This window comes from Astatotilapia calliptera, chromosome 11 (genome assembly GCF_900246225.1).
Source record: "Astatotilapia calliptera chromosome 11, fAstCal1.2, whole genome shotgun sequence".
NCBI lineage: Eukaryota > Metazoa > Chordata > Actinopteri > Cichliformes > Cichlidae > Astatotilapia > Astatotilapia calliptera.
The window spans coordinates 11,638,667-11,709,486 of NC_039312.1; the positions used below are offsets into that span (position 1 = coordinate 11,638,667).

At 39.4% G+C, this 70,820-nt stretch overlaps 5 protein-coding genes and 1 long non-coding RNA gene across 8 annotated transcripts; 1 reads left to right on the forward strand and 5 right to left on the reverse strand.

Annotated features, from left to right (window-relative positions):
- Positions 1 to 19,146: 19,146 nt before the first annotated feature.
- On the reverse strand, positions 19,147 to 31,589 carry trmt11 (tRNA methyltransferase 11). 2 transcript variants are annotated; one of them, XM_026185117.1, is made up of 13 exons: positions 31,538 to 31,589; positions 30,652 to 30,717; positions 30,435 to 30,508; positions 30,225 to 30,306; positions 30,018 to 30,110; positions 29,792 to 29,926; positions 29,560 to 29,716; positions 29,395 to 29,475; positions 29,086 to 29,250; positions 28,563 to 28,635; positions 28,115 to 28,249; positions 22,013 to 22,133; positions 19,147 to 19,432 (listed from the first exon to the last, which is right to left on the reverse strand). In XM_026185117.1, exons 3-13 carry the CDS (start codon positions 30,455 to 30,457, stop codon positions 19,292 to 19,294), a joined length of 1,206 nt encoding a protein of 401 aa, XP_026040902.1. In that variant the 5' UTR covers positions 30,458 to 30,508; positions 30,652 to 30,717; positions 31,538 to 31,589; the 3' UTR covers positions 19,147 to 19,291. The 2 variants fall into 2 exon arrangements, with proteins under 2 accessions (XP_026040902.1, XP_026040901.1); XM_026185116.1 differs by lacking the exon at positions 31,538 to 31,589 and adding an exon at positions 31,087 to 31,214.
- On the forward strand, positions 31,550 to 33,334 carry LOC113032292 (uncharacterized). Its single transcript, XR_003273858.1, has 3 exons — positions 31,550 to 31,784; positions 31,995 to 32,030; positions 32,135 to 33,334. It is a non-coding gene; the product is annotated as an uncharacterized LOC113032292 (long non-coding RNA).
- On the reverse strand, positions 33,282 to 36,207 carry hint3 (histidine triad nucleotide binding protein 3). The gene is made up of 5 exons (XM_026185118.1): positions 36,020 to 36,207; positions 35,423 to 35,540; positions 35,178 to 35,247; positions 34,723 to 34,849; positions 33,282 to 34,390 (listed from the first exon to the last, which is right to left on the reverse strand). The coding sequence occupies exons 1-5, from the start codon at positions 36,158 to 36,160 to the stop codon at positions 34,343 to 34,345; spliced, it is 504 nt and encodes a 167-aa protein (XP_026040903.1). The 5' UTR covers positions 36,161 to 36,207; the 3' UTR covers positions 33,282 to 34,342.
- Positions 36,208 to 41,118: 4,911 nt separating this feature from the next.
- Positions 41,119 to 43,822, reverse strand: LOC113032523 (nuclear receptor coactivator 7-like). Its single transcript, XM_026185482.1, has 6 exons — positions 43,369 to 43,822; positions 42,963 to 43,115; positions 42,192 to 42,344; positions 41,985 to 42,080; positions 41,784 to 41,857; positions 41,119 to 41,696 (listed from the first exon to the last, which is right to left on the reverse strand). The coding sequence occupies exons 1-6, from the start codon at positions 43,501 to 43,503 to the stop codon at positions 41,558 to 41,560; spliced, it is 750 nt and encodes a 249-aa protein (XP_026041267.1). The 5' UTR covers positions 43,504 to 43,822; the 3' UTR covers positions 41,119 to 41,557.
- Positions 43,823 to 49,508: 5,686 nt separating this feature from the next.
- Positions 49,509 to 52,315, reverse strand: LOC113032524 (nuclear receptor coactivator 7-like). Its single transcript, XM_026185483.1, has 6 exons — positions 51,910 to 52,315; positions 51,504 to 51,656; positions 51,029 to 51,181; positions 50,822 to 50,917; positions 50,621 to 50,694; positions 49,509 to 50,533 (listed from the first exon to the last, which is right to left on the reverse strand). The coding sequence occupies exons 1-6, from the start codon at positions 52,042 to 52,044 to the stop codon at positions 50,395 to 50,397; spliced, it is 750 nt and encodes a 249-aa protein (XP_026041268.1). The 5' UTR covers positions 52,045 to 52,315; the 3' UTR covers positions 49,509 to 50,394.
- Positions 52,316 to 56,380: 4,065 nt separating this feature from the next.
- Positions 56,381 to 60,909, reverse strand: ncoa7a (nuclear receptor coactivator 7a). Of its 2 annotated transcripts, XM_026185480.1 has the most exons (7): positions 60,412 to 60,909; positions 59,396 to 59,588; positions 58,237 to 58,377; positions 57,942 to 58,094; positions 57,735 to 57,830; positions 57,534 to 57,607; positions 56,381 to 57,446 (listed from the first exon to the last, which is right to left on the reverse strand). In XM_026185480.1, the coding sequence occupies exons 1-7, from the start codon at positions 60,435 to 60,437 to the stop codon at positions 57,308 to 57,310; spliced, it is 822 nt and encodes a 273-aa protein (XP_026041265.1). In that variant the 5' UTR covers positions 60,438 to 60,909; the 3' UTR covers positions 56,381 to 57,307. The 2 variants fall into 2 exon arrangements, with proteins under 2 accessions (XP_026041265.1, XP_026041266.1); XM_026185481.1 differs by lacking the exon at positions 60,412 to 60,909 and having other exon boundaries at positions 58,672 to 59,462.
- Between the last annotated feature and the right edge of the window lie 9,911 nt (positions 60,910 to 70,820).

Consider the following 70,820-nt stretch of genomic DNA (forward strand, 5'->3'; position numbering starts at 1 on the left):
AAAAATTTAGCTCAAAGAAAGCACTGAGTTGGAAAAAAAAAAGATGATGTGCTGATTTCATTTGAGACAATGAGCCAAGTAGCTGACATTTTCTTTTTATAATTCATTTATAATTTTTCATTTGCTTACAGATGAGGACAGAGGATCATAACAATGCTGACCAAGCTTGAAAAGGCCAAGTGCCTCTGTGCTTTTTAGAGCTCAGTATGTCAGAGAGATTGAGTGATACAGGTCACATGTGTTTATGTGGGGCTGATACCTCATAGTGTGCAAATGAAAACAAATCATGGCTCACCCCACTTGCAAGTCAGTGCCAACATCGTGCTTGTTCCATTTTAGGTTCTGTTAGCATTGTATCATAAAGTTGAACCTGATGAACTTTCTGTAACATCAAACCTGATGTGAACATCCATGCTGGATTCACCTAGAGCATTTTCCGACTCATCAATCTATTTTTCCTTTCATACAACGTCAGATTCTTTTATATATTCACAAATAAAAGTGTCTTGGAGTTTTGACAAATGACTGTAGCGTCTCGCCATTACTCTGACTTTTGCAAATTTTGGCTACATACAGTTCTTCAGATTTTTTCTGGATTCAACACCACATGTATGCAGTAAGTTAGGTCATCGTGTAAAAAGTTAATAAAACCAGAATGCAATGATTTCAAATCACATAATTATACGTATTTTATTTACAATAGAGCAAAGAAACACATCCTTAAACTGAGACATTTTATTTTTATTTTTATTTTAAAGAGCTCATTTTTTATTTGATGGCAGCAACATGTCTCAAAAAAGTGGAATGGGGCATTAAAGCGACAGTAAGCAAAAAAGCAAGTAGTACTAAAAAGAAACATGGAGGAATATTTCATTACTAATTTGCTTAATCAGCAACAGGTTACTAACATGACTGGGTATAAAAACAGTTAGACGTACAGATGGGCAGAGCTTCACCAATGTGCAAAAAACTGCATCTGTGGAGCGATTTCAAAATAATGTTACTCATTGTAAAATTTTAAAAACTGTGAAGATCTGATCAGCTACAGTAAATAATATTATCAAAGGATTCTGAGAATCTGGAGAAATCTCTGTTTGCAACTGACAAGGTTAAAAATCAATATAGGATTGCCTGTGATCATCAAGCCCTGCATTTAAAAAAAAGCCACGATTGGGTCATGAACATCACTGCATGGGCTCAGGGATGCTTACAGAAATCACTGTCTGTGAACACAGTTCTCCAAGCCCTCCACAAATGCTGCTTACATCTCTCTGACGGATAGAAGAAGCCACATGTGAACATGTGGAAAACAGCTCTGTGGTCAGACAAATCCAAATTTGACATCCTTTTTAGAATTCATGGACGCCACATCCTCTGAGCTAAAGAGGGGAAGGACCAATCCAGCTCGTTTTCAGTGCTCAGTTCAAAAGCCTCCATGTCTGATGCCATGAGGATGCATCAGTGGATGAAATGGGCAGCTTGGAACGGCACCATTAGTGCTGAACAATATATACAGGTTTTAGAGCAACATATGAACCCATTTAGATGAAGTCTTTTTTAGGGACTAAACCAGGGGTAGGCAACTCCAGGCCTCAAGGGCCGGTGTCCTGCAGGTTTTAGATGTGTCTTTGATCCAATACAGCTGATTCAAATTGCTAAATTACCTCCTCAACATGTCTTGAAGTTCTCCAGAGGCCTGGTAATGAACTAATCACTTGATTCAGGTGTGTTGACCCAGGGTGATATCTAAAACCTGCAGGACACCGGCACTCAAAGCCTGGAGTTGCCTACCCCTGGACTAGACATGACTATCATGACATTAAAAATATGACAAAAAAGACCCAGGATTGCTTACCTACTAGAATCCAGTATCCTGTCCTACCTAACAAGTCTGGCAGTTGCTCTCCTCAGTTCCCAGACATTTACAGACTGTTGTAAACGAAGAGGGGATGTTGCACAGTGGCAAACATGGACCTGTTCCAGGTTTTTTGAGATGTGCTGCTGCCATTAAATTTAAAACGAGCTTAACCCATAAGAGCCCAGAAACATTTTTACTGTCAGGAAAACTTTGGGAGAGTCAATGTCACTTTAAAGGGGCGGTGACGTGGGTTCTTATGGATTAAAATAGTATTTTTTCAACATTTAAATATTTAAACATTGGACATATTTTCTATGTTTTCTGTGGTCCATTGTTAATAAAAACATGCGTTATTGAGATTAGCAAATCATTGCGCTGTTTTTGTACCCAGTGTCCCAAATTTTTTGGATTTAAGTTTGTGCAAACACAGAACAAAGATTGTAGACTCGCCACGCCACAAACACTTCAAACACTTCACTGCCATTTCGCATATTCCTTGAAAAACACCACCACTGGATTCCTATCATTACTCAAACTCTAAAGTAAAGCAGATATACAGTATTATACTTGCATTAAGTTAAAAGAAAATTTCCAGTGTCTCTAAAATGATGCATGTATAATTAGATTTTGTTTTGTTATATATTCCTGTAGTTACCAAAACTATTATGTTCTGTTTTCTTTTGACATAAGAAGACCCGTGATCAGCTGGCTTGATTGCATCTGGTTACTCCTGCAGGTGTGGCCTACAGGAGCAACACTGGAGTGTAGCCAAGGCAGGTGAAATTGTAGCTAGTTTTTAATTTGTTACTTTCTTGCTTTCGCCCTTTCCAAAAGAAATATAAACACACAAATGAACACAGATTTTTTTTCTCTATCCTCCAGCCTAGAGGCAAATTTGGTTTTCTTCCCATTTTTACTTTTATTCTGTTTGAGCACCTGTGGAGCTGGTTGAGAGCCTGACATGGTCTTTGTGGTTTGCCTGTTTTTTTTTGTTGTTATAAATATCTGCTCACCATGTTGTGAGACTCGTAAACTAACTGAGGTAATGTTTTCCACTTGGTCAGCGAGCAGAGTTGGTCATGATAGAGTCTGGCAGGTTCTGCAACTTTTGATCTTCACTTGATCCAACGTCTGCTTTGGTTTCTCAGACACTATCTGTGGCATCATCAGCTCTCAAATATGTAATTGGAATTACATGAACCATATCCAAAGCGCAGATTCATTCCCATTGGAGGAAATTTCTATGAAGTTATAAATAAGACATTTATTGTTCTAATATATTACCTGTTCTCCCTTTTGAGGCCTCGGGGCTTTATTTGTTCCACTTCCAACTGTGTGCATAAATGCATGCATATCTACTGCACCCATCCACATATTACATTACATCCTGCCAATTGTTCAAAATGATAGATAGATAGATAGATAGATAGATAGATAGATAGATAGATAGATAGATAGATAGATAGATAGATAGATAGATAGATAGATAGATAGATAGATAGATAGATAGATAGATAGATAGATATTTGTAAACTTTTTTTTCTGCAAATATGACAGATACTCTTTCATGGATAAAAAGATTAACTGATAATGGAAACAATCAAGCAATGATAAATGTTGTGAGAATGTTAAATAGTTGAAAATAGTTTGTGCCATACACCATAAATGTTTCATCAATCAGCCTGGCGCTAGCTGTAGTGTTTAGAAACTGAAACCAAACATGTCTCAGGATGTAGCATTTAGTCTTTATTCCACATATATCAGTTGTCACATCATTCAAACTTAATCGATGTTGGTGTTGATCGTTATCATTTGTTTATTCCTCCTCAGTTGGATTCATAGGTGCAGGAGCTCATTATTTAACTGCCTAGTCATTTAAAAGAAACATACGACATGCTTAAATGCAAAACACCATATATGTGATTTATTCGCTTTAATCCTCTGATCCATACAGCATAAAAATATATTTACCATACTACTACTGAATTGCTGGCAAAGAGGAGAGAATGCAAAAGCGGCTTCAGTTTTGTGTCTTTTCATATACTTTTAATGAAAAGTCCTTTGATAAGCTGAAATAGTGAGCTCCGCTACACATTTGTTGGTGGGTTGATTTCTACAATTATACGTGTAATGTTGCTATGATCAGCTGTAACACCACACAACACACTGTGGGAACAACCTTCAACTGTTTAAAATAATCCACAATTTGTACTTAAAGATTTTTAACAGCAACACTGAGTCTGTCTCACGGTATCAGTAAGCTTCTCTTAACTTCCTCATTATCCATAATGACAGCAGCAGGAAATAAAGCACAAATAAAGGAGAAAATAATTGGGAGCAGAGAATATAGTTACGGTGATTATGATTACTATGATTAGCAAGTTGGAACGTAAAATTAAACAAGGGAAACTTAGATGTTATGGATGGACTATAAACAGAGTAGCAGCTGTGAATATCCTGTATCTCACATATACAAACTATGTTTAGTGCAAAAAGTACTAAAAGAAAAGCCCACAATAGATTGGATGCCGTAAAGTTTACACCAATTAGCATGCTAGCCTGAAGATATATGCACACACACACACACAACAAGCAAACAAACAAAAGAAAAAATCGTATTATTATTATTATTATTATTAATAATAATAATAATAATAATAATAATAATAATTCTACTGTTTAACACTCCAAGACAAATACCAGACTAAAACATTTGTTATTGTGCAGCCTGCCTTTCTATCCTGCGCTAAATGTCTGGGCATCATCTTTCCACATATCTTCCTGGCTTAAAGAGGGTTCAGAATATTATTTTCGGTTAGCATTCAATCAAAAATGACCCTGAACCTGAAATACCAAAGTATATTAAACTATTCTGATACAATAAAAAAAATAAAAAGTGAAAGAAATAAAAGACTTGAATCCTGTGTGGCATAGTCAACTGTCAATATCTATTCAGTATTAAAAATTTAAATAAGAAAATAAGGTGGTGTTATCCACTAATTAGTTGGTTAAGCTTAGCACAGCTAATTTGCTGATTTGTCATGTGGGGAGATCTCTGACGGAGCCTCCACATGTTAAACTTGTCTGTGTTAATCGTCCTCTTTCCATTATCTGAATCTTCTCAGAAAGCTAACTAGTGAGTTATTAAAAGCTGCTTCGCACTCAGCACTAACTTTTGTTATCTCATCATTGATCAGCTTATCTCTAGTAGATTAGATCTGCTAAGATGATAAATCACAGTGATTTCCTTGTATACAGTATTTGTTACTGCTACCTCCACACACACCTGTGCACCTGTATAATACTGTGCAGATTATAACTCATGTCAGAGTGGGCATAGCTAAGGCATGGGCAGTCTGACTAGTACAATAGCACGCCGTCGGTGTCAATAACAGGTCTGCATGTGGACTGCCGAACTTCCACTCTGAGCTTGTCGAGCTCTAAGGTTTGTAAGTGGAGCATGAAAACATCCACAAAAATGACAGATTTCACAGCTGGTAGTCGAGGTAGCTTCCTGAGATAATAACCATCTGCAACAAGATGGCAGTAATTTACATGTGGTCCTGGAGCTGTTCTTAAATCTGTGAAGACAAATCGCCTTCATTTTGGTAATATTTTAAGTGGTCAAGCACTGCTCTCCTTGCTTGTCATGACTGCTTTACACATAAAACATGCATAAAAAAGAACTTTTATTCATCCTTATCCAAAAACCTGTCCTTCAAACTGCAAGTTGTTGCATATTGCACATAACGTTCATAAATTTTTGAAGTTCATGGCTATTATTCTCTCCACATGCACAAAAGAATTATGCAAGAAAACATGATCTGGCTAAATTTTGCAAGTGTTCTGGTCAATAAATTACATCAATGATCAATTACCGTCCATTTACTGGCAGTTAAATGCACACAAAGTCACAGAGGTTTCAATGTCTTCCCCTGTTATCAATGAAAAAATACAGCACAATAATCCATTTGGTCACAGCTTTAAATCTTTTTCTTCACTATTATAATAACAGGAACGATGTTGATTTTAGGTGGTTTCTTTCTACATAAAAATAGTGTAGGTATTTCATTTTGCCAACTTGGCTTAGTAAGCACGATGAATGGAAACAGGTGAAAATGAAAAATCACAATAGTATTTTATTTTCTGTCAAGATTTGGTAAAAGTGTTTAATCTCAACATATATTAAAAAAAATGCTGCAGTCTTTCATGGAGGTCTCCTTATAAAAAAGAACCTGCTTTGCTAAGCCTATTGTTCAAATTTTGCAACACTTAAAGAGAACCCACTGCTCACCTGTTTAGGATTATCTAAGCTAATAGAGCTTAGAAATCCATGTAGGACACAAACAGTGCTGCACATCTGTTTGCACTGACCTGAGTGTAAACCACTTTTATGAGAATGACCTGTTCTTCCACTCCTGTCTCCTCTACATCACATCCCTGCTTCCTCTAACTCTTACTAAAAATTTCACACTTTTGCACCATGCAAGATGGATTCAGAAAGTTGAGACTGTTTTCCCTGCTCTTAACATTGCACTCTGTGTGCTATCATGCATATTCTGATCTGATTTACACAAGTTTTTTTGTGATAGCTTCCACGTGACAATTTGCAGTTAAAGAGGATCTCTAGGTCCTAGGATGACCCATCCTTCATGGTGAGAATTGTCTGTGGCGACAATAGTTTCATATATCACCAACAGTGTTGTAGTTACTCAAGAAAAGGAATGCATTACACATTATTTGTTGCTTTTCTTAGTAAGTAATTAGTCACACTACTTAAAGTAAAGTAAAGGCCGTAAAATGGCCTGAAACGTCTCATAATTACTAGTTAATAATATAAACCTGCAACAACAGTTTCACACACCAACACAAACCCCTGTTCCAATGACAACACATACTATCATTCTTGAACACAAAGCCGACAACAAAAATCCCCACAGTGATTGCATGGTACAAACATGAAAAGGTAGAAGTGGATGCTGCAGCCTGACTGCTCATCATTGCTTCTGTTACCTGATGAAGATCAGGCTCTGGCCCATGGACTGAGGTCAGCAATCACAGCTTTAAAACCACTCTGAGTTTTTGCTTGCTTTGAGTTAGCATGCTTGTAGCCAAAGTTGTGTTAGCAGCATAATACAGTTTTGTCTGTCGTGGATGCAGTTTCCACTTTACCATCACACTCGTGTTCTTTTGGCGCTGGGGGTTGGGAAGCGCATCTGTAACTGGAAAGTCGCCAGTTCGATCCCCGAGCTCTCTGTCCTGGTCGTTGTGTTACCGCCAGTAGGCGGTAGGGACTGCCTACTTGTGCCAGAGGGGCCGATGGCGCGGTATGGCAGCCTCTCCTCTGTCAGTCTGCCCTGGCACAGCTGCTACAACTTGCTTCTACCAGTTGCTTCCACCAGTGTGTGAATGTGAGAGTGAATGAATAATGGAATTGTAAAGCGCTTTGGGTGCCTTGAAAAGCGCTATATAAATCCAATCCATTATTATTAATGAAATAATCGTAACTGTAATGCAATTGCTGAATTTAGTACAATAATGTATTATGCTACAACCTTACTAAAAATGTAATATGATTACAGTAACGTGTTATTTTGTAACTAGCACTGTACACTGTATGACTGAGTTAATATTAGTAGCTAAACCACACTTCAGTTATGGTGATAATTAATGAGCATGAGCCTAACAGTAGCATTAGCATTGTGGCACTGCCACTGCAGGCATGGAAAGCATTGGCACTAAGATTAAAGTACTGACATGTTCTCCATATACACCAGCTTAGCTCTTAATCTTGCTTTGTTTGTCAAATGTAAGTTCTAGTTTTGCACAGTCACAGATTTGAAAAAAAAAAATGCAAAATGTAGATCTACATATATATATATAGTGTCTAATATCAGCATTAATTCTTTTGTGATGCTCCATCAACAGCTTTTTCTGCTTCTCGGTGTACTTTCCAGAGACATCTGCCTTCTGCTGGGCTTGCAGTCTTGAAATTTGTTTGGGGACATCTTAACAGTGGAAAAATGTACCTCAGTTCTGGGAACATGGCAGTTGATGGTGATGCCATTTTTGCAAGAGCATTCAACTATTAAGAGCCAACCTAACAGTGTGCATTCGGTTCTGCCTGTGGCTTCATGAAAGTGAAGAGCATCTAAAGCGCCCTCTTTGCATCCAAGCCTTAATTCATTCCTTATAATGTAACGTTTCCCCCCACCGCCACCACCTTGGGGAGTGCTGGCAGCAAATGAGACGTCAGCTTCTTGCCTCCAACATGGCATGTCTGTTTTTTATTACAGGTTGAAATTTTTTTTTCCCTTCCCATTTTTCCCCTCCAAGCTTTCAATGCCCAAATGGTTCCTTTTTGGAAATAAGTATATGATAATAAATGACTGTTGGAAGCACACAGTGTTACAATGCGGACACATGTACCTTTTGATGAGAAACGGAGGGACAGAGGTCTGATCCTTATTGGTGGAAGAGGTAGGAATTAAAGGTTCTCTTGAGACCAGTTTCAATAAGACACTGAAAGGTATATTAGTCAATTTATCTGGTTGAAAGCAGGGAGTGTGGAGAAAATATGGATGTTTCTTTAAATATTATGAAATATCTAATACTTTAAGGCAAACATGGAGTGTAGCTGCCATCTTAAGTCTGTTAAATTTAGCCGACTGATACAAATAACCTTGACCTCCAGATAATGGTATAAAAGATTCAGACTGTTCCCAGTAAAGTGTGGCCCATTCCAGGAACTGCCACTGAAACACTCACCAACACCTTCTAGTCATACTTACCGTGGCTGCAGGTTGGCATGCCTCCAGTCATTTTTTTTAACAGCCACAATATCTGGAAAGTTCTGATGAAGTGTTAAGAGTCTAATAAAGGGATAGATAAAACTCGTGGTGCAAGTATACAGCTTTTCCTATACTCCTTTAGTAAGCTCAATCAGAGACTAACCATTTACCAAGGAATTACCCGAGTGGCAGTCAGATGGCCCATAGACCCGTTTCAGTTTCTGTTTATTCTAAACAACTAAACCAAGCATCTAAAAGCCAAGTTGGTCATTTGCTTACTGCATTACCAGAATGGGTGGCAAAGTGCGACCACCTCCAGTTGTTGTTTGCATTGCGAGATCTTGTGTTTATGGCATGGTATGAGAAAGTGGGGAGCTCGTTGGTGGTCCAATTTAAGAGTTGACAAAGAGATTTAATTTGTTACTACACAGGCTAGTTAATATCTTTATTTAGCAGACACAAATTCACAACCCCCAAATGGAGAATTCCTGTTTTTGGGTACCTATCATAAGTAAGTAAACAAACATCACTAGTTTTGGAGAACTTTGAAAATCTGTGTGATGTCTCTCTCAGAGCCCTGCTGGGTTGCCAAAATCCCCCAGCCATCTGGCTTTATTCAAAGGAACCAGCAGCAATTTTTAGTGTATGGTGCTAAAGTATGCAGAAAAACTACAGAACACTAGCTTATGTTACAGTTTGCAGATATTAACAGGTTTGTTTTTCAAGGATTTACACAAATGTAACAGTGTGCAAGCAGATAAAATTATTTTTGTTATAGAAATGATAGCATTTGAGCACATGACCCTCAGTAACAAATAACAATTACCGATTAAAGAAACACACAATTTAATCTTAAACTTGAAATCGTTTAAAAAGGGGTAGTAAGTTTGAGCTTTCCGTGGTTGCTGAATCATTGCACAGGTCTAGCAGGTGGGAGGTAGCGCACAGTGTAGATTCCAGTGTGTGCAAACTGGAGGAAGTATGTACAAGCAAATACAAAGATGTTCTGGAAAGCCCCCATGATATGAAGTGTAAAGTTACACAGGCGTGCGAACGCTGTTGTGGGTATTCGGGCTGCTACACAAACTAACATGGACCCGCATGCACACGCAGAAGCTTACACAAACACACTTCTTATTTATTTGGATTCATATAACCTCAAAATATTCAACAAAAGCTAAGCAAGAATGAAATAAAACAACAACAACAAACTTTCCATCATACAATATCCAAACACACCAGGTAAACAAATTAAACCAACTTCCCCTCGCCCTCATACTGTATATACACTATATGTAGATTGTAATATGCACCCAACATTCAACATCAAGGGCGTCTTTTTAATGGGCTCTTTCAAGGTTTCCTGTAGTTTGGCCTCGACATCACTCCAGTCAGTGTGTAGGAAAAGAATTATGGGAATATCGAAGGGCAAAAACAACAAAATCTTTTTATATGACTGTATTTTATATGTACTGGATATCCCAGCAACCTGGCAACCAAACAAGTAAGCCCTCAGCCACCAGCAGGGTCTTGTGCGGTCTGCAAATTGTTTATGGTGTTACAGCAAGACAAAGTAGCATAGCAACATTGTTTAAAAATCATAAGAAAGGAAGAAAAATAAACAGCATTTCTTGTGGTTTGCTGGAGAACGCGATGTGCTTATGTTAATCCGCCCATAACATTTAATTCAGTATCAGCTATTCAAACCTCCAGCATTATGCCCGACAGACCAAGTTGTATCAGTCCCTTTAAATTTCTTTTTACAGTCAATTAAGGCTTGAGATGCCTTGAGATTTTTATTTATCATGTTTGGGTTTAGCAACAAAGATATATCTTTCAGAGTATTGAAGTTTTTCTTGCCATATTGCAAAATATAATAAAGTAGTTACAGCTGCGGGCAGCTCTCAACGCTACATGGATGAGAGTCCGTGTTGGGTACTGCCCTGCGCCAAGCTGAAAAGCTGTAACAACAAGAGCAAGCACTAAGTCAAATCTACCAGGTTTGTTTGGTTTGAGTTCCACACTGTCCGTATACTGGCAAGGAGGTTTTGGCCCTACAGCACAGCTAAAGGGAAAATGACGCTGGAGAAGCGTTTCACCCAACTGCTTTCATGTGTACTTTTTGTCAGATCAAAAAGGTGATAGCAACAAAAGAAGACAATCAACATCTGAGGCCACGTCCCCATATTGACTTAACAGCATTTCTATTAGTTAATGACAAACGGAGTAAGCATGAATTGAGGCTGCGGTTTGGGGAAGGCCTCAGTGAGGACCAGCAGCAGCTCCCGGGCCAGGCAGATCCCCATGCTACTAATGAGAGGTGAATGAACTGAAAAAGGACAAGGGTACGAAAATGAGAGCAAACAGCTTGGAGCACAGGACGGTATAAAAGGAAACCAGAAGGGGAGTGTGTGAGGTATGGTCTTGTTCCTGAATTTCACATAAATTATCTCCAGTTAAGTTGTTTGCACTGAAAATAAGGATAAGTATTATATAAGTACAGTAAGGTATTGGTTGTGGCTTCATCTATAAATTTGTAGCATTTATTTGTTTAATACAATAAAAATATGATTAACTTTATGAATAATTTCCAGGAACCCCTGGAAGCATTTCCCAATGCACTTACATTTGGCATTTAGATGAAATAGTCTGATATCTGGTAACATAATTTTGAAGTACATTTCGCATTTCTATGAACAAAACATATAGCTGTGACCTTTGGTGACAGATGAGCAAAGATCCAGTTCCTCATGTTCTTCCTTCATTCCTTGTTAGTGATTTTTATATATATATATTTGCTGCTTTTCTGCTTGTCTGTCATGCTACTTTCCCACATTTTTAAAATGCCACCATTTACAATTGAAACATGATCTATGATATTTCTGGCCATGTTCTCTGAGACAGGTATTGGCTGTTTTCTGCTCTTAAATTCATTAAAACCCAACTCCTCCCTGCCCCCATATTCCCTCCATCCTGGGACTTGCAGGTGAAAGTTTCTCTTATACATCTGCTGGATGTCTCCCATGAAAACTGGTGCTTAGATTCTAGGGGATGCTGTTCTATTCCTTATCTTTACTTCGGCCTGACTTATTAAAGATGCTCCACATCTTTAGACACTTTTTTGTGTGAATTAATAAATATTGCCAAGTGGCTCCAGTCTATTCCTCCAGCAGTTTAAGAGAACAAAAGCAGAGTGACAGAAAGTGCAGCCAGACAAAGACAAAACAAAACAGACACACAAACATACATTGACTGACTCACATAGACACACAGCCAGACCAGCAGGCACGTAATTAAGCTCAGATAGCTCACCTGTGCAGAAAGGACAGGTGTGAGTGTGGAGGAGGCACCTCATGAATGTACCCAGCAGGCATACGGGTGTGATAGCCCCACAGGAGAAAACATCTGAGCGTCATGCCTGTATCCTGGCCTCGACTAACGCACACCCCCATGGATAACAAATTCCGCTCAGCTAAACAGCCATGAGAGCTGTCAGTGACTTCAGCAAAGTGTATACGCAGCAAGGGATGCTCTCGGACACACAACCTGCCGGTATACACAAGCATAGACACACACATACACAGAGTACCCCTACACCTCAATCAGACCCTCCCAAGAGGCACTGAGGTGCATCGTTGAAATTCAAGCCCTGCTTAGACAGCACTTCACTGCTGAGAGGCAGAGCAGCTCATCCTGAAAGACGTAATTTCTAAGGGAGAGGGATGATGTGGGGGATGCAGGACCGTGCAAAGTAGGCTGGAGGTGGAAGAGAGATAAAGAAGGGACCTTAAGGGAACATGGAGGAATGGGCATGTACTGGGTCTTTTTCCTAATCAGCGTGTGGTTGATAAAGTCTGAAAATGTAGCAGTTAAAAGTGCAATTAGAGGTGTTCTAGCAGGAGTCACAGAGTGCATTTTAAAACGCAGATTTCAAAACACCTGCAAATCACATGAAGCAGAAAACGTTAATATTTCCTCTCCGTGGAATTATCGCTGCGTTTGCGCATATTTCCTTTGGCCAGTCCATTTCCTCTCACTTTGCTAATACATGCAGGTCTGCTGAGGCTGAAGACGCAAATTTGCTCATTAGTGGGAATGTCAGTGAGTGGGTGTGTGCTTGTATGTATTTTACGGCAGATTGGTCTCCTGTCCAGGTTGTTTCCATGCAGTGAGCCTTGGTACATGCTGGTTTTGGCTCAGAGAATCTCTAGTTATCAATGGAAATTGTATGAATGGATATAAAAATGCTCTCATGATACATCCTCACTGGTGTCTTATATTAGGCTTGCTTTGCAACATTATGGCTTTATAATCCTTGCAAGAGTAGAAGAGGAAATGTGTCACAGCCACCCTGTTTGCCATCTTGGCTGCATGTGTGTGTGTGGGAATGCGAGTGTGTGTGTGTGTGTGTGTGTGTGTGTGTGTGTGTGTGTGTGTGTGTGTGTGTGTGTGTGTGTGTGTGTGTGTGTGTGTGTGTGTGTGTGTGTGTGTGTGTGAGTGAGTACCCACTTGGCTGTTAAGAGTCATTAAAAAAGGGCGTTAGGGAGCCATTGAGTGGTTACTTGTCATTAATGAAGAACAGCACTGACAAATACAAGAACACACACATAACCACTGCCTGTTTGTCTTTAGCTCCCTTTGCTCCCTGCTGCTCTTTGGTACAAACACGTTTTTCCCCTCCCTTCTCATTTTTGGTGGTAATAAGTGTGATGCCCTCCACAAACACATTTAGCAGTATAAAAAAAACATTTGCTGCCTTTCTGATTTCATATTTTTTGTATAGGAAGTTTGCATTTTTTAACACTACACTAACTGTGGTGTTACACATCTTAAGAAACCTGAGTTTATCTGCCCACACCTAGGCCTGATTACTGCCACACCTATTCTCAATCCAGATATCACCTAAATAGGATCTGCCTGACAACGTGGAGTAAACCAAAAGATCCCGAAAAGCCAGACATCACACAGGGATCCAAGGAAATTCAGGAACAAATGAGAAACAAAGTAACTGAGATCTCTCATTTTGGAAAAGGTTATAAAGCCCTTTCTAAAACTGTGAGATTCCAGCGAACCACAGTGAGAGCCATTATCCACAAATGTCGAAAACATGGAACAGTGGTGAACCTTACCAGGAGTGGCCAGCCGATCTAAATTTTCTTAAGAGTGCAGCAATGACTCATCCAAGAGGTCACAAAAGACCCCAGAAAAACAGCCAAAGAACTGCAGGCGTCACTTGCCTCAATTAAAGTCAGTGTTCGTGAGTCCACCATTAGAAAGAGACGGGGCAAAAAACAGCCTGCATGGCAGAGTTCCAAGATGAAAACCACTGCTGAGCAAAAGGTTCATAAAGGTTCGTCTCAGTTTTTCCAGAAAACATCTTCATGATCCCCAAGACTTTTGGGAAAATACTGTGTGAAATGACAAGACAAAAGCTGAACTTTTTGAAAGGTGTCTCTCCATTACATCTGGCGTAAAAATGACAGCATTTCAGAAAAGGAACATCGTACCATCAGTAAAATATGGTGGTGGTAGTGTGATGGTCTTGGGGCTGTTTTGCTGCCTCAGAACCTGGAAGACTTGCTGTGGTAAATGGAACCATGAATTCTGCCGACTACCAAAACATCCTGAAGGAGAATGTCCGACCACCTGTTCATGACCTCAAGCTGAAGTGCACTTGGTTTCTGCAGCAGAACAATGATTCAAAACACACCAGTAAGTCAAGTCCACCTCTGAATGGCTTAAGAAAAACAAAATGAAGACTTTGGAGTGGCCTAGTCAAAGTCATGACCTTAAAAAGGAGGTTCGTGCTTGAGAACGTGGCTGAATTACAACAATTCCACAAAGATGAGTGAGCCGAAATTCCTCCACAGTGCTATAAAAGAGTCATTACCAGTTATACCAAATGCTTGATTGGAGTTGTTGCTGCTGCGCGTGGCCCAACCAGTTATTAGGTTAAGGTGGCATTCACTTTTTCACACATGTTTGTTATCTTTAGTTCATCTTTGTCTAATAAGTACATTGGTTTGATCTGACACATTTAAGTATGACAAACATACAAAAAATAAGAAATCACAATCTGGGCAAACACTTTTTCAGACCACTGTAAAAGTGCACACAAAGAAAAACAAGTCATTTTGCAAAAACAACAATGCATGTGTGAAGTCCTCTTAAAAACTTAGAGGCTCACATGTAGGAAAACAAGGGGTTACCCAAACCACAAACTGGAATTTCTGTTGGTTTTTCTAAGTTAAGCATGAGTTTTTGGAGTATAGCTTCAGTGAGCTTTAATGTGTGATAGAACCGCAGATGATTGTGATATCACAGTCGGATGTGGTTGCTGACAGTGAACTCTGGAAAGGTGAAAGAAGGATGAGGAAGTTGTGTGACAAGACGTTCAGTCACCCCCTTTATTTCCTGGGTCGACAACCCTCATCACTTCCATGCGATTGTCTTAAAGAGGATGTTATGTGTTCAGAGCTGCTCTGCACTTTCTCAACCACAGCTCTATCACTTCAAACGCCTCTGAACTGCTTGTTTACAAGCTGCAGACCATTGATTGTACAGAATTAGTTTGCATTCTAGAGTACAGTACATGTATAACACACAGGAACATCGTTTTCATTTTCTCTGCTCAAGGCTGTCATCTAGTGGCACCATGTTCAGTCAGTGTGAGAAGGAAAATACACAGGATGTGCTGTATCGCTGATTGCAAAATAATGGCGTATCTTTAATCACACGATGTTATCCTCCCGCCCTCTTTCCTCTGTTTTTTTTCTGTGTGCTTTTTTTCTCAGCATGGTTTGAGTTTCACACAGCTGTGTGAGATGGGAATGGTGGTGATTTGTAGCACTATAATGGCTCTTCCTCTGCTGTGCTTCTCCTCCCAAACATTAAGATGACAGTTCTCACCTTACCTTGATCATTACTTACAAGAGCAAAGCCTGGTTTCACGGGGTGGATGAGGGCACCAAGTTGACCTGAGGGTGGGTGATGCAAGGCGAGAAAGGGTGGAGGACTTGCAGGTGTTCAAACTCCCCTGGCTATGGACAGGTGCACAGCACCTGCAGCACATATGTTAGTGTGTGTGTGTGTGTGTGTGTGTGTGCATGTGTGTTAGCTTAGGCAATCCTGTACACCAGCTGTGCACTATGAAGTTTCTCACCTTCACACATTCATCACCCCTTCTGAAGCGCACACACCCACACAGGATTTACATACATACTGAAGCCCTCATGCATCAGGTGCTCCACACATTTCTGTGAAAAAAGGCCAACGTGTTAGCTCGTGTCGTGGGTCAGTAGGTGTATAATCACTTGCTATCTGTCACTAGCAAACAAATGCGTGGCACATCTTCAAGTCAGATCTGATGAGGACATCATGAGACAATACTGTGACCTCTGACCAGGGATCAGAGGAATGAGAAGATGTTGAAACAACGAGGGAACAAAGTGAAAAGAACAAAGCTAACAAAATTAAGCCCTCCAGCCACACTTTAGATGTCTCTTATTAACATTTTAGAAAGTGTTTGGCAGTGGATAAAAAAAATGGGTAAAAAGGAAATGTCATTGTTATGTGCTGGACACTTCCTGCTTCAGCGGGAAATCTATGCTGGAGCTACCAGTCCTTAACTGCAAACCCCTCTGAAACCTTATACTGCAACTTAGTGTTACCTTATGTGCATTTCTCTATAATTCTAACTATCCATCATGTTGCGGACCGGTCTGTTTAGCACCATCGATTCCTCCTGTGCATTTCTGGCTACTTTTTCGTTGCAGTTTTTGAATTTACCAGTGAGAGAATAAAATAATTGTCTAAATATAAGGAATCATTTTGATAGCATCAACACAAGGACTCACAAATGTCAGCAAATTCGTATCGGAAAGCAACCTACATGGTAATTAACACATACAGCACCCGCACAACCATGAATGCGAGTGAAAATGTGGGCTTGTTGTAGGCTCTACAAAGATTCAAGTCTTACGCTGTGGTACAGTACAACAAAACATTTTGTTAATGTGTTAATTCATATTTTTTAGACAGACAACTAGCTAGAAACTAGTGTATTTTATTGGGTCACGAATAGACTACATTTCATGTAGTTATCTTGCTGTGGCCCAGAGTTTGACTGAAATGTCTCATTTTTACTGTGTCCCACTTACGGGGTGCAAAGGCATCAGATTTTATATCCACAATCAATGACATTATTGCCATGCATGCAAAAAAAAATCCCAATAATAATAGTAATAGCAATAATGAGTCAAATAACTTTTTTGTTCAGTTCCAGTTGCATTCACCTTCTCCTTTGGATTCAAAATTTGCTTTCTAAATTGTTTTTGTGTGGAGAACCTGGGAGTCAGTTTGTTCTGATGCTAATAATTAGATTTAAGTCATCGATTGCATGCAAGTGTCCTAAGTGTGCCGTTTGTTGTCACTGATTCAGCAGGCTGAAGGTCACTTTCAGACTGAAGGGAGTTTAATCAGGAGTCATTGTTCCAAAACAGTGGACCTCCACTCCTTCAGGGGGTTCCCCTCTGAGAAACAAAAGAGAGGAGGAAAGGGGCAGAGGTGACCAAATGAGGAGCTGAAGAGAAGAACTGCTACAGGTCAAAAGGGAGGGATAAAAGATTTAGTATAAAGACATGAATGGAGCAGGAAGAGAACCATTGCTTAAAACCCCATCAAATAATATGTATATCACTACAAAAGGAGAAAGTAAAGAAGGAGGCATCTCTGTAATTATCAATCCAACCAGTGTTTGGAGTATGATTATATTTACAAGTTAGGTCTCGAATCATTTTATTATCACAGACCGACATCAGGAAACTGCTCTGCTGCAGTTAGCATCCAACATAAAACAAAACCAGATCTCGCAAGTACACACATGTATAAACATGGGCACAAACAGAATTTCCTCAGCGTCTGGACAACATTACGTGGTGTGTAGAGAGGAACCCCCCCTACATACCCTCCCTCTCTCTCCCTAATTATAGTCTGCATCACTGGAGTCTGAGGGCTCCTGAGAACTTGTTTTATCACTGTATTATGGAAGCACACACACACAGTAATAGACAGCATGTGCATTAAAACTACCATCTCCAACTAACAGTGTTCTTCTGTTGTGGTGAATATGGGAAGGAAAATACCAAGAGCAAGAGGGCAGAAGTGAAAAGTAAGGAAAGCCGAAGTCTCTGTCTTGTGGAATAATTTGATTTCGCTTGATGATGATGGACAACAAAAGGCCGCTGTGGGAACTGTAAACAACACGCACCGCAAACGATGGTGAGCCGGGTATCATGTGATGGTGCCAGGAACTCTCCCTGTGAAGCAGGGCGAAGGGGAAGTGTGGTGGAAAGGCAGAGGCCCAACTGATAAACAGAGCAAAGGGGTAATGCACATGAGGGCCAGCTACGTCGCTCTCAGGAGATGAATAATGAGCCAGGCTGCATGTAAACTGTGGTCAGAAAACAACAAAAGCTGCTGACTAACTGTAGTGGTGGAGAAGTGGGGACGCCCTGTGATTTGGGCTCTTGCCTGCACAGGGAGGCCACCTAAACATGCTCCCTTACTCTGAGCCAAAGCAGAACCGTGGATATAAATGTCCATTCTGTTTTGTTCAATATGTGGGCTCTATGACAGAGTTAAAGTCGGTTAAACTGACAGAGCTAATGTAAAGATGAGGACAGAATTATTAGCACCCCTATGAAATTTAAATCTTTTGTTTAAGGATTTCCAAAGCGCTGTTCAACAGAGCAAGTCATTTTTAAGACAGGTTTTCCAAACATCCCAGTTTAATTTTGGATTCTCAGACACAGCTGTGGGTTGTACTATGGCTCAGTGAAATGGTCAGTTTCTCAGGGGGCTAATAATGTTGATCCTGGTCAATTTTGTTTGTTCTGAATTATTCTCTGGAATAATTTATCTTTTATGGGGAAAATCAGTATGTTTAGGAATGCTACGCTAAAAAAAACACTTTTTTAATAAAAATTTTTGACAGAAAATTTCAATTTTATAGGGCGGGTAATCATTTTGACCTCATCTGTATAAGATGCACTGGCATCATGGGGGTAAAATTATAGTAAATATGAGAAAATATAGACTTTTATCAATTTTACACATAAAGACCAGTTGCTAGGTAACAGAGTGTGAAAACACTTTTGGAATGTGGTTATGGCAGAGCTGTGTTATGACAGTGACATCAGCAATCATATATTTGGGTTTTTAGTATCTGAGCATGTGACATACATACATAGACACTGGTGTCTTCCAGGTAGAACGTTCCACATTATGAACTATGCACAACCTGCATCATGGATCCATGTTTTGGGGACTCTGGTCAATTCTTAATTACCACATTTTACAATTAACAGCTAAATTATAAATGTTACATTAGAAAATATTTGTTATAGAGATGCACTTCGTTTCCCTTTCTCTTACCCAATTTCAGACTCTCAAAAGTACCACTCAGAAAGAACACGCACATTTTTGGTTTATTTGCAAAGAAATAAAAAACAAATAGATTTTTTAAGAATGGGATAACTTGTTTTTCTTTTGAGAGCACTGACAACAATGCGCTGATTAAAAAGTTTCATCTTTTTTGATAAGACACTGAGGAAATTTGGTGATCTTCATCCCACTGATGCGTTCAGTCCCCGCTAACGTCAGATTTGTTGTTCTCCTTGGTGGACTTTTTGTTAAGTCCACTGAAGTACTTCTCTCTGAAGGCATTGTGACCCTGGTAGGCGCTGAAGCGGGGATCTGACAGATGGGCCAGGCTATCAAATTCCTGGAAAGAGACGCAGAGGTTACTGTTGAATCTGCTTAACTTAAAAATCTACAAGTTTCCCACAGATATTAAAACAAATTATTCCGTTTACTAAAATATTCTTGCTGCTCCAACCAACATGACATCTTGCTAATAAAGTTTTCATTATGAATAACATATATTACATCTTGAAAACAAAGAAATGAAGTAAATAAATAAATGAACAAAATCAGAAACACCTGAATAAAAGGCAGCTTTTATTTTTGCTTTGCTAAATTCCTCCTACAAATCAACACAGTACTCTCTCACAAGGTGTGCACATGTCTGGCATGTTTATAGAATAGGAAGAGTTATGCGTATATTAATAATACACACACAGGTGATGAAATAAAGGAAAAATCTAAGGAGATGTGGAAAACTCAACACAAAAGACGCCTCGTGGCACGTATAATAATGCTGAGCAGGTGTTCCAGGTTTTGTATGGATGGGAGAAGGGAAAGACTTAAATGCTTCTGGAAAATTGGATTTTTCTAAGGTGCAGATGGCAAGCGTGCCAGTCTCAAAGGCTTCTCAGGTGGGCAGTGTTTTAACAGGAACAGTGACTAAAGTGGTATGTGGCTTTAGATCTGCAGGAAAGAGTACATAGTGGGTAACAAATTATGGCTTTGTGATGTTTGTGCATTAATGACATTAGATATTATTGTCAGAAGAAAAGAAGCTGCATGTGGAAAAAGTGCTGACAGCCTGTGAGGCATCCTTAACCATACTGCTGAGAAGTGCATGAGTATCATAAACAGCCCCAAAAATGAGGGGTTCTGTTGCGCTAACGTGACATCAATCATCCCAAGTTTGTTTTGATTGATCGTCTTTATCACATAAATGAAACATTTCCGTCCTGATTGCAGTGGTCTCTCCCTTGATGAGAATGTCCCCATCCATGCAGCAAAAGAGAGGGAGCACTGAATGTGCTTTAAGTATGAAAATAATGTGTATCATATGCTGTGGCCTTTGCAGCCACCAAATCTCAACTGAACTCAACACCCGTAGGACACAACTCTCCACAACCATCATCAAAACACCAACTGAGGGAATAGGACTGGGAAAAATGGCTGATCCCTCCAGTAGTGCTTCACAAGCACACAAGACTGTTTATCTGTTACCCAGCTGAAAATCAGCTGTTGTGAATCTCAGTTTTACCTCCACTATTAAGGTAAATGAGGTGAGTTGAGAAATGATGACTCCAATCCTGGGGCCTGTAATTTGTCAAAGACACCCCCTCTTTGCTTGCCGATGCTGCCAAGCAACCTGGAAACGTTTTTTATTGCCATTCTGAGGAAAAGATTCAGGTTTAAAAGGTAAAAAGACTGACAACATAAGCACGACCCCAGAGTGATGAGGATAAAAAGACGTGACTACAAAATTGGCACAGAAGACAACAGTGGTTCTTTACTCTTTCAGGTGGAGAGTTACATATACTGAATGTAAAAAATGAGGTGAATGACAAGCGGTCTGGGTAACCAAACAAATTTTGTAACACCGCATAAATAAGAAGAGGTGAGGTTTCTTTACGGAGCTTTACAGGAAACCTTCAAAACAATTAGGCCAACTCCTCCAATGTCAAAACCGGGAAACTGCGGACACACGCATAGAAAAGTGTTGACACACATCAGGCTGCGAATCCTGACGAGCGCGTGCAGATAGGTGCAGACGGAGGCCAATTTGAAAAAACAAACAAACTACAAAACAAAACAAAAAAACTCTACAGACCTGAGCTACAGATACCAGTCAGATAACCTCACACAACGTGTCTCGGTGTGTGCGTGTCATACCAGGCGCTTTATGGGAGCAATTTGGGGTTTTGAAGCGGAATGGATGTCAGATCCAAAGATGGATTGTTTTCCATACAATGTGTGATTATGCCTTTTAGGGTTCCAGTATAAAAGAAATGAGCCAATCACAGCCAGATGGTGAGGATTTACCCGAGACAGACAGAGAGACACCATCACTTCCAGCGGGAGACATGTAAAAGAACACACATACGCGCATACTACATCCGTCTCATGACGCGTGCGTTCATGACAAGAAAAAAAAAAAACTCCATGAAAAAACATTAAACGCATGAAGGAACAGGCAGGCGGACACATGTTCTCATTTTACTAGAAGAAAAAGAAGTTATATCAGTTTATGTGTGTTTCATGCACACACATAAACAAATTCTGCAGCACGCACACAAATTTGGTCTGCTGTGAAGATATGAGGTCATTTGTAATGATGCAACCACAATAGATAACCTAAAAACAACATATTTAGCTAGTTGTGATGAAAATGTGCACTTTAAAATCCCTTGGCTTCATCTGGACAGTAACTGGATGAATGACATCACCTGAAGCAAACAGCTAACAGAATGAAAAATAATGACAAATGCCATCTATTTAATTGTTCTAATCAGCATCCAACGCAGCCTGATTTACTGCATTTGCTATCATGTGACGACAAACAGCATGTCCTTGCACTGGAACTGGAAAATATTTTTCTTCTCTGTAAATTAGGCAACTGATTCATTTTGTTTCATCTCTTACACAAACACCCACATGGACACACCTCTGGTTCTTTGATCTTTTCCATGGTGATCAGACGCCGTGAGGTGTGGCTTGAGAGTGTCTGCTCACAGTTGCTGATGAGCTGGAGACATGGATGAAGAGGAACCATCTCCTCGCAGTACCTGGAAAGAGTCCCCACAAACACACAGATACACACACACACACACACACACACACACACACACACACACACACACACACACACACATGCTACAGATCAGTTTAAATGAGGAGGAAACAAAGAGACAGAAATATAAAGCTAAACCAATATCCATCATCTGACTCTAATAAATTTTGATTGTACGCATCTAAAAGTCTGAATGAGAGGAAGTGTAAGTCCCTTGTGATAACAATGCGCTACAGATGTCATCTGGAGGCCATTAAAAGGCTGCCAGGACACACAGTAATTCTGTCAAGATTACTACCTAACTTTTGCCAGCTCTTTGGGGGTTTTTTCAGCGCGCTCTAATGTCTTTCTTTGCTCTGTGTGTGCTTCTTTCTGTTTCTCAGATAAACACAAAACATTCAAGAGGTTCGGTGCCACAACGGCTGGCGAGGCTAAGGTAGCTCGTTTTGTGTGAAGATGAAGGTGGAAAAAGTGAGGTGACCTGTCGGGTTGGCTGCTGGCTCTGTCATCGCCGGCCAGGCAGGGTTAGGGCGTATTAACGGCAGCTGATGTATGTGTTTGCATATTTGTGTCAGTAGCACTTTCTCCGAACTACCGTCACGCCAGCAACTCAGTCTGATTTGTGCATGACTGTTTGCCTTGTTGCCATGGCGGCAGTTGGGGCTCTGGGGTAATGGGATGTTTGGTTGTCGTGGTGACTGGGCAGTGATGCAGCCAGGCAGCAATTCTGAGCTGCCAATCAGGTGCTCAGTATTTCTACCGCACAAATGAACTGCATCATGACAAGGATGAGTTTCTTGTTTTTCCATCCCTATTTCTCTTTGTAATTACAACGTACCATGTTACTAACAGCCTATTTTATTTAACGACTTGTTTCCTTTAAATTACTTTTTCTTAATTATTGAGATTCAAAAGATGAGATGGCTTTGATCTCCTGCCCTAGCTCTTTTTTCCCCTTTCACATCAGTTTTTTTAACTTTCATCACGCGAGCCCATTTTTGTGTGTTTGACATTCTTGTTTTGTCTGGACAGGTATTTAAGATTCACAGTAAAACTGGTTCGAGACTTATCAACATTAAGATTTCGCACATTTCTAATGGGAAACTGTAATAAATTAGTAAATAAACAAAATGATTTTTTTTTTAAAAAGCAATAGAGTTAAACAGTTTGGCTCACTCACTATAACTCACCACAGAGTGAACAAATGGATAGTCCAAACACAGTCTGTATATAAATGATAGCTGTAGACTTCCGGGGCCAGATTTACTAACACTCCACCAGCACGAACAAAAAAAGAAGAGAAGAAGAAACAGTAGTGTTTGTATTTATAAAGACAAAATTGCATTTAAATGGTGGAAATAACTCAGATTTTTGTGACTGACCCCATTGCACCAAGTGCGCAAACTTATTTACTAATGTTTGCAAAACAGAATTTATTACTAATTATAACAGAAAAAAAAACACGTCTTATTATTTGCGCTTGGTTTTGAAATAAACTGACCGTGCCTGTGCTTAGAAAACAGCGCAACTTCTGTAAATCAACCAGAAACTAACCACACGTATGAGAGCTATATGGGGTTTGCACTGACACATTATTTTGCCCCGTTTCAGTGCTGCACCCTTAATCTATCACCAAGGTCTGAGTTGCAAGTTGCAAGTATTTCTTGTTTACAGACTGATGTTCACGTTGCCAATAGACAGGTCGCAGCTTCTGGGTACTACAGGTATTGCTTCCAAGTGTCTACTTTACTGTAACTGACAGAGAAGACTTGCTGTTTAAGTTCAACAGTTTAACTAAAAATTACAACGGTACTGTTGCATCACACTGAATGTAGAAGCATGCAAAAGCTTAATTATTGCTATACGATTTCTCTGGAAACTTAAACTCGACTAAGAAATTACAATCTGAAAATGTCACCACTACTCATTTATTCATCTAATATTACCTCTGACTATGCAGCTGATTCATATATTTACTTCCCTTATTTATGCTGTAATTAGCTCACTTTATGGCTTTGATGATGGATAACACATCATCCGTCTCAATACTTTTTCTTCATTTATTTTTTGAGGGCAGAAAAGGAAGAGAGTTTAAGCGGTCTGACCTGGTCTAGGCTCTGTCTTTTGCTGACAGGACTCTGTGTCCCCTGTCATCACACACACACAGCCCCCATTTTCATGAGGCAGACGGACACACACACACACACAGAGTCCCCACTGTTTCTATCACAGCCACTGCCGCAGATACACACACACATGTATGTGGGGGTATTGGAAACCTGATATCTCCCCTGTAGAGCCCCAGATTAGACCCAGGAGACAGGCTGCGTCTGGGTTTATACACACAGACACACATATCCAACAACACAAACACACACACTCGCAGATCAGCCTGCACACCATAGAGACATAGTTCATATATGTGACTTGCCTGGCCTCAGATGTTTATTTTGGCACGGCGCTCTGACAGGCACCGGGTCAAGCACCGATGAGATGAGTAGCAAAGACAAATGTGTGAACATGGTGACACAAACGTGTGCACGTGCGCGTACACGGGACCACACACACACACATTCGTGCATATGTTTCGATGCGTGCAGAAACACAAAGCGGCTAAATGGATAAAAGTCAAAGGGTTGCAAACTGATGTCTCTCAGTCACAAGGATACAATAATAGCCGGTGACTGGATCCGTGATTATCCCATCTGCTTCCTGGTCTTTTAATGAGTGACCAGAAAGAGTTTGAGCCCCGTGGCGCTTTTCCTCGCCTAACGTCCGTTTCTGCCTTAGTTTGTTGTGGTTCATATCCACACAAATGAACACCTGCACTGAGAGTCAGCACTTCGCTTTCTGCAAACGCACAGAAGCTTTAACAATACACAACTTTGTCTCTGATGAGCCGTCTTAGGCAGCATATAAAGTGCACATTGCTGTCAGTTGTGGTTTGCCGTGGCCCAGCTGTATGGGCAAGAAAGCCTCGGCACACCTGAACATTACTGTAATCCACACAGGTGGTTAGACATGGGAATCAGAATAAAGGGAAATACCCTAAGATAGTAGAAGGTCCTTTGTGAGTGTACAAATCCAGTAAAACACTGTCGTCTGTCTCTCGGGTTCACTTTTCCCTTAATAAAAATCACAAAGCCAGTTTTAATTATAGACAGTAATCAGTCATTTTTATAAAATGTAATAGTGTCTGCTATGTATTCCCTCTTTGCTTCATATTGTTTAGTTATTTGGGTAATTAATTAGGCCAAAAACAAATTGAAACCTCGTCGATTGTGCTTACAACAGGCCTGCATTGTGCACTTCTGGTTTATGGTGTAAGCCTGCCCCCTATTGTACAGATCATTATTTAAAGAAAGGCAAAGACAAAACTATTTCCAAACTGAGATGATGAGGTTTGAGCTTAAAATCTGGATTCCGAATTCAAAACTGTTGTTGGTAATCAACAATAACTAAACATGCAGTTGCCATCTTATCTTGGCAGTTGCCCTCTGACGCCAGTTGGAGGTGTGAATGAACAGGGTAACGGCGGGCTTAACGCTGTCATTCCGTTGGACACATCTCCCCCATGCAGCGATGGTGACGCACTGAGGCAGCTCCTTCAGTGGGAGCTGCGGTCACCACGGTGGTGGGACGGAGAGTTTCGCAGGTCTTTCCTCCCCACTGCTGTCAGACTCCATAAGTAACAGCCTTTAACTGAATCCAAGGCACCCACATCCATACATATGCTAATAAACCATGCAATTAATCCTTTCTGGTATGTTGGTATTTTTTACTCAGTTGTATATAGTATTTGTATTTGTATTAACTTTTTTATCTTATTGTATATTTATTTTATTTTATTCTCTGTATATAGTATTTTTATTTTATTCTTTCTGTACGTTGTGTATGTATTTATCTTATTTATTCTAATTTTTGCCTCACATACTTTGCACTGTCCACTTCCTGCTGTGACAAAACAAATTTCCCACGTGTGGGACTAATAATGGTTATATATTATCTTAATTCTATCTGGCAGTGACGCACCAGCTCACCTTACAAAGCCCTGGTGTTTCCTTATAACTTGTTATAGTCCAAAGAATATTGCAATGAATCCTGAAATCCTAACTCAGTGTTCTTTACAGCAGTGAAAAGGGGAATAAAGGAAAAAGAAATTACTAATGTTGTAAATAAGTATAATTACAAAGCATCCACTGACTGCAATGATACTGATATGAAGATTGCTATGAAGGTTTTAAAAGCATCTCAGAGCCGCTAAAAGTCCACACAATATAAAAATATTTTAAATTGTGTCACTGTATAAAATTGAGGATAGACACCACTTCAAAGATTATAGGCTTGTTTCTAAACTCCCACAATTCTTCAAGCCTCTAGAAAAACTGTTCAATAACTGATTCAACAAATTATTCGATACATTTAAATTACTCCCCGACAGTCAGTATGGATTCAGTTCAACATCACCATCATTAACTGAATCAAGCGAAGAGATTACAGATGCTATTGTTTAGAAACGGTATGCAATTGGAGGACTTCAAGATCTTTTAAAAACATTTGATACAATCAGTCATGACATATTAATTACGGGTTATATTGCACTGAGTAAAAAAACATTTAATTAATACATGTTTTTTGTGAAGCTGTGTGAATACTCCTGTAACTGCTTGGACTCTGTATGTGGTTTCCTCCAGGGTTCTGTATTGGCTCCACACATGATCATTATTTAAATAAATGGTATTTGTAAGATACATGATGAATTAAAATCAGTTTAAGTCAAAGATGTACAAAAATATGGTTTTTACACGGTATAGCGAGAAGTTAGGGCTTTGACCCACTATTTATACACTTTGTGTTTGCACATGTGTATTGATATGTATATATGTCAATCCAAATACACCTAACAAGTAGGGCTGCTCAATTAATCGAATTTTAATCACGATTACGATCTGGGCTTTCAACGATCATTAAAAATGACTGAGCCGATTATTAGCCCCTCCCTCGTGCTTTACTCTCACGCTGCTCCATGTGGCAAATCAAGCGCACCTCTCTGCATTTCGAACACGTGTCACAACAATTAAGAGGACCGAGGGAAGCTCGGAAAGCTAAGCAGAAGTTATTTGGAGAGGAGAGTGACTGCCGTTGGTTGAAAAGAGAGGTAAAAAAAAAAAACTTCAGTGGTGTGGAAACATTATGGGTTCGCGGAGTCAGAGGTGGATCAAGTAGACACAGTGTGTAAACTTTGCTACAGTGTAGCTGCACCACAGAGCAACACTGCAAAGTTCACTAAACATAGATGTTTACATTTTTCATTTATTTTTTATATTGCAAACATTTGCACTGTTATCAGTATTTGCACACTATTTTATATTATTTTTTGACAATCTTTAAAGTCATTATTCAATACATTGTTATTGTTAAATAAATATCGTCAAATAATCGAGATCTCAATTTCAGTGAAAATAATCGTGATTATCATTTTTGCCATAATCGAGCAGCCCTACTAACAAGTTTAAAAGGACATATTCATGACTGGATAGGGCATAAACAAGAAGCAAAAATGATGCTTATTAGTTAGTTATTACTATTTCAAAAAAACATTAGCTTGTTGATGCCCTCGGGTGACACTGCATTAAAAACATTATGTGTAAACACAGTCAGCCATGCCATCCATAAATGCAGGTTACAGCTCTATCATGCAAAGAAGCAAAGATATGTGAAAATGCCCCAGAAACACTGCTGTATATTATATTTGCTTTGAATGCACTGAAAAAGCAGAAGCTTTCAGCTCCCCTCTTATTCAGAAATTGGCATCAGATGTCTTTCTGACGCCACCCCAAAATGCTAACAATTACGAAGTTCTACAAATTTAAGTACTGACAAGTTAACTGGTAAGTTACCTCCTACACTGGACAGATTTATCATCACTCTGAAAATGTGTATGACTAGGTGATGATGCCAAATCTGTTTACTCACTCTGGCCTGTAGACAGGCAGCCAGTAGACGAGCCTCCCTCCCATGACCAGGTGGTGGGCGGAGAAGTTTAACAGATCTGTGAAGATGTCACTCAGGTGGTACGCCTGTGAGACTGGGACGTGAGACTCTTCAAAACTGTGCAGAATATTGAAATAAAAATACAACATTTAGAACAGAGCAGTGATGGCAAAACTTTGTGGTTTTATTTGGCATTTCATGTACTAGTTTCCTCAGGACTAAACATTGGACTAATTCCCCAGTTATTTATATATGTATATGTATATATATGTGTATATAGGTATATAGATAGATAGATAGATAGATAGATAGATAGATAGATAGATAGATAGATAGATAGATAGATAGATAGATAGATAGATAGATAGATAGATAGATAGATAGATAGATAGATAGATGTTGATATAACTATAATATGTGATGAACTTACACGCCTTCAGCAGGTTTAGCAATGTCCTTGTGGGAGCCTGTTCTCCTCGTGGCTTCCCGGATACCGTATGGAGCTAACAAGAAAAGTCACACAGTGAGTATCAAAAAAATAAAACAAGAAGAGTTTTCTTCCTGTTTACGAAGAACACAGACAGAATAGATGTAGCTGAGGAACATGCTAGCTGCAGTACTGCTACTCAAATTCTAAAGAAACATCAAAAATCTTGGAGTGTCCATAAGCTGAAGAGCCACACAAAACATAAAAAGATGATCCATGAAACAGACAGAAATAATGTGTTCAACAGACTCTAATGAGAAGCACATAATTTTCAAATTACAGCCTGAACCATAGCTAAAGCGTTTCACTCCCTGTCAGAATCCTGATAATTGCATATTTTCACAACATTTTTTATGTATTTGTAACAGCTCAAAGAAACAATCAAATCTAAAGAATAACAGAGATATTTAATGAAAGGAGATGTTAAATCCCTTGTGGTCTGGTTAGGGTGAACTAAAGGACCTACGGTCAGTAACGATAGCATCAAACAGAGCAGCATCCCTCCACGCAGGCTTGGAGGCATCAGACACCATCACGTCCACGTACATCTTCTGTGCCCCGTACTGCCGCAGGTTGGCTCTGATGTTCTCGTCGGGCCCTCGCCACTTTTGGTTTTTACGGCTTGACCGACCTAAAAGACAAAAGGCACCATCAGCAAATCTGAACAGGGGACTGATCTGATTCAAATAGAAAAACAGCATAAAATAAAACTGCAATCCTTAACCTGTAACACTTCAACTGCTGCAGGGTGTAATCTCTAATGAGCAGAGCTTACCTTTCCCGTGAATAGTGTTGTAATCAATGTCAGTTCCACATACATAAGCTCCAAAATGAGAACACGCAACCAGCAGGCTCCCTAAAACACATTGACTCACATTAAAGTATTTACTTTGCTGTCTATAGCTGTCTGTGGGGGGAAGCAACGACTGGATTAACTTACCTGTGCCTACAAATGGGTCAAAAACTAGGTCATCCTGTTTGACCCTGGCGTGGTTGGCCATGATGAATGAGAGGCCAGCGTCCATGCTGGTGTTTCCTATGAAGTGTCTGTTCTTCACACTGTGGGAGCGAATCAGATCACGCTGACCGTCTGCTATCTGTAAAATGGAAGAGTTCAGCTGTAGATCGCTCCACATTCATTTAATGTACACAAGTAGCAAAATGCATCTTACCCATCTGCCGAAGTAGATGTAATTGGGATCCTCGGGGATATTGTTGGGGTCTGTGCCGTAATCCTCTAATAAGCAGAAGATGTGCTGGGGATTCTTAAGGCTTACTGTCCCCTCAAAGGGAAGATACTCCAAGGCCTGGTGAGATTGCATTTTACTATTAGTATTATTATTATTTTATGTGCATATTTATATGTTTTTACATGCACTCGCACAGCTAAATACTTACATCGATCCTTTTGATTCTGTCTGCAAACAGCAAAGTTTTGTTGAATGTGTAGACGTTTATCCTGTATGTGGAGTCTTTGTGCATGAATGGACTCTGCAGGGAATGAAGAGCAGAAACAGAAATGAAATGTGTTATTGTGTATTTCATACACTTGCAAAAATCTGTCTTTCCAACAGAATAGTATGATACAAACTCTAAACAACAAACCATGATTTCTGAGGGGAAGTTCAGAAGGGATGTTCTGAGTTCACTGTGTGTTTGCCCGTGGCCCCACAGTTCAAAAGCAGACCTAGAACGACAACCCAACATGAACTAAAGCCACATCTCAGCCAGTCTTGAATCTGTGCAGCATACAGTTATTCCATCAGTAGAGATGTGGCTCTTTCACTTTCCTAACTGCAAAGCTTAAACACTTACTTTGCACACACAGATCTGGCCATGATGCTGTGGACATCTTCCTCAGACAAACCATCCAGGCACCAGAAAGGAGACTACGGAGAAGAGGAGAGATGTGGAGTGACTGCCGGGAAATGTGAGATCTACTAAAGAGAAACATCACCATTCTGCTGCCAATAATCAATGTCTTAGATTAGAATAGAGAGTCAGATTAGAATAAGCCCCTCAACATGCAAACCTTTTCTCTGAAGTTTTCACAGGGATGAAATGGTTTCCCTCTGAGAGCCAGCAGAGCTTTTATTTCCTACATAAGACGGCATATAAAGCGAGAATATTAATGTTATACAAAACAGAAGAATCACATATGAAATATTAAATTAAATTACTACAAACTGTTTCTATGTGATGTAGGCATAAAATAATGCCATAAAACAACGCAATATGCTCTATCTGCCAGACCATTGCTCAAGTTTGATGTATTGCTGTGATCAAATTGTAGACATCTCGTCTCCAAAAGTAGGTTACTTTTTTGTTTGTTATGGGCTCATACTTTGAATGAGCCCAACACAAACCGAGAGTCAGAGGAGACTCCAGTCTGCAAATTATCGCTTTTTACACGAACAGTTAATCACTCTGAACCAAAGAGAAACCGACAATATCTGATGCTTGTTACCGGTAACCTGAAGTCTAGATTATCCTGGGCAAGATGCAATAAATACTGGAGGCATGATCGACTACTGAAGGCAGCCATTGTTGTCGCAATTTAAAAATACGTCCGGCTTGAAACCGAGCTCTGACACAAAGTACCGCTTGGGGACTGTATTTCTATAAATGGCAGAAAAATTAGGTACTGCGTTTCATTTAGCTATGATACACTCGTAAGTTTTGTACTGCCGCTGTTTTATGCTAACATTATCATACATAAGCACAGGTGAATACTTCGTTTTTAATGTTATTTTGCAACCTTTATTTGCATTAAAAAACTCCTTATCACTTTTTTCATAAACCTGTGTGTATGTGTCTTTTTAATGTCACAAGTAAGCAAATTTTTGTCATCAGTACACATCGGTATGCTTTACTATTCTGGTCATACATGTGTGGATAAAGTCTGTAATCTGCTTTACATCAGAGCCGTCTTGTAAGACCGCCCCTCCTACTGATTGGCTGTCCGGGTTGTCTCTGCCGTGTCACTGGCTGAAGTTGATGTCCATCACAGTGGTTTTGTCTGGTGACAAAAAGGCATCCATCCGCACTCTTGCCTCTGTCAGCACTGCTGCAGTGTTGTTAAGTTGTATTACTTAGTAACAGTGTAACCAGGATTCTTGCTCTTTGGTCGCAATGAAGCGTAACTGCAGGTGAAGGGAGGATCAGGTCAGTGTGTCACTGTTTATATTTACTACGAGAATCTGAAGGACTGAAAACTTCCAGGTTACTTTACAAAGCTAGATGTTCACTCGTTGTTTTGATAATGATATTATATTAACTGTGGGAAATAAGTAATGTCGTTTTAATGAGCTGTCAGCTGAATTTACGATTTAAGATTGCGGCTGCCTGTCATAACTGATGTGATCATACACACAGCTGGATCACAAGAACAGTTGTGTGAAAAATAAGCAGGTGAGACTTAAAGAATTTGGAAACAATAAAGTAACATTAAGAAGATTAAGATGCTGTATTTCTCTGTTGAGAAATGATTGTATATTCAAATTTGTCTTGAACAGAGTCAAACATGGGAACAAACAGCCAGAGCACCACCGTGGAAACAGAAGAGAACGCCCAAACTCCTGCGGCGTGCATCGTTTCTGTGAAAGGCTTGAAGGAAAACTGGCAGAAATGGTCCAGCGAACACCAGGAGTACCAGAAGCACAATCCCTTCAGTCACAACACCAGACCGAGCACGGTGGTCCCTCCGAGGGGAGGGGATGAGTATGGGAAACCCCTGCAGGGTTCCCTGACAGAGCAACGTGGGAGGGATGCTCACACACACATCAGCAGAGAGGTTCAGGAGCTGTGTGAGGTCATAAGGAGCATTGGGGAGTCGGGGGGCAGCGATGGGAAAGTGATTACTGTAAGATTTGGAAAGCTGTTTGAGCATTATGTGACTATCTCGAATAAACTGGTTGGGATTCTTCTGCGAGCGAGGAAACAGAGACTGGTTGACTTCGAAGGGGAGATGCTGTGGCAGGGGAAGGATGATCACGTAGTTATCACTTTGTTGCAGTGACCACAAATGTTTAGATGCCTTGATTCATTGTGCGTGTAGTACACGCAGGTACACAGGCACTTGATGTGGCAGCTTGTGCAGACAAAGAACATGGGGAAACCACTAAATGTCAGTCAAAATGAGAAAAGGTAACTTCAAACCTGAGCATTTTTTTCCCTCCAGCAGCTTGTTGACGAGGTGAAAGTGGAGCAGTGAGCAGTTGAGATGACATCAGATTTCCTAATGGGACCGAACCGAAGCCAAAGAGAACATGAGGCTGCCTGTGACAGACATAATGATGCTATAGGATGAACTTGACCCGACTTGGCCTGACTGCTTCAACATGTATTTATTTTAAGTGTGCTTTGCAATGACACAATATTGCTACAGTTCCAAATTTTGAAACTAATAGTGCAGCTTTAAAGCAATAAGAACCACATCATAAGGAACTATAGACTGAGTACCAGCTCTTATTGAAAGTATGAAAGTACAGGAATATATTTTTTTTAAACACACAGCATTAATAGATTAACACGGTCTCCTAATTGTATCATAATAAAGATAAGAAACGATGTCTAGTGTGTTAAAGTGTTACTGCAGGTGGGTTAAGAGTGAAACTGAAAAAGGGTCTGTATGTAAACCATACTGAGATACTACAAAGGCACTGAGAAGCAACAGAATACTGTTTATTCTAAATTAAAGCCATTCTTAAAGTGCATACCTTTTGTACAGTACATTTTGTTGTTGTTGGTTTTATTCCAATTACCACTGCAAAGTATAACATAATTTCACAGCACATACTTTCATTCATCTTTCCACATGACATTGAACCCCCCCCCCCCCAATTGTACTTCACTGCTTGATGAGGTCATTGATAACAAAATAAATTAACATTACTGTCAGCATCAGAGGATTACTGAGTGGTTTTCACAAATTGCAAGCTTGATGTAAGAACTCATAGCCAAGATTATCAGTTTATATATGATTGATATCAATAATGCAAACTTTCGGGGGGGGGGGTTCTGCAGTTTCATGTTATAGAGCAGACATACAAGGCATGAAAGCAGCTGTGCAAGACAGGAAATCAAACAGCCTGTGAGAAATCTGAAATCCCAGAACACTCAGTATACAGTGGGTTTTACACTGTATCTTCTGTGCTCTCGTTTCAGTAATTTGCTGAGATATGCTTGGTATAATATGGACTTATCACAAACATTCATGTCAGTATTTATATTTAGCCAACAATCTAGTACCTTTAATGCAAAAACAAGTAGTGTCCCAAGTGTGTTTGTCTAACTGAGCTCACTATACAGAAATCTAAGAAGGAAGAAGGAAGCAAAGCGTACTGAAGTGTTTCTGTAACAGGATGATAATGAACACACTGTTCTATTTTATAGGAATTCAAAGTTGATTGCTCATTGGTCCCTAAAAGCAATACAATTTTATTAGAGCAGATTTAAATAAATTTACCTATCTTGTCAAAACTCCAGTGTTCCTTACAGCACTTGTTAGGGATTTTAAAAGAGGCTTTAAGGCTTTATGTCTCATACTACTTAGGATATAAAATCTCACGCAGGTATAGCACCTGTTTAAAATACAGTCATTAGTTGTAGACAAACAGTCAGCAAAGTAGTTTCCAGTATGATATCTGCAAGACGCCTGATCTGCAAGTCACCTCAGTGCAGTCAGTCACATATGGCAAGATCCAATGATCCAGATCCAGTGATCAGTTTGTCTCGCCTTTAGAGTTGAGAAGATCAATCAGCTGGTCTGCCTGCAAAACATTAACAAAGGCAGACAGAACAGAAGTCAGACTGTCAGCAATCTTTCTGTGAGACCCTAAAACGTCACCTGGGTGAACTAAGATGATGCCACTAGGAGTTACTGAACTGAATATATTAATGTGTTGACAATGCAAATCTAGAGGGCAGTTCACTGATGCAATCAAGTTACTTAAAACCAGGTTTACACAGCAATGTCCTTATACAGAACAAGTTAGAGACTGACACTGGTCTACATTTTTTCATTTGAAATTTCCATTACCACACAAAAAGTTTAAATAAAGTTTCTACACAGTAACTTGTAGTACTGAAGTACAGGGCTTACTGTGATGAACCAGTAGGAGTTGAGTCTGTAGAAGAGACGTGACATAAAGCCCATTTGACTAGCAGGTGCCAGGACGTGAAGGTGGAGGTGTGTGACAGAACAGAATGGAGGCCAGTGGAAACCAAATCTGCAGACAAAGAAAAGGGTTTAGAAATACTACTTATTTTTTAGTTTTTTTAAACTCATTTTATCTGATATAACAACAAAGCAAACTGTAACTAAGGTTAAGTTAGTCATCAGCAATTAAACTGCATTACAAATGATCTACTATAATTCTGACTGGATTAAGTGCTTGTTCTATTGGTAACTAAAAAACAAAACTGACCGCAAAACGGTGAATATTTGGTGGTCTGGCAACAAAAGATAACTGACTAAAACTGTCTGAAGGTCATACATTCATAACCCACTAATGTAAATTACCATAGAGAGCTGTGAAGTACCAAAATGAAACCCACCTGACATCACTGAGGTCCGTTATGTTGTTTTTTTCCAGGATTTCCTTCCCTTTGTCGACCATCCGCTTCACTGGACATAAACAATAGAAAAAGATGATCCATTTCAAACATTTACAGTTACTTTTTAAAAAATACTTTCCAACCATCCATAGCATTAGTCAGTAATATGTCAGCAATATTGTCTGAGGTGATATAAAATGAAAATCCATGAGCATTACTTAAAAAGTATGCAGTTTAAACTTTACCCAAGGGTACGTGCTCTTTAGTGAGGGATTTACAGTTTCCTACATGTTTGGTTGGGACAACAAGGTAGTGATGGGGGGCTCCAGGTTTGATGTCCCTGAAACATGAGATCTCTTCATCCTGCAGTAATAACACAACATATACACACACACACACACACACACACACACACACACACACATTTACACTTTAAACGTGAACGACATTACAGAATGCCTCTAGCATTGGTGCCAAATGCAATTAGTATACTGAATATAATGTAATTTATTGGAGTCTGATTTATATATATATGTATATGTATAAATATATGCTTATTATTCTCTGTATTTTTAATATGAACTTATGCTACGGTTTAACCAACCAGCCTTCGGTATCTGTCGGGGGTGAGCCACACCTTTCAACACAGTAAATCAATAACTCTACAGCTATCGGACTAACTAGCTACAATACCACTCAATTACACTCGTATACAGTGAAATTAAACGTTTCTGAATGACTAGTTTTAGAGCTTTTACTACTTGTAAACGCAGGTATTGACAATTAAAGTGTCTTAGGCTAGCTAGCAACGCATTCGTAATTATTTATTACAGTTTTCTTACACAGTGAAGAAGCTCTGTGCCCATTTCATTGTTTACAATCCTGCAGAAAATACATTTCTTATCATATCCTTCGGCTGGCACATTGCTGCTGCTTTTGGAAATATCAACCCGAGCAGGTTGTGTATCCTGGATTTCGGCCATTGTGCTGTACGGAGCTGTCAACAATCAGGCATGATGAGTCGATCCAAGAGAACATCGAACGCATCAAGCTCGATCGCTCGTCGATCCTTATTGCAGATGTCAGGGAACAGAATTGTCAGAAGAGGGCGACATATTTTCAGTTTTCTCTGGTGACCGAATCTGTCGCACACTAACAATTGTGTCAAACGCACCTTTGATGTTCTCTGATGAAAACAGAAGGGCCCTCATATGTAACTTTTTATATAAGTTGTATTTTCAGCATTCTCTGGATGGTTGTCTCACAGAAATAAATAAATAAATAAATAAATAAATAAATAAATAAATAAATAAATAATAAAAATAAACCCAACACTTACTGTCAGAGAACAAAACCAGTCAGTTATCTTACTATATGATCCAAATAGAAGGGGGTAACTAAGTAAATGGTAAATGGCCTGTATTTATATAGCGCTTTTCTAGTCCCTAAGGACCCCAAAGCGCTTTACATATCCAGTCATCCACCCATTCACGCACACATTCACTAAGCATTAATTTGCTCAGGCTAGAGAATATTAAAGTGGAAGTGTTGCATTAAAGACTCTGAGGTCTAAAGTCAACAGCACAAAGCTTAACTGAGATAGACGTTAAGTGATGCTATATTGTTAGTCAAGGCTGCAGTGAAACTGCTCCACTTTGTAACTTAAACAAAACTAACCACCTACCAACCCGCCCCTGCATTTACTCATGTGGTTAGCCGTGGTTTTCCCTTACTGTTGGTCTTTCTTAGTTCCTTTCCCCTGTGACACATGCAATGGGTACATATACGTTATGGTCTGTTGTTAGGTGTTTGCAAACAAGTGCGCCTCCTCTGCATTAAACTATGCTGCAAGGCTAAAGACTGTAGTTCAAGGTGTTCAAGGTGATATGAGATGGATTTCTTGAGCAGTCAGGCAAAAATGTGAAAAAAAGTTTTTCTTTGGACTAAATCACATAGTGAGCTGTAGCTTGCCATGATATTATTATACACCGATCAGGCTTAATATCATAACAGATGCATAATGTTGATCATCTCCTCATCACAGCACCTGTTAGTGGGTGGGATATATTACATCCATACTGGCAATGGAAGAAGATGACCTGGTGTTTCTCTTTTCTTTCACAGTGTTGAGCAATGTACTGCTGGGAAAACTTAGTCCATGTGAATGTTACTTTGACACGTACCACCTATTTAATCATTGTTGCAGACCCTTTCCTGGAAATAACATTCCCTGATTGCTGTGGCCTCTTTCAGCAGGGCCTTCCCACAATCTGCCACAAAGCAGAAATGGTTCAAGAATGGTTTGAAGAGCACAACTGGTGGTGGTCAGAGGGCCCGGTGGCGCCAGTATCCGGCAGCCTCGCCTCTGTCAGTGTGCCCCAGGGCGGCTGTGGCTACAATGTAGCTTGCCATCACCAGTGTGTGAATGGGTGGATGATTGTGTAAAGCGCTTTGGGGTCCTTAGGACCAAGTAAAGCGCTATACAAATACAGGCCTTTTACCATTTGACTTGGCCCCCCAAATCCCCCAGATCTCAATCCACTTGCTAGACAACTCGTTCTGCTCCATGGAGGCCCCACCTCATAGCTGACTTCAGTTAACATCTTGGCACAGGTGCTACTCTGGCTGTGATTTCTGGTTGCGGGGGGTCTTGAAAGCCTGTTTGGGCTGGGCTTGATGTATTCTGTGCAACACAATAACAAATTAAAATCATTAGTCATTACTGTATGTACCTTTTAATCATGGCTTCTCATCACAATGCTTTTGTTTAGTTTCTTTGGAACAGAAGCGGCTGATGATTGTAGCGTGGTGATCAGCACAGGTTCTGGGCTCAAAGCCAGGCTCGGGCCTCTCTGTGTGTGTTCTCTGTTTAGTGAATTTAAACTGGCTGTAAGTGTGAATTGTTGTCTATCTCAATGTGTTAGCCCTGCGACAGACTGACAATTATTAGTTATTATGATTTTGTATTTTCGGAGTACTTTTTCTTAATTTCGTACTGACATTTTTTTTAGTTCATTTTATTTTCAGTTAATTTCCAGGGATAGATATTCTAGTTTGAACTGTACTTTTTATTGCTTAAAAATGTTTAGGTTTTTTTAAGTTTTTTTTTTTAGTTTTTATTAGTTTCAGTACCAGTTTTAGTTTATTCTTGTTTTCTTTTTTCAAATATTACGATATGGAAGTTTTATGTCAGAGGAAAAATTTGGTCAAACAAGTACAGGTATTACAAAAAAACACATGCTTCTTTAAAACAGTTGACTCACAGGCTTGTAGAGATCCTGACTCACAATAATCAAGCCTAGCAGTGCCTCATCAGGCAAGTTGGAAATGCATTTTACTAAATTAACAGATTATAAAATTAAGGATATTTCCCTTATACTTTTATTTTAGTCAGTTTTCAAAGTCCTACGGAGCCCCCCAGGGCTAAGTTTTAGCCGCATTCTTCAGAGGCTGCCAGCTCAAAGCCGACCGGGAGGTCGAGGCACGATGTGCCGGGAAAGTGGTGTTCCTCCCGGCTGTAGTAGGTCTCAACCTCCCGTTAGCTTCGAGATAGTGGGTGTCAGATCTCCAAAAACGTCGGAGCACTTTTGCAAATATGTGATGTCTTGTTAACCGAGCAGGTATCTGACGTTTACACAACTACATTCACGCCTCAAAATATCTTAAAAGTGTATTTTGTGACCCAGAAAGAGTAATATTACAACTAAGTAGCTGCCGCCATTGTTGGAATTCAACTTTTGCGAGATCTCGCAAAAGTTTTGCGAGATCCCGAGTTTGTTTTGCGACTAAAAATTAAGACGGACTTTTGCGAGATCTCGCAAAAGTCCGTCTTAATTTTTTTTTCTCCCATGTCCCCTGCGGGGCTCCGTAAAGTCCACAGTTTTTTACAGTTTGTTTGTTTTTTTTTTCAAAAATGTAGAGTGTAGGCCATTGAACCATTTTCCTTCCTGGATGGATTCTCTGTTTAAATATCTGAAGTGCGTTCTTTCGGTATTTACAGCAGGTAAAATAAATATTGAACATGTCAACAGTTTTCTAAGTAAATATGTTTCTTAGAATTTTATTGACATGAAATTCTAACCAGATGTTGGCAACTACGTGAACATACGTATCAGCACACAACACTGGCATGCTTCATATAACTTAACGGAAGGATGAATGAAAAAATGTATCTGCTGCCAGGATGATGATGATGATGAAAGAAGGGTGGACGTTTCGTCAAGACTGATGATCCCGAACACAGAGCCAAGGAGGTTTCAGAGGAATAAAATAAAGCTGGTAAAATAATCCAGCCAATCAGCTGACCTAAATCCAAATGAAATTCTACTGAAAGAACTAAAGGTCAGAGTTCACAGAAGGGGTCCACTGAACCATCAAGACTGTTTGTGTGGAAGAATGGGACAAAATCACACCTCGGCAATGTATGTGACTAGTTTCTCTTTATATAGGATTCATTTTTAAGCTGTAGTCACCAACAAGGCTTTTGCACAAAGGCTTTTGAATAGATTTTTGAAAGTGTGTTCAATACTTTTCCCCATTATTACACATAACGTGTGGATTGGATGGGTTTTGTGTGAATAGCACCTTTACAAATATATTAAATGAGAAAATTGGTGATATGTTCAATACTTTTTTACTTGTTTACACATTTTATCTCAGTGATATGGTGAAAGTTGCTACAGCGAAACATGAAAGCAACTGTAAGAAGGAAGAAAAAACTTTAATGTAGTTCTTCAAAAGAAAGAACAATTAACAAAGGAACAGAGGCAATATCAGACTATCAGTAACATGATATTTTGACGTTATTCGTAACAACTGCTGACTACAGCGACAGTATCAACAGGAAACTTTTTCACAAGAAAAAAGTAGCAGCACCTACACTGCCTGGCAGTCATATATAAACTTTTACTATTTCCTGAAAGTGTATTTAAATAAACAAATAACCAACAACTAGGCAATGTATGTGACATTTTATTCAAAGTGTTTTTCTCTCCAAACAGACAGGCTGGCATTTCACTTACACAAAGCAGAACTTATATTTTACAGTTAAGGTCCCTTCTTCCTCCAGCAGCATGTCTAGCAAACAATCAGCTTTTGTAGTGAAATGTTGCCCTTAAATTATTTCCAGCGCTCCTATTTTGATCCTCACTTACATGGAAAATGTTCAAACCAGCTCAGATCAGCGGTTTTTGTTCATACCAGTGTTACAGTATTTCACAATTAAATAGTTAATAGAATATGAAGACACACTGAATTTAAACACGGATATAAACTTTAAAAAATCATTTTAAAACTGTCATTTTATAAAAATACTTTGATGTAAAAATAAAATAAAAACAGACTCTTTCTTGAATCCCATTACAGTAGCTGCCCCGTCAGCAGGCTTCAAACTGTACAAGAGGAACTCTGAACCATGTGCAGAGACGACAGCAGACGCTTCTTATTAAATACCTTGCTGATGTAACATGCAGTAAAAAATGACATCTACTCAGTTTCAACAGGAAACATAAACCTTTAATGGGATTTCACAAAAAACAGTGGTAGTGCCAGCACTGCCTGACAGTCATAGAAAAACTTTAACCATTTCCTGAACAGTGTATTTAAAAAGACAGAAAATAAACAACTGGGCATGTGTGTGTATTTGATGTTTTCATAAGTACTTTTCTCTCCAAATAGACAAGCTGGTGCTTAATTTTAAAAAAAAAAGAATTTTTCATTTTACACTTCAGTTGACTTCTTCCTCAAGCAGCACATCCAGCTTATCCAGCAGCTGTTGTAGTGCAATGTTGTTCAACTTTACTAGTTTGGTCCTTACTAGCAGCCACAGATTTGACTGGGAAACATTAAAACCAGTTAAAATTGTTTGTCCTAACAGTGTTATACCGATTTTAACAATAACTGGTTAATTATATTAACCAGTTATTGTTAACACACACTCACTTAACCAAAGATGCAAACTGTAAAAAAAACACATTATTTTATAAATATGCATTGATACAAAAATAAAATAAAAATAAATGTTTTCTTGAACCCTGAATATCATTACAGTAGCTGTAGACTTATCATTCAATGCTGTTTTTTAAAATCTGCAAATGCTCCATCTGCACATCTGAGTGACTAAACGGCACACACGCCTCGCATTGATGTAAAAATAAAAAAAAAAATAGACTCTTTCTTGAATCCCATTACAGTGGCTTCCCCGTCAGCAGGCTTCAAACTGTACAAGAGGAACTCTGAACCATGTGCACAGGCGACAGCAGACGCTCCATCAGGATACGTACAGTAGTGGCTAAACGACCTACACGCCTTGAAGTCTGGGAGCTCCACACAGAACAACAGGTCCTGCTTTGTTTTTAGCTCGGCTTTTTAGATGTTCACAGTCAATTCTGCACAGTCCAGACCTCCAGGTCTTGTACAATAAAGTCCTCATTTGTGGAGAGAGGTGCATTGTGAAAAGTCGGACTGGAAAAGCTTGAACCACGGTACAGATCAGCATCCAGCCACAGGGCAAAGCCACTCCTAAAGACAGAGAGAACAATAGAACTTTAATATCAGATCTTTGAAAACTCACTGATAGGAAAATAAATAAATAACTGTATAACTTACCCTCCTCCACCGAGCTGCAATGAATCCCAGTTTCCACTCACAAAGTACGAGTTCACCCCACTCCACTTGTATACCTAGATAACAAACACATAAAAACATCTTAAACTCTGTGCAGATTTCTACAATAAGTGAAATAATTTCATGAAAAATCATCCTGTAAATAGACTCGAGGTAAAACATTAATAAAAGTTCAACTCTTACCTGGAAGTCGGGATTGAAGCTGAACAAGAAGGTTTCTCCAGTACCGTAGCAGTATTTACTGACTCTGAATGGATCTGAAGAAAAAGCCCCAAACACCTGAAAATACACCAAGACACCAGTTTGTTAAAGGAGATGCTGGTAATGGAGGAATCCGTCTCATTTTCTTGGTACAGAAAAGTGCTGGAGACTAAAGAGCAGGATACAAACCTTTTTGTGCATGTCTTTGACCACCAGCAGCACAGGGCTGTCCACCTCAGCCATATTCCTGTACAGAGTCTTCAGGCTGCTCCCATGGACGGCTGTGCTGTAGACCAGCTGCCATTGATAACCCCGGGTCCTTGCTGGCATGTGAACAGCAAGCTGTTTGACAAAGAGTTGCTCATCAGATCATGTCCTGACAAGACTAATGCGTCACTCCATCTAAAATCAACACTGTTCTTCTGCTTGACTGTCTACAATTTGCATAAAAAACTTTACGGTCTGAGCACAACTTCCAGGCAATGCTGCCGCTTATGTCATAAATAATGACTGTTGTGAAATTTTAGTTGTAAATTTGGAGATGGTGACGCAGAAAATCATCTAAACAATTGTACAATTGTTTAGATCATAGGTGTCAAACTCTGGCCCGCGGGCCAGATTTGGCCCGCAGCCTACTTACATTTGGCCCGCGAAGCCATACCAAATTACTATCAGAGCTGGCCTACTGGTATTATACAGCTAATATATATATTGTTTAGTATTAAGCTTTGCTTGTTCCATATTCAGTTTTTCAGCAAAACGTGTTTGAGTCCATAAGAAAAGATTCATTCTTATATCTGGAGGAATAAATATATTTCAATAAATATTAACGTTAGCCCGCGACTTTGTTCCAGTTTTGAATTTTGGCCCACTGTGTATTTGAGTTTGACACCCCTGGTTTAGATGATTGTTTTTGATAGCTGTGATCCACACACATATATATAAATGAGTGTTATTTACTTTTTCTAGGTGATAGTCATCTAGCAGATGACTCTGGTCAGTGAGGACAGGAAGATCATCATCAACTTCCAGCAGGTACTCGGGCTCTTCTACCTCGGAGGCGTCTGAGCTGCACAGACTCTGGCAGCGTTTGGACTCTTTCACTGTGATGATCTGAAGGAGGCAAGCAGAAAAAGTGTCATCATGTTACACTGCTATCCACTGCTCTCCTTTTATTTGTTATTTGGGAAGTTTTTACTGCATTACATATATAAGTTTAATGGCCTTAAGTACAAAGGTTGCAAATCATTTAAACCACAAAACCAGAACTATTGAATGGCAACAAAACTGCAATGCATGGTGACAGAACACATTTGAACCTCCACAGAACCTCCTAACACGAATACATTCAGCAGAGTAATCTTACCTCAACATAAGGCTCCATACAGTCACTGGCGATGTAAAGCACCTTAATATTTTCTGCCAGCCGCTTCATAGCTCCTGATTTCCCTGTCAAGCGCTGCTCTCTGCTGTACCACATGTCTGCTAACCAAACTGCCATGAAGGCAGTTCTTATATACACTGGGTTACTTTCTCTTTCTGTCTGCAGGCTTATTGGTCAGACATTTGAGTAGATGTCTGCTGATTGGTCAGCTCTGACAGTGAATAGTTTCTTTTCTCACTAAACAGGAAAGTGAGGTCTGGTTCTGGGATGTAGAGGGAAAGAGGATGTCCATATATAGACCCTACACCCTCAGGGATAACCACCAAGCTCTGTGATTGCACTTACTGTAAGTCACTAAGGAGGGCTTGCTGTGTAAAAATGCCTGAGTGTAAGAGAGCTTGAGAATATCAACTTTGGAAGACCTTTGTTAATTATTTCCACATTTAGTGGAGCAGGTTGGTGCAAATCTTACTTCCTAGCTTTTAAAGGTGGGGTTGAAAGGCTTGTTGAGGAGCTTGTTGATTGTTGCAACGTGGTGTTCCACAACCAGTATTTTGCTCTGATTTTCTTTTTAATGATACGATGTGGTTTGCACTTCTTCTTCTTGCTGTAGCTTCAGGTCTCTGGTTACCACTGCACAAAGATAATGTAGAGGTGGTCAACTTTGCATTGCCAAAGGTTCAAAAGTCACTTAGACAGACTCAAAAGTAATTGTACAAACGAACGTCACACTGAATCTAATTATTTTTTTTATAAATACTTGGATGAAAATCCTTTACAGTCAATAACTGCCTAATTGTTATGAGTCTTTGATTCAGTGTTTTTCTCTGTTCAAGTTTTGGTTTCAGTATATATATAGTCTTAGTTTCTTTAGTGTTTCTATTTTCTTTGTCTATTTTCCTTTTTATAATTAGCCTCAAGCTCTTTGTTCCTGCTTATAATTTTGTTTACATTTTGTATTTTATGCCTCCCTTGTGTTTCTCCTTCAGTGTCTTTTCTGTTATTTTAAGATAATCTAAGTATTGTATTTCAAAGAAACATGTTGCATTATTGTTTTGTTTTGTTTTTCAAAATTGTCATTCTTCTGTCTCTTGAGGTGGACATTAGGTCTTGTCTTATCACAGAATGATATGCTGGCTGAGTCAGGTAGAAGGAATTTTACTCAGAAATGTGGAAGTGGACTCATACTTAGAGCTGCCAGGAGATGAGGTGGAGGAGGGCCAGATATCAAAGAAAGAAGGTGAGAGTTCAGATGAAGGACACACCAGGTTTTGAGCAGCCTGATCAGAGTCAAAATGATGACGCCCGAAGTCCATTATGGACAAGAAGTAGGGCTGTGAAGTTGTGGGATTTGGTTTCTCAGCTATCATACTGGACACCAGCCTGTGAGGGGAAAAGGAGATCTCCTATCCATGGCAGCCTGCAACATGCATTCTGTTTTAGAGTTCTGACTTTTGAAGGGGCTCTATTCTCCTCCCCCCATCAAGAGATCATTTGTTACTTCGATGGACTGCTTGTCCTGTTTTTATGTTTCATCCTAGAAAATTATCAACGCAATTTCATTATAGCTGAAAGAAAAGTGATAAAGACAGGAGACGTCTAGATTTACATAAATTGCATAAATCAACTGGATAAAAAACGAATCAAACTGTGTGTATTCAACTAAAAAGCTTTCTTTATCTCCTTCGAGATGATATTGTAATGGCTACAATCTTGTGTCTCCTATATTAGACAGTTCCTCTTCTTATGGATGTTAGGCGCTGTCACACTGTCTCTGCTCAGGGTCCTCAAAAGCTGTCCTCCTCTGAGAAAGCTCAGAGGTGTGACCATCCTCCACCTCATCCTCTGACAGCATTAAAAGGTACTAGGTTGTTGAGTCACGTTGTTCGTTTTTCATTTCTGACACTTGTGTTACACAACTATCCAAGCACTATTCCCATTATTTATCCTAATTACTACATTTCAAACAGTATTAATCAACATGTGATTATGAAAGAATAAAAAAATAAACAAAACAAGTGATACGAGCTTCATCAATATAATTGTAGATAATATTTGACCTAAATACATGGCTCTTGTGATTCAATCATGTAGGTTAAATGCTTATCACAGTGATTCCATTATACACTCCAGTGTAGGCATATATGGTGTATACGAGCATATATGATTACATAGTATATATGTGAGTATATGTCCAGTGTATACAGGTATATATGTCGCAAAAAAATCCACAACAAAATCCAGCTGTCGACTACAAAGGGCACTCAAAGGTTTTGGAAAGGGGAAAATTACTGTGTATTTTGTTAGGGTTGAAAATGATTTTAAAAAGCAGTTTTCATTTTTTTGTGTACACAAGGCAGTGTTTTCATAAATGTGTCTTTAGGGTCAAAAGCTTGGTCTAGCGTTATGAGTTGGCTGACATATTGGGGGTTGACACAGTAGTGTAGAGGAATTTGCAGCATGCTTACATATCACACTTGGGCCATTCTCTGGGCCAACGGAGTCCAAACGAATGTCCTGAACTAGATATTAGAATCAGTAATATTAAATAATAAAGGCTGGGCAGGGAGAGCCTTTATTATGCCTGTCTTTTTGATTCCAGGAAAAAGGAGCAGATAGAAGGCTGACAAGAAGCGGACGTGAACAGAGAGGATTTGTAAGGAAACAGCATGACTGCCACGTTGCTTCTGGAAGAAGATAGCCATAATAATCATTTGCTATTGTCGCAGTACAAAAACTGCAATGAGGGTCATGCTTTGTGTGAAAACAGATGGTTGATTTCACACAGAGGTCCAGCACTGAAACTTGTAATTTCAACTGCCAAAGCAAATTAAATCTTTTAAACGACAGATATTTCTCCAGTACTTCCTTCTGAAAAAATTTGTACACGACAAACTGGTGACCCCAACCTGATTTTTTCAGTTGGAAAGGAGAAAAGGACAACTGGGAAGGCTCCTGATGGAGTTGCTGTCAGACGCCAGAACTAAAGAGACACCTGATTCCGGTCACTGTCACAGAAGGCCTTCAAAGAAACGGCAAGCAGAGCCTGTTTCTATCGAAATCTGCAAAATTGCATACATACCAAATTTAAATGTGAGCGGTGAGTGGTCAAAGTTCTCTCAGTCAAAATGATAAAGTGTTTATATGATATGATACATACTTTATGCATAAAGTTGGAATTACAAGTTTAGGTTATGGTTAACAAGGAAATTGGTTTTAAAAGCAATTTTAAATTGCTAAATCACGTGATCAAACCTGTGTGTGTGTGTGTGTGTGTGTGTGTGTGTGTGTGTGTGTGTGTGTGTGTGTGTGTGTGTGTGTGTGCGCGCGCGCGCGTGCGTGTGTGCGTGAGTGGGTGAGTGAGTTGTGAGAGCTCTCAGTGTAGTTTTTTTCTGGAGCGCATGGGTAAGATTTGTTATTAGTTGTTATCATTTAATACATACAGAGTTACTGTAACTGCTATTTGACTGTATTCTGAGTTTCCTTTACATTTTTGTTTTCTGTTATCAGTTGGCAGCTATAGAACTAACTGGTATTTGATTTATGTTCATTTTGTGTTCTGATTCTTCTATTGATTTGCCATCAGTTGTTATCAGTTAATACCAGTAGAAGTTAACTCATAATTGGTTTTGTATTCTGATTCTCTCTTAAGTTGATCTCTGATATCGGGAAACAGCTAAAAAGTTAACTGTTTTTTGTGTTTTTGCCTGTCTTGGAATATTGATTGGTTTCAATTGATTTTGTTATCAGTCAGTAATCAACTGACAGCTATAGATTTAACTGTATTTGTTTCTGATCCTTTCAGTTGATCTTATTAATAGAGTAGGTGATCTTAAGATTATTTTCTTTTACTGGTTGATGACAAGTAAGTGGTCTTGGGGTTAGTTGTTTCGCTTTTACATTTGATCTTAGCCTGATCTTATAATTGATTTAATTGATAACCATTAACAGTTAATTGCTATTCTGTTTTACTCTAATGGTTTTCTTTGATTGACTCTTATCTGTTTAATATGTAGTTAACTGAGTGAGTCAATTCCTAAATTCATTGTCATGTTTGCTTTGTTTGATTCTGAGATAACAGAGGATCGCAAGTTCGATTCCTGCCTGGGGCGTCTGTATCCAGTAAGGGTCCTAAGGCTAGACCCCCTATGCTAAGCAAGCCTACCGCAGACATGAGCGAGACAGATAAATATGAAGGCATGCCGGCTCGGACGTCGCCCGGATCAACAAGGTCCGCGTCAGGTGTTGAGGAACCAGGGCACCCTGACGAAAAGTGGGCTACTGGAACAAGAAGGCATCGGTGGGCAAGAGACGAAAACAGGGCGTTGTTGGAATGCTACTATGCAAGTAACCCCGGCGGAAGGGGCTACATGAATAGGATGAGGGACCTATGGATTCTTCGATACCCAACATCCACAATGACGGCGAAACAACTAGTAGCTCAGTGTTCCAACATTCGAAAGAAGGGACAACCCAAGAAAGAGGAGGGAGACGAGGAACCATCATGGAAGGACAGGCCCCTGCACGGTATGTACCACCGGCAGATAGAGGAGGTGGCTGATATCCAGAAATCCTACCAGTGGCTGGACAAAGCTGGACTGAAAGACAGCACAGAGGCACTAATCATGGCAGCACAAGAACAAGCTCTGAGCACAAGATCCATAGAGGCTGGGGTCTATCACACCAGGCAAGACCCCAGGTGCAGGCTGTGTAAAGATGCCCCAGAGACAATCCAGCACATAACAGCAGGGTGCAAGATGCTAGCAGGCAAGGCATACATGGAACGCCATAACCAAGTGGCCGGCATAGTGTACAGGAACATCTGTGCCGAGTATAACCTGGAAGTCCCGAGGTCACACACACAGAATAACTCCAGCTGTGTGTCTTTGTCATTGTAGCTGAAGTCCGGGACAAACTGTTCCTTTTCACCTCAATAAGAAACGCGTAATATTTTCTCTGAATAAGAGACGATTCCGTTTTTTTCGGGACGGTTGGCAACTCTAATAATTAACCTTATGAACAAAATAAAGTTCAACATCAGTAACATCATAGCACCCACCCAGCTGTATAGAAACTCCGTCATTCTAGCTAGCACGCAGTACGAAAAAGTCAGCATAATGAAAATAAACTCCACCTAAACTTGGTTCATATCTGACTCAGATAGACTGCAGGTCATAACTTCTTACCTGAAGTTCAGTTCACCTGACACTCTCGGACCAGCGGCCGCTTCAGGTCTCTCCTCTTGCCTCCCTTTTCCTTCATCCACCTGCTGGCCTCCACCACTTGCTAATGTTATTGAATCTGTGGAAGCTCCGCGATAGCCACCACACGAAGTAACGAATAACGAGCCTATCTAAATCCCAGTAACGAGTAACGCGTTCCCGGTTTTGGCATAATAACTAGTTACCGTGTTCGTTACCACAATAATAACGTAGTTACTGTAACGCGTTAGTCCCAACACTGAATATGATACACCAACAACAACAATACAACCCCGCAAATGATAGCCAGAAAATGGGCTGAATTACTTGAATAATTGGACTTTTTTTTGTTTTTGTTTTTTTGAGTTTATGTTAAAGTAACAGTAATGTAACCTTTCTTTTGTTTTTATCCCACAGATGTGAAAAACAGCCGCCCCCCCTCTGTATCACTCTGTGTCACCTTTTTCCTTTCCACAATCAACCCACAACTTTCCTTTATCCTTGGTTGCTTGAGACTATTTTGATGTTGCTGGAAATAACACGATATCTCCCACAAATATACAGAATAATGTTGTTTTTTCTTTTTCTTGTCTCAGGATTTTTTAGGTCATTGAGCAGTATCATCTCAAACCTGTGAAGCTTCACAATGGACAAAAACTATTGGATGGATGACTTTTCTTGAATAACTGAACAGTTTAATGTCTGGTGAGACTGCAGGTTTTGATAAATATATATTTTAACATTGCGAGTATTTGTCAGTAATTTTCTATTCTTTCATATTACACATAATATATATATAATATTACACAGAAACATTACCCAGATCTGATATTTAGCATTCTCAGTTTGTTTCTCGTAACACGTGCTTCTTATTAAATACCTTGCTGATGTAACATGCAGTAAAAAATGGCATCTACTCAGTTTCAACAGGAAACATAAACCTTTAATGGGATTTCACAAAAAACAGTGGTAGTGCCAGCACTGCCTGACAGTCATAGAAAAACTTTAACCATTTCCTGAACAGTGTATTTAAAAAGACAGAAAATAAACAACTGGGCATGTGTGTGTATTTGATGTTTTCATAAGTACTTTTCTCTCCAAATAGACAAGCTGGTGCTTAATTTAAAAAAAAAAAGAATTTTTCATTTTACACTTCAGTTGACTTCTTCCTCAAGCAGCACATCCAGCTTATCCAGCAGCTGTTGTAGTGCAATGTTGTTCAACTTTACTAGTTTGGTCCTTACTAGCAGCCACAGATTTGACTGGAAAACATTAAAACCAGTTAAAATTGTTTGTCCTAACAGTGTTATACCGATTTTAACAATAACTGGTTAATATAATTAACCAGTTATTGTTAATACACACTCACTTAACCAAAGATGCAAACTGTAAAAAAACACATTATTTTATAAATATGCATTGATACAAAAATAAAATAAAAATAAATGTTTTCTTGAACCCTGAATATCATTACAGTAGCTGTAGACTTATCATTCAATGCTGTTTTTTAAAATCCGCAAATGCTCCATCTGCACATCTGAGTGACTAAACGGCACACACGCCTCGCATTGATGTAAAAATAAAATAAAAACAGACTCTTTCTTGAATCCCATTACAGTGGCTTCCCCGTCAGCAGGCTTCAAACTGTACAAGAGGAACTCTGAACCATGTGCAGAGACGACAGCAGACGCTCCATCAGGATACGTACAGTAGTGGCTAAACGGCCCACACGTCTTGAAGTCTGGGAGCTCCACACAGAACAACAGGTCCTGCTTTGTTTTTAGCTCGGCTTTTTAGATGTTCACAGTCAATTCTGCACAGTCCAGACCTCCAGGTCTTGTACAATAAAGTCCTCATTTGCGGAGAGAGGTGCATTGTGAAAAGTTGGACTGGAAAAGCTTGAACCACGGTACAGATCAGCATCCAGCCACAGGGCAAAGCCACTCCTAAAGACAGAGAGAACAATAGAACTTTAATATCAGATCTTTGAAAACTCACTGATAGGAAAATAAATAAATAACTGTATAACTTACCCTCCTCCACCAAGCTGCAATGAATCCCAGTTTCCACTCACAAAGTACGAGTTCACCCCACTCCACTTGTATACCTAGATAACAAAGACATAAAAACATCTTAAACTCTGTGCAGATTTCTACAATAAGTGAAATAATTTCATGAAAAATCATCCTGTAAATAGACTCGAGGTAAAACATTAATAAAAGTTCAACTCTTACCTGGAAGTCGGGATTGAAGCTGAACAAGAAGGTTTCTCCAGTACCGTAGCAGTATTTACTGACTCTGAATGGATCTGAAGAAAAAGCCCCAAACACCTGAAAATACACCAAGACACCAGTTTGTTAAAGGAGATGCTGGTAATGGAGGAATCCGTCTCATTTTCTTGGTACAGAAAAGTGCTGGAGACTAAAGAGCAGGATACAAACCTTTTTGTGCATGTCTTTGACCACCAGCAGCACAGGGCTGTCCACCTCAGCCATATTCCTGTACAGAGTCTTCAGGCTGCTCCCATGGACGGCTGTGCTGTAGACCAGCTGCCATTGATAACCCCGGGTCCTTGCTGGCATGTGAACAGCAAGCTGTTTGACAAAGAGTTGCTCATCAGATCATGTCCTGACAAGACTAATGCGTCACTCCATCTAAAATCAACACTGTTCTTCTGCTTGACTTTCTACAATTTGCATAAAAAACTTTACGGTCTGAGCACAACTTCCAGGCAATGCTGCCGCTTATGTCATAAATAATGACTGTTGTGAAACTGGAGATGGTGAAGCAGAAAATTTTCTGAACAATTGGATGATTTGAGAGGAATTGCCCTAATCACAATTTTCTCAGTTCTTCAGGAGAAAAACCATTGATAGCTGTGATCCACACACATATATATAAATGAGTGTTATTTACTTTTTCTAGGTGATAGTCATCTAGCAGATGACTCTGGTCAGTGAGGACAGGAAGATCATCATCAACTTCCAGCAGGTACTCGGGCTCTTCTACCTCGGAGGCGTCTGAGCTGCACAGACTCTGGCAGCGTTTGGACTCTTTCACTGTGATGATCTGAAGGAGGCAAGCAGAAAAAGTGTCATCATGTTACACTGCTATCCACTGCTCTCCTTTTATTTGTTATTTGGGAAGTTTTTACTGCATTACATATATAAGTTTAATGGCCTTAAGTACAAAGGTTGCAAATCATTTAAACCACAAAACCAGAACTATTGAATGGCAACAAAACTGCAATGCATGGTGACAGAACACATTTGAACCTCCACAGAACCTCCTAACACGAATACATTCAGCAGAGTAATCTTACCTCAACATAAGGCTCCATACAGTCACTGGCGATGTAAAGCACCTTAATATTTTCTGCCAGCCGCTTCATAGCTCCTGATTTCCCTGTCAAGCGCTGCTCTCTGCTGTACCACATGTCTGCTAACCAAACTGCCATGAAGGCAGTTCTTATATACACTGGGTTACTTTCTCTTTCTGTCTGCAGGCTTATTGGTCAGACATTTGAGTAGATGTCTGCTGATTGGTCAGCTCTGACAGTGAATAGTTTCTTTTCTCACTAAACAGGAAAGTGAGGTCTGGTTCTGGGATGTAGAGGGAAAGAGGATGTCCATATATAGACCCTACACCCTCAGGGATAACCACCAAGCTCTGTGATTGCACTTACTGTAAGTCACTAAGGAGGGCTTGCTGTGTAAAAATGCCTGAGTGTAAGAGAGCTTGAGAATATCAACTTTGGAAGACCTTTGTTAATTATTTCCCGAAAAAATTATTCAGTAACAAAATTGTTTATAGTATTGCATCTGTATACCACCAGAGTGGATTTTTAAATCCAAGAGTCATCATGTACATCAGCAAAAAAGAAAAAAAAATGTAAAAAGTGGTAGGATTTCAGCAACTCGGGTGCAAGAAAAAAAAAAAGAATTTAAATTTGCCATTATGGAAAAATACGGTAAATTCATGTGCTTTTAATAGGATAATAACGTAAAGATTTTTAACTTTAAATTGTATTTTTTTTTTTACATCCATCCATCCATCCATCCATTCGCTTCCACTTATCCTTTTCAGGGTCGCGGGGGGTGCTGGAGCCTATCCCAGCTGTCATAGGGCGAAAGGCGGGGTACACCCTGGACAGGTCGCCAGTCTGTCGCAGGGCTAACACATAGGGACAGACAACCATTCACACTCGCATTCACACCTAGTGGCAATTTGGATTATCCAATTAACCTATCGCTACAAGCTATTTTTTTTTTTACAGATTTTCATATTTAAAAAATGTATTTGCATGTGTAAAATCTGTGAAATTACCTAATAATTTTGTCCTATACTGTTGTAATGCAATTAATGAGGCTTAAAATTTCAGGAAAGTACTTTTATTAATTGGATTTTACTATGTGATTTTATGTCAGAAATCTTGTACTTTTATTCCATGATTAATGTAATATTATTGTCAGGTTCAGTGCAAGAACAGGATGCAAATGCAGGACTTTCCAGTTAGCAACAGTGAGTTTATTTACAGTGAAATAGAGAACAATAAAGTTAACCGTTTCCAACGACGTAGCTTCCTCTGTGGTGCTCCAAACTCCTGCACAGTGCTCGTCTGGTGGTGAAACGCCAACACTTGATAATTCCCAACAGCTCCACTCCCGTGACACACTCCTTTCCAGGTTCCAATGAAGAAAAAATGTGATGATCAATTTGGCGTACTCATGGGACGGGAAATCCTTCTGGCCTGATGTTTGCCCATAAACTGGCATGTTGGACACACACACACATACACACAGAAGAAGCAGGGGAGCAGGCCAGTCGATTGACAAGGACAAATATGATATGCTTTTTTTTTTTTAAATGTCAAAAAAATTGTCGCTAAACTAAGAAATGAGTTTGAGTTTGTAATTACATGAGTTAACTTTTTATTTTTGATTATATCAGCTGTAAGATGGCTTTGTATAGCACATTTCAAGATAAAAATCACAAAGTGTTTCACAGAAGCTAAAACATAGAAACAAAAACGAACCAAAAGCAAGTTTAAAATGACGAGTTTTTAGCTGATTTGTAAAGAGGACCACTCAGTCTACAGATCTCAAGCTCAAAGGAAAAGAGTTCCAGGGTCTGGGGGCCACGATGTCATAGCTCTGTCACCTTTCGATTTCAGCCTTGTGTGCTGGACAACCAACAAGCCCTGATCACATGACCTCAGGGACCTGCTGGGGAAGTGATAAAAACAGGATCAAACCAGAGATTTAACATGAGCGTCCAAAGTCAGAGTTGAATCAAAAGTTACACCAAGATTCCTAATAGAAGATTTGCCAAATGTAGCAAGAGGACCTAAATTTTCCATAACCTTGGGCAAACAATTATGAGAAGCACATACAAGGACTTTGGTTTTCTCCTCATTAAGTTAAAGAAAGTTGTCAGCCATCCAACCTCTGATAAAGTCTATGCACCTATGCAAAATCTGTAACTTGGAAACACCTTGGGGCTTAAAGGAGATATACAACTGAATTTCATCTGCATAGCAGTGATAAGAAATGTCCTTAAAACTGCTCAGAAGGTGCGGACGAGGGAATAAATACAACAAAAACAGCAAAGGCCCCAATACAGAACCTTGTGGCACAGAATATGCAAAAGAAGCAGAAGAAGACATAAACTTAGAGGTAGCCAAAGAAAAGGATCGTTCACACAAATAAGATGCGAACCGATCAAAGCAGACCCAGATATACCCACACAGTGTCTCAGCCTATCTAGCAAAATGTGATGGTTGACAGTATCAAAGGCAAAGGTCAGGTCCAACATCAAAAGAACAGAGCATTCTCCTGCATCACATTTCATCAAGGTGTAACTGGAGACTCTAAGAAGTACAGGTTCAGTAAAGTGAGCTGTACGAAAGCCAGACTGGAATTTTTCCAGAATGCTGTAGTCATCCAGAACAGCTATGAGCTGGTTAGCCACAACCTTTTCTAAAGTCTTAGTGATGAATGGTAGTTTTGAAATTGGTCTATAACTGCTAAGCAAAGAAGTGTCAAGCTTGTTTTTCTTAAACTGTGGGTGAATGACAGCATGCTTACAGTAAACAGGGACCTGACCAGAAACCAAAGAAGTATTGATAATTGTAAGCTCACAGGGACCGATAGACTGAAAGACATTTTTAAACAAAGATCCAGCTAAAAATATAAAGAGAGCAAGAGGATGCTTTCATTGAAGTAACTAATTTGACAAGCTCAGGTAAGGACACGGGTAAAAATCTTTCTAAAATAACAGGCCTAGCTTGAGTTGGAGCAGACAACAGAGACAGAGAAGGAGAGATACTGTTCCTCACATTACTAACTTTTTCAAAGAAGAAAGAAACATTTTTAATCTAATCTTCATTCCATGAAATTGGGACAACAGGTGGAGCAGGAGCAACAATATCACTTATGGTGTCAAATAGTACCTTGGGGTTACCTCTGCTCTTTGAAACCAAGTCTGAGAAACAGGCAGCCCTCGCATCTCGAACTGAAGTGTTAAATAAAATGAAGGAGATGAACATGTAAATGAGTTTTCCTCCATAATTACTCAACTTTCCAAAAGGGAATCCTGTCAATTATCCAGGTGGGCGACTTTAAAACAGGAGCTAATCTGGTTTTGATTGTCTAAAAAAGAAAGACAATGATTAGTAAAAAGATTTGTTACTAAATCAACATCTTTATAGGAAGGTAGATAGGCTATTACTCCTTTATGATTACAAGGCAGTCTGGGCAATGAGCTATCTGAACCTTTTCTGTAATTTCACAGATGTATTGTTTACAAATGAAGCCCAAAGAGTCATGCTGACAGATTTCTTTCATTATGTTTCATTATTTATGTGGTAAAACTGAGAAATGCTGTTGAAATTGCACTTCTTTTCTTATATTTAGATATCACAGAGATCGGCTGTGTAGGTAAACTTTTTTCCACTGACAAAAAGGGGATTTTTACTGGTCGGGCCTACTTAAGATCAAAGTGCGCTCTATGTGGCAGCTGATTTAAAATGAGTTTGACATCCCTGATCTCGGCTGAGCTAAGATCAGGTAGCTGAAAAGAAAAGAATAAATGGAAAACCAACATTTGGCAATGAAGATTGCTCATGTGAAATAAGTCAGAATAATACGGAAAGACTGATATGGGACTATTATCTCATCGACTGAGATGCCTTGGCTAAATATAGAGAATCATAAGTGGGTATGTGAACACTCTGACGTCTGACATCAACACCACAGCTGATAAAACACACTTGATAAGAGAGACTTTTAAAATGTTAGCTAATGTTCCAGTAATAATGATAATACACACTTTGGCCCACAGATCTGAAAAACAGTTCCTCCCTCTGAGCTAAGTGTGAATTTTACCTTTTTTTTCAACAGTCAAACAACAATATCTCTTTCGTCCTCTGTTGCTTAAAACTATTTTGATGTTGCTGGAAATGAGACTAAAATTTCCACAAATATATTTTACTACAAAACTGTACAAAATGTTTTGGATTGATAAGCTTTCTTAAGTATCTGAAGTTTTCATGTCTGTGAGACTACCAGTTTGATTTAAAATGTAAACGTGTATTTAGGCTTCTTCAATCGGAAATATTTCCTTGTTTATATTCATTCATAATTTTGCACGAAAGCTCAGCTTCCGATTAAAATAAGGAAATCACCTAAAAATGACACACAAGGTTTAGTCCCTTCGTATTCCTCATAACAAGTAACTAACTCAGTGATGTGGTGAAAGTGCGTATAGTAAAAAATGACACCTCTACTCGAGAATAACAGGAAACACAAACTTTTAATGTGATTTCACAAGAAAACAGTGGCAGCGCCAGCACTGCCTGACGGTCATGTACCATTTTTTGCCATTTCCTGAACAGTGTATTTAAATGCACAGATGATAAACATCTGTCTATTTGACGTCAAATCCATGTGTTTGACGTTTTATTCAAAGTGTTTTTCACAGTCTGGTTGCTTCATTTACATAAAGCAGAACATTTTTCACTTAAGGTCCCTTCTTCCTCAAGCAGCACATCTAGCAGACAATCAGCTTTTGTAGTGCAATGTTGTCCTTATATTACTTTCAGCGCTCCTATTTTGGTCCTCACTTACATGGAAAATGTTAAAACCAGATCAGCTGTTTTTGGTCCTACCAGTGTTACAGTGATTTACTATTAAATACTTAATTTAATATGACAACACATTGATACTTCAACAGAAATGCAAACTGTAAAAAATCCTTTTAAAATCATCTTTTTATAAATATGCATTCATGTAAAAATAAAATAAAAATAGATTCTTTCTTAAATCTTGAATCTCATTACAGCGGCTGCAAACCTTTCATTCAATGCTGCTCTCTTTAATCAGAGACAAAGTCTAGGAGGTCTTTGAGCTTCAGGTGCCAGTTACTGACTGGGCTTAGCACAGAGGCTGCAGCTGAAGTGGCATGACCCTGAACTACACAATTACAGGGAGGCACTCATCTTCAATAGGCACAGCTCCAGCAGGCAGAAAGCCCGAGAGCCCCGTCAGCAGGCTTCATACTGTACAAGAGGAACTCTGAACCATGTGCAGAGACGACAGCAGACGCTCCATCAGGATACGTACAGTAGTGGCTAAACGGCCCACACGTCTTGAAGTCTGGGAGCTCCACACAGAACAACAGGTCCTGCTTTGTTTTTAGCTCGGCTTTTTAGATGTTCACAGTCAATTCTGCACAGTCCAGACCTCCAGGTCTTGTACAATAAAGTCCTTATTTGTGGAGAGAGGTGCATTGTGAAAAGTCGGACTGGAAAAGCTTGAACCACGGTACAGATCAGCATCCAGCCACAGGGCAAAGCCACTCCTAAAGACAGAGAGAACAATAGCACTTTAATATCAGATCTTTGAAAACTCACTGATAGGAAAATAAATAAATAACTGTATAACTTACCCTCCTCCACCGAGCTGCAATGAATCCCAGTTTCCACTCACAAAGTACGAGTTCACCCCACTCCACTTGTATACCTAGATAACAAAGACATAAAAACATCTTAAACTCTGTGCAGATTTCTACAATAAGTGAAATAATTTAATGAAAAATCATCCTGTAAATAGACTAGAGGTAAAACATTAATAAAAGTTCAACTCTTACCTGGAAGTCGGGATTGAAGCTGAACAAGAAGGTTTCTCCAGTACCGTAGCAGTATTTACTGACTCTGAATGGATCTGAAGAAAAAGCCCCAAACACCTGAAAATACACCAAGACACCAGTTTGTTAAAGGAGATGCTGGTAATGGAGGAATCCGTCTCATTTTCTTGGTACAGAAAATTCTTGGAGACTAAAGAGCAGGATACAAACCTTTTTGTGCATGTCTTTGACCACCAGCAGCACAGGGCTGTCCACCTCAGCCATGTTCCTGTACAGAGTCTTCAGGCTGCTCCCATGGACGGCTGTGCTGTAGACCAGCTGCCATTGATAACCCTGGGTCCTTGCTGGCATTTGAGCAGCAAGCTGTTTGACAAAGAGTTGCTCATCAGATTATGTCCTGACAGACTAATAATAATTTTCTCAATACCTTCAGAGAAAAACCTCTGATGATTGTGATCTGCACCAAATGTCCAGCTAGTTTAATGTGAAGGTTAGTTTTACTAACTTTTTCCAGGTGGTGGTCATCTAGCAGAAGGCTGTGGTCGCTGAGGACAGGGAGAACATCGTGGTAACTGAGTTCTTCTGCCTCAGAGTCGTCTGAGCTGCACAGACTCTGGCGGCGTTTGGAGTCTTTCACAGTGATGATCTGTGAGGCAAGCAGAAAATTGCAAAGATATATTCATTGTCATCAAACAAATTCGCTCCCTGCTTACTGTCACAGTAATACTCACTGCTGTCGCATTTTTGTTACTCGAGAAAAGTTTAGGGGCCTTGCATATTAAAAAGTTTTGATTTATTTAAAACTGAGCACAAGTACCACAATAACTGAACTACTGGATGACAACAAAGCAGCAAAGTATGGTGACAGAAAAACATTTGAACCTCCACAGTAACTTCACTGCACTTCCTAACATGAATACATTCAGCAGAGTAATCTTACCTCAACATAAGGCTCCATACAGTCACTGGCAATGTAAAGCACCTTAATATTTTCTGGTAGGTGCTTCATAGCTCCTGATTTCCCTGTCAAGCGCTGCTTTCTGCTGTACCACATGTCTGCTAACCAAACTGCCATCCAGCAGCTCTTTTATATACACTGAGTTACTTTCCCTTTCAATGTCTGAAGTGTTATTGGTTGGAAATCTTAGCAGACGTTTGCACATTGGTCAACTCTGACAGTGAACAGTTTCTTTTCTCACTAAACAGGAAAACAAAATCTGGGTTAGGTTTGTAGAAGGAAACAGGATGTCCATATATAGACAGAGGGCATTCCCACAGCCTCACTTTTAACTTTTAACAATAACTGCCAACAAATTTGTCAGGCCACCACTCATTATAAGGTTTATGCCACAGCCGCACTAAATTAACAGTATTGGTAATTAACAAAATCATGTTTTATGTTTCTGTAATTGTTAACCTACCAGTATGTGCAAATGAATAATACATAATATGAATATTATGTATATTTTTTAGAGCTAAAGTATAACTATCCATGAATATTCAAACTAAAAAGTATTTGGGTTTTTTTGTTTTAATGAAAGGTGGTTTAAAAACATTTTTAAGCACCGTAAGAACACCTGAGCATCAGAGAGCTGATTCTTGGAGTGTTCTGTGTGTGCTTAACCTTCGAGATATAATAATGTATGTTTTTGTGTATATCTTACCTCCCACTTTTTAGCGGCGGTGTTGATGGGCTTGCTGAGGATCTTATTGATCGCTGCGATGTCCTTCTCCACAACCAGAATGTGGTTCTGATTTTTGTCTTTGATGACGTAATGCGGTTTCCACTGGTTCTTGTCGCCTTTGTGGCAGACCTCTGGTGACCACTGCGCAAAGAATGTGTAGAGGTGGTCAACCCTGTAAAAAAAAAAGATAAAATTTAGGGGGTTTTTAGGTTACCAGTATACTTATATAGCTGTAGATGGTTGACTTCTTATACCTTAGATAAAGAGTTTAAAGGGTTCCTGAGATCAAGTAAAATGCTAAGAAGCACAATGACATGGCAATATCAGAAAACTAAAGAGTTACTCATACTGAATAACAACACAGGCTACATTTTCTCCATTTTCCATAGAAATTACAATATAATAACAACTATAAAAAAAAAAAGCCTCTGCAATCTAAGATGTACCTGGAAATAAACTGCAACAGTTATACTTGTTTTAACCTTTTTGAGCAATTATCATCTTTGAGTTAATCCTGGAACATGTGTGGGAATGAGAAATCACTATTTCCATCTGTCCATGTTGGAGTCTGCTTTGTCTACAGTTTCAATCAGACATGACTGACAGTTCAGAAATCCCCTCTAGTCTCTTCCATCCCTCTCTGGTTTACCATGCCAGACTCTTTGCTGCAAGCCAGCAAACTCTTGAAAGGAAATCTCAGTGACTCAATGACTAAGACTGCTTCCTTTGGTTCAACGTATGTCACAATGTACGCATCCAACATAAAAAAAACACTCATTTCAACATTTTCACATGACAGTTTCTTTTTGCATGCACTTGAAATCTGACGTGCAATCAAAATCTTTTACGTTTCTGCAGTTTTAGGGCACGTTTACTTCTTTGAATTAGCTGAAACTAACTAAAGCTTTGTCTGATTCAAATGCAGTTAGCACCACCATAATCACCCAGCACCCAGCATAACAATGCTCATAGATATACTGATTTGTTCTACTTACTCTCCAACGCTATATGCAACTCCCATGGCTGAATGGAGATGAATGTCCCGATAAAAATCTCTTAAAGAAGCAGTCAGGACTCTCAGCGCTGATGAAGCGTTTGAACTTGAGTCTCTGCCATTCCAGCTTTTTATATGAGCAGGACAACTGCTGAATCAAGCTTCAGTGAACATTAACCCTCCCACTCCCTCTTCACACAGCTTACACGGGCTGCACGTATTCATGCAGGGATTACACAACAGCGCCTGAAAGCCAAAGCTAGTGATACATTAGCTTGACCTGCTCTGCAGCTCTACCATTAAGGTTAGCAGGAGCACAGCTGAATTCTGTGTCAAAGCTAAGATGTGGATGAGTGGTGAATGACACCACTGTTGCACTTTTCAGTCCAGTACATTCATCTTACAGCTACACTTCATGAGAGCTTTGCAGATGAAGATTTTAAAGAACTAGTGCAAAATGATCCAGAACACTAAAATGAATCATGCACAGCAAAGTTAACACCAGATACTGAAAAGCTCCTTATGTGTAAATGCATCACTAAAACAGTGAAATTATATATAAGATATTATATATAAGAAATTATATATAAGAATATGACAGTGGACAAGGACTTTCTTGCAGCTGGCTCGCTCAGGTTTCCTTTGAACAATATAAAAGGGGAAATGGTCAACGGCTTGGCATCAAATCAGGAAGGATGAGGCAATAAAGGAAGGTGGTCTGTAGAAAACACCCAGTTAGAACAGAGTTATTGGGTTTACGCTACCTCAGTACATTTTTATATTGAATGACTTGATGATTGCAATGACATCTGCCTGCACCTATGATTTTTTATCTTATCCTTCCCATTTCTTATAAGATTGTTATAAAGTCTTAACAAAAAGGACCTCAACTGTAGTATTGACCATTTAGAAAAGATGAGTTTTCAGTGCTGACCATTTAGATTAACAAACAAATGTTTCAAGGGCCCCAAATGATCTGAACACGCTGAGCTGTTGATTCAGTAATCCAATTTGTTCAGAGCTGAGTTGAGCTTGTACTTTCCAAATAACTTCACTTTCTTGACCAGATTTTTCCACAATTTTCTTCAGCAATAATGACATAGGTTTGTTCATGTTCAGCCGAAGAGGTCAGAAGATTACAATGGGTACATTCTGGGGTCAGCAATCAGCCTTGATATTCTTACACAAAACCAATAGAGCGAAAAAGATAAAAATTCAGACAGTGTCCACTGTGACACAGTGACAGGATTGATTAGTAAACAGATCAATAAACATAGATTTACCCGGACAGATATGAGTATATACAGTAAATGCACGTGCAAACAAGCAGATGCATGCACTTATTGTCAAAAACACACAACTGATGCATTCTTCAGTCAGCAATGTCAGCTTGACACGCGTGCACACACCTGCAGGAACACTCCTACCTCCTTGTTATAATCGACTCAAAGAGGACCTACTTGGATTTATTTTTAATGTGAGATTCATAATGTTCCCGATGATGCTGACATCGTGCTTTAAATGTAGTTATCCTGTGCTGACTGAAACGTGCATGTTTACAGCAGTTAACGTGCAAGAAACTAGTCTTGCACAGTGGGATAATGGAGTGACAGGGTTCATCACAGTTGAAAACAGCTGTCCGTGTGCACAGGCCATCCTGAGATCCTAAAAAGATTTTCAGAAGAAAGAACACGTTGCTCTTAGCAATACTGTCTAGAACATTTCTTGCTCCACCTCTTCTTCAACCCTGTCTGTTCCCTGCACGACTCCAGCCAGACATACAAAAAACCACAAAAAAAATCCTACTGAGTCCACATCACACACATGCACACGCAGCCTCACACACAAGAACACAAATACCATAAAACATCCATGCACGCATGCACGTACGAACTATTTCCTCAATCCTGCAAGAGGAGTGTAGGATTTAAATGTATGTATGTAATTTAAATTTGTATAAGCTGTAGATGTTTTTTTGGTTTTTGGCGACGACTAGGCGACAAAAAAGTTGTATGAGTCGGTGGAGGGGGAGGGGGCCCTCCGTGTTCTGGTTACCAGCACCGACCTTTGCAGTGAGCAGCTTCGGTTACGTGCAGCCCGAGTTTTTCACCCGCGCTGAGGACAAAAGAAAAGAAAAACTTATTGAAGTTCGATAAACACACCTATGTGCATCTCCGATAGTTCCTTCACAATAAAAGCATCAAGCTGGATCACCATTTCAAAGCTTTTAACTTGAAGTAAGAAACGCCGGAAATGTCTCGTTTGCATTCACAACAGCGCTGAGACGTAAACCGTCCTTCACAGCGAAATGTCTTGAAGGTACAAAGACGGGAGGAGACAGACGGGAGTTTGTGGCACAACACTGGCACGTGCTGACCGTGACCGACCGGTTTTTCGAGCACGAGCAGCATTAGAGTGATGATGGGTGTAAAAAAACAATGAGCACGATTTTTCACGTAGATTGCACTATGCATACTGTACATTATTATATTAATGTACAGTATGCATAGAGATATGTGAAGTGAATTTCAAGTGCATATAGGCTAAATATTAAAAGGCCGCTTTATGAGTTCACCTAAAATAAAAGTATTCATGCAGAACAGTCAGTTTTACTAGTTCACCGGTTGTTGTTTATGAGAAGTGATAGAGGAAAGCTCATGACGTCCCTAAATTAAAATCCAATTTAGTCAAATTATCTGTGCAGATGAGTGAAAAGGAGATATATTCACCAGACCAAAGGTAGCTTTCAATAAAATGGGTCTCATATATTAACTGTAGAGCATGATGAGGAAATGGTCAGTGTGCAGTCACTGACTCAACGATTCAATTAATCTATTCAGAGAGCTCAGGATAACTTGACTAAAAGATGAAGATGGACTGGACCTTTCAACAGGACGATGAAAATTTACAAATAAATAGTATCAAAAAAGATCAAAGGAAATCCTTTTCAAAAATCCCATTAAAACTTTGAGCGAAAACCCTTAAACACTCTTGCACAGAGACGATTTTCATGGACCGGTTTTCAGTTTGTGTTATGCGTATAAGGGGGTGATGTTGTTTACTACCAGTGGTGTACTTAACCTTTCCCACAAAATACACTGATACTCATCCAGATACGTTCAACAAGCTGGCAGTTTCATTTTCCCATGACGTCATCACTAAATATAGTTATTATTGTGTTTTTTGTAATGGTAGACAAAGTGTTTGTGGTTTGGTAATAGAGCAGCAGCTATTGGGCAATGCTAAGAAAATGCAAAAAGCACACCCAAGATAGAGCAATAATACTTTTTAATACTTAATAGTTTTTTGTATTCACATGCAGGACTCACATGCACAACAGTGTGTCAGTGCTGTAAATGTTACGCTTTTCTGCTGGTGAGCACTTGTTATTACACAATGAACCATCTGAATACACCAACAATGGCAGTGAAGAAGAAGAAGGCCGCATTCAGGCTTATTCAGTTATCACTGTCGGGCCTTGCTGGACATGTAACCTCTAAAGCATCTTAATTGTTGCGAACAAGCTAGACTCAAAACTGAATGTTGTTCCCAGTTAAGCATTAAATTTGAACAGGTTCAGTAGATTATTTCATTTTGATGTCATCCTGTAGAGATATTTCCTAAAACAGTTATACAGAATGTAAAAATATGTTTTGACAGTTTGTCATTACTTAAACCTCATATGTAAAAAACAATTTACTCAGTCTTGCTAAAGAAAAAGTAAAGTTCTGTATGCGTGCAACTGAAGAAACTTGTTTTGAGTCTGTGCTGAAATCATATTCAATCAGGTCATATGTATATAAGAAAAATGTCCTGCCCATAGTTTGAACTGTACATGAGGATTGATTTGATTCAGAAATCAGTTTAAGGGTCAGGATACGCTTCATGGTCATGAAGCATATGCATGTGCTGTTTTATACAGGATCTGTCTCTGACATGTGTAGTGTAGAGACATCCTGATTCATGTGTAGGTTGCAGGGAAATTTCGGCACATAATTGATTTGTCATTTTATTACAAAACTGATACAGCAGTGGTTTGTGTGTGGGTGAACAAGCAGGTAAACCCACAGTGTGTGTGTGTGTAAGTGAGTTCATTGTGGAAAGCGTAGTGACAGTTTCCACACAGTTTTGGTGAAAGTGTCTGATTTCGGTTTGGTTGTCCTACTAGACTATAGATTGTACATTTTTATTACAATTGTAATAATTTTAAAGATTTTAATCCAATCTTGTCTATAAGTCTATGAATGATCAGGTTACCTACAGTTTAACTACATTATACATGTTTTAGGGTTTACATCATTTTATCTTGTTCAGTCCGTAGCTGGTTTCCTTTTTGTTTTTGAGTTTTTGATTTTCCTTTCCTCAAAATCTTCTTGCTGGGAACTTTGAGTACACATAACCAGATTAACGCAATCATGCTTTTGTTTCTTTTGTTCTCCTGCATCAAATCTGATAGTTTACAAAAACTGGTTTGTACTAGTTCATAGACTGTTAGTCAGTGTGTTCGTTGTGTGTTTCTGTCAGAAGCTACAACGTCAGCATATACATATACAGTCCATACCTTTACCGTATAAACCTATGTGACTGTAAGACATCAATATTTCATCTCATACAACCCCTTAACCTACTCCAAGGAAAAGTGCTTGTTCAGCACTTTTAAGTAGCTGAGACATTTTAATTTTAACTGCATTTAATGACACTCTGACGTAACAGGCGATAAAGGACAGATTTAAGGCTGATGAAAGTGTAATGGGTCTAGGTGTTCCAACTCAAGGTTAATCAGTGATGTTTCTATGAGTACAGCTTTCACTGACCTACATGCAAAACCACTCTAAGGGGCACAGAGGTTAAAAAAGGCTACGGTCTACAGCGACTGTGCACAATGAACCAAAGTGAGACTTCCTCTGCAGTTGGGGCGTCAATGTCTGGGAAATGTTTGTGGTTAAAAAAAAGAAAGGAGATAAAATATGCGTCATTTCTTGCGTATTTCCTGTCTAAAATTCAAGTGAATTGTTTTGCAGTAATTTTACTTTTTAAAATATCAAAACAAACATTAGATGACATGTGTTATAAAAAAGAAATGCTATTTTTCTCATATATACCATGCTTATACAACAAAACAACTGAGATATCAGTGAGGGTGGTTTCTGTCTGAGCAGCAGGGTTGGAAAAACCCCAGACTATTCTAATAGTTGTCAAACTACGTCTTTATTGATATATAAATTTATTGGCAATCATGACTTTATTGCATTACTTTATTGGACTTTGATGTCATCTTGTGATGTTGCACCCTTTGTTCTAAATTGTTTGGTATTGTCGTGTGGCTTATTTCGTGACACGTGATCGTCTCCTCCATTATGTGCATAATGCCTGTATGAATGTGCAGAAACATTATGGATGCACACTCACAGCACTTTTCATTTTGTATGTCGTTAGAAATTAATTGCAAATAATCACAGAAGCAACTGTTGTTGTTGATGATGAATTGAATTGAATTGAATTGAATTGAATTGCATTGCTATGTGCTGCCTGTGCTACAGTCTGCTAGAGTTCATTTCAAAGGTTGGCTCTTTTCCTACATTCTGGCTAACAGGTTCTGGTGGCCTGCCAAAACCAATACTTACTTAGCAGAGTGAACATTTTTTGCACTTTAGACCAGATTGTACTTTACTTAGCAGAATCCAAGGCCACCTCTGTGCTCCCTGTCAATTTTTGCTGTCACAGTACAGTCTTCCACAGACAGCCATAAAAGCTACACACGTCTTTCTACAAGTAAATGACCCAGTGGAAAAATGCTGCATCAGTTTACATTGTTAAGTGAGTTAGGTAATCTTCAATGTCACATAAGGCCAGATACATTAATGACTAAAATGCAGCAGGAATAAAGTGCAGCATGAATATGTAAAGAGCGTACTTGTTTAGTCATTTCCCCAGTAAAGCAGTAATATGAAACTAGAACTACAGAATCATCCTCTTAAATATAAAAGTTTAATAAGCAGGGCAATTGTGTTTTTAATTTGTTTAAATATTGAAAACATACTATAGATTTAATATCAAAGTTTAAAGGTGTATTTCGTAGGATTATGTGGTCTGGAATTTGTGTGGGTCAGTGACCTACTGTAACGCTGACTCAGAGCTGAACAAACTTTGGAAATTTATTCTCCTTTGTGTGGGGGACACACATCCCCCGTATCACACTCGAGGTCAGAAGCCAGTGCTTCACTATCCTGCAGTTCATTCTGCTCCACTATCACTGCATGCAGTTCACATACAGTAGCTGCAGTGATTGCACTCAGTTTAAACTCACAAAAGCTTATCAGAGGAAAAGTGTGTCATTATGTAGAGTAGAAAAAAACCAGCTGAGAAAGTCCTCTTGCATTGTAAAAGTTCACTTTTGCATCGTTCCTTGCTTAAGTTCCAGTACTGCACAGTGCCTTTCCAGAAGTATGATGTGTCCATCCAGATGCATGCCTGCAAATCAATATGTTTTGCCAGAAAAGTGAAAAGACACACCTCAAAAAAAGAATGAAATATGCATGTTGAATCCAGCATCTAATAAAACTCTGTTTTGTTGGTATTCCTTTCAAACATATGTGAGACTGAAACTACTGGCAAATACTGGTCACCATCCGCTGTGAAGTTGCTTCAGGGGCACATCTATTCCCAGTAAATTCTTGCTGAACGAGGATTATTTTTCAGGCCACTGGAAGTTCCCAGCCTCTGAAAGCTGTTGTATAATTTCCTGTCTGGGAAAAATTATTATCCTAAATAACTCTAAAAATAATATTCCCTGAATTTTTTCTTTAAAATAGGATGTGCTGTTCATAAGACAATGCTATTGTTTACATTTATCTTAAATACGTTTGTTGTTTGACTAAAATCTCCTATATAGAAGTTTTATGAAACAGTTTTATGCATTTCATTATTTTAGATATATACACAGAGGAGGTATATTTTTAATAACAGTTAAACAATTAGGAAGCAATTCTGAAATCTCTGCTCACTGCTAAGAACAGGGCCTACTTACCCAGAAACCAACTAAGATTATTACAAAGTGAACACAAGGAGAGATGCTGTTTCATAACTAAGCTCCACATTTTGGGTTTATCAATGGATTTGGTAAAGTACTGGCACCTATCTGAGAAGCAGTGGTGCTGGGAGCAGTAACACTGTTGTTTGAAAAGGTCAAGACGGATCTAAAATGTGTCTGCAATCAAATTAGCATAAACTAACAAATGGAGAGATGGCTTTAAAATATATGTTTAAAAGAATCATCACTTACTTGATAAAATAGATTCTTTGATTCAATGTCTGTAGATTCTATGTACTATAATATAGAGATAAGAGATAGAGATAACTCTTTATTGTCATTGCACAGTCATACATAGTACAATAAAATTGGAAAACTGTCCTACATCGGCACTACATATAACACAACACGACACGATATGACACATCACAACGCAACACAAACAACACAACACAGTATATTAACTTAGTAATAAAAAAGGGTAAGTGTATTTGAATTGCACTCTGTTATTATTGCACATTAATTGTTATTGCACCTTGTTATAAATACACCTTGTTATAAATGAAGGACCTGTACAGCGAGTGCTGTCATCTTCAGGGAGGGAAGAGGATGTCCAATGATCTTTTGGGCCATATTGATGACCCTCTGGAGTGCATTTCTGTGTGCTGTGGTGCAGCTGGAGAACCACACACCAATGCAATATGTCAGCACACTTTCAATGGAGTAGCGGTAGAAGACGGTCAGCAGCTCCTTCTTCAGGTCCATTTTTCTGAGGATTCTCAGAAAGTGGAGACGCTGTTGGGCCTTCTTTAAAACCGCAGAGATGTTAGAGCTCCATTGGAGGTCTGTGTCTATGTGCACACCCAGAAACTTGAAACTGGAGACCCTTTCCACACACTCCGCGTTGATGCTGACGGGCTGCAGCTCAGACTTCCTTCTTTTGAAGTCAACTACCAGTTCTTTTGTCTTGGTGGTATTGTGGTTCAGGTTGTTATCTACACACCAATCTGACAGCCACTGAACTTCAGCTCTGTACGCCGTCTCATCTCCCCCAGAGATGAGCCCCACCACGGTGGTATCATCTGCAAACTTGATGACTGAGTTGTCGTCTAACACAGTCATGTGTGTACAGGGTGTACAGTAGGGGACTCAGTACACAGCCTTGTGGAGAGACGGTGTTAAGGCTGAGGAAAGATGAGGCCCCACTCTAACTCTTTGTACACGGCCTGAGAGGAAGTCTCTGATCCAGCGGCAGGTGGTAGAAGGAAGTCCGATTTCCAGCAGTTTAACTGTTAGTCTGTCCGGGCGTATCGTATTGAAAGCAGAACTAAAGTCAACAAAGAGCAGTCTGGCGTAACGGCCCTGCACTTCCAGGTGAGAGATGGTGGCGTGGAGTGTTGTAGCAATGGCATCTTCAGTTGATCTGTTAGCTCTGTATGCAAACTGGAGCAGGTAGAGTGTGGGTGGCAGGCAGGACATGATGTGACGTCGGACCAGTTTCTCGAAGCACTTCATTATAACAGGTGTTAGAACAACTGGTCGGTAGTCATTGAGGCTGCTAATGTTAGTACGCTTTGGCAGTGGGACAATTGTGGCTGACTTTAGGCACGGCAGGATGCAGGACTGGGACAGTGAAGTGTTGAAGATCTTAGTGAAATATGATGTTGTATATTATAAAACTATTTCATGTTAGATGGTTTTCTTAGCCACAGCACAAAAACATGTTCAGACCATTTTTTTATGATTGACAAAAGTGCTGTTTTTTTACATGAAATACACAAAGTAACAATAATAGTCAAAGTCAAAGTAATTTATATAGCACTTTTCAAGACCCTCAAAGCGCTTTACAATTCCACTATTCATTCACACACTGGTGGAGGCAGCTACAGTTGTAGCCACAGCTGCCCTGGGGCAGACTGACAGAAGCGAGGCTGCCATATCACGCCATCGGCCCCTCTGGCCATCACCAGTAGGCGGTAGGTGAAGTGTCTTGCCCAAGGACACAACGACCGAGACTGTCCGAGGCGGGGCTCGAACCGGCAACCTTCCGATTACAAGATAAACTGCCAACTCTTGAGCCACAATTGCCCTGTAATGGCAATTATCTATTTTAAATATTTATTTCTTGGTACAAGGTTTGTTTGATTATGGTTGGATTCAGTCACAGTTTCAGGCAGTGACTATGCTACAACAGGACGTGTATTTCGACCAACACTTAAGTACTGATTTCTCGCTCAGTCATGGCTGAGAGTCACTTACACACCAACACAGTAGCTCCTTTGGATCTGTGTTTTTCAATTCCAGATCCAGTCTAATAACATATACTTAGGACAGGTCATAGGTCAGCGCTTGCTTTCTTACTCCTTGTTAGCATGAATATTTAGTCCCACGTGTAGGCCAGCCACATCACAGAGGAGAAGGTGAGGCAGAGCCAGAGGTCTGAGCTTATTAATCCCTTAAAGCCTGAAATTTGAAGTAATTGCCAGAAAGTTCAAGTCTTTTGCAAATGGAGAGTTTATTGAACCACCTGACAAATTTGTTTAAATATTAATTACATTTTAATTTCCATATACGAGTTTTAACTTGTATTGCATTTGCTGTATTTGTCTGACATTGTTTTAAAAATGTATTTAGGTTTATCAGGGGAGAGAAACTGATGATGTCGATGTCTCAAAAACTCACAAAAACTGTATCCTTCATTCCTAGGATACTATAGGAATTAAAGGGCTAATGAAAAATTGGTGATATGGTTTGTGAGATAAGGTTTAATCCCACACCCAACCGGATAAATCTCTTGGAGGGAATAGTGCTACACAATTTTATCTGATTTGTTTGCCTGCAGACAAAACTTGTTAAATATGAGCAGGACTGTGAAGGGAACAGTGTTGTGTTGTCAGTGAGCACTTTTATAGATAAATGCAACAAGGCTAAAATGCAGTTATGGCTTTAACATTCACATTGAGGGTTAGCTGACTTCCAACAAAAATGTGCAAAACATTTTCAAAAAGAGTGAGTGCCCTTCCTGCTACAGAGGCTTAGGGAATGTGGACGTAGCCCCGGTTTTCTGCAGCTTTTCAGTAAATAAGCCACATGGACAGCTTCCCAGGCTTTTGTTTTCTGAATTAATATGCTCAGCGCTCGCAGAGAACAACAAGACCACACTGAAAAGGATCACGCTTAAATCTAAGCATTACTGGAACCAGGGCTCGTAGCATTATGACCAAGGAGCAGTAAGGAAAATGCATAAGATGACATCTAGGATTTAGAGATTTTTTGCTAAACTTTGGAAGCTGAGTGTGCATGTAACATTCATGATTCTCAGAAGTTATATTCAAAGTAAAGATTGCCAGTATAACCGTAGGAGCCACAAATCAGGTCAC

Bases quoted from the DNA above. Each gene is read 5' to 3' on its own strand.
- LOC113032523 (XM_026185482.1), bottom strand. From the start codon at position 43,503: ATGGCAGTTTGGTTAGCAGACATGTGGTACAGCAGAGAGCAGCGCTTG. The intron at 43,116-43,368 runs GTAAGATTACTC...TGCCTCCTTCAG, and splicing joins GTATGGAGCCTTATGTTGAG to ATCATCACAGTGAAAGAGTC. The intron at 41,858-41,984 runs GTAAGAGTTGAA...TTTGTTATCTAG, and splicing joins GCTTCAATCCCGACTTCCAG to GTATACAAGTGGAGTGGGGT.
- trmt11 (XM_026185116.1), bottom strand. From the start codon at position 31,164: ATGGCTGCCTTCAGTAGTCGATCATGCCTCCAGTATTTATTGCATCTT. The intron at 30,718-31,086 runs GTAACAAGCATC...CGTCTTATGTAG, and splicing joins ATCTAGACTTCAGGTTACCG to GAAATAAAAGCTCTGCTGGC. The intron at 30,307-30,434 runs GTAAGTGTTTAA...TTGTCGTTCTAG, and splicing joins GCCAGATCTGTGTGTGCAAA to GTCTGCTTTTGAACTGTGGG.
- ncoa7a (XM_026185480.1), bottom strand. From the start codon at position 60,437: ATGGGAGTTGCATATAGCGTTGGAGA. The intron at 57,608-57,734 runs GTAAGAGTTGAA...TTTGTTATCTAG, and splicing joins GCTTCAATCCCGACTTCCAG to GTATACAAGTGGAGTGGGGT. The intron at 57,447-57,533 runs GTAAGTTATACA...CTCTGTCTTTAG, and splicing joins TTGCAGCTCGGTGGAGGAGG to GAGTGGCTTTGCCCTGTGGC.
- hint3 (XM_026185118.1), bottom strand. From the start codon at position 36,160: ATGGCCGAAATCCAGGATACACAACCTGCTCGGGTTGATATTTCCAAA. The intron at 34,850-35,177 runs GTGGGTTTCATT...CTTTGTCTGCAG, and splicing joins ACGGACCTCAGTGATGTCAG to ATTTGGTTTCCACTGGCCTC. The intron at 34,391-34,722 runs GTAAGCCCTGTA...AATGTTTTGCAG, and splicing joins ACTCCTACTGGTTCATCACA to GCAGACCAGCTGATTGATCT.
- LOC113032524 (XM_026185483.1), bottom strand. From the start codon at position 52,044: ATGGCAGTTTGGTTAGCAGACATGTGGTACAGCAGAGAGCAGCGCTTG. The intron at 50,918-51,028 runs GTTTGTATCCTG...GTGTATTTTCAG, and splicing joins TCAAAGACATGCACAAAAAG to GTGTTTGGGGCTTTTTCTTC. The intron at 50,534-50,620 runs GTAAGTTATACA...CTCTGTCTTTAG, and splicing joins TTGCAGCTTGGTGGAGGAGG to GAGTGGCTTTGCCCTGTGGC.